Genomic DNA, 69,111 nt, shown 5'->3' with positions numbered 1-69,111 from the left:
GCAGGGATGGGAAAACCCTGATGGCCTTCAGCAAGTGAAGGAACGCCTGAAAGCCAGCGAGTCACCCATGTGACAGGCAGGAACCGTTTTGGAAGTTGCTGCAGCATTTTTTTTTTGAAAGATGCATTTATTTTTATTACAAAGTCAGATATACAGAGAGGAGGAGCGACTCCTCCTCAAGTGATGATGATGATTGATGATTCACTCCTCAAGTGACCACCAGTGCTGCGCCGATCCTGAGCCAGGAGCCACGAACTTCCTCCAGGTCTCCCACACAGGTGCAGGGTCCCAAGGCTTTGGGCCGTCCTCAACTGCTTTCCCAGGCCACAGGCAGGGAGCTGGATGGGAACTGCAGTTCTCAGGATTAGAACCGGCACCCATATGGGATCCTGGCTTGTTCAAGGCAAGGACTTGAGCAACTAGGCCACAGCGCTGGGCACAGTTGCTGCAGCATTGCATGCAGGACACAAAAGGTGAGAAATTGCACCTGCATCACCAGCACCGCATGGGAGTGCCCGTTTGAGTCCTGCTGCTCCACTTCCAATCCAGCCCCCTGCCAATGCTCCTGGGAAAGCAGCAGAAGATGGTCTGGGTGTCTGGGCCCCCTGCTGCCCCTGTGGGAGCCCCAGATAGAGTTCCAGGCTCCTGCTCTTGCCTGGACCAACTCAGGCCATTGCAACTATTGGGGGAATAAGTCAGCTGATGGAGGAACTCTTCCTGTGTGTCGCTCTGTAACTATGCAACTCTGCCTTTTCAGTAAATGAAAATAATTCTCTAAAAGAAAGAAATGCTATCTGCCCAAACAGCCACCACCGCCACCTCCAGTGGAGGGAGGAACAGCGGAAGCAGGCAGTCTCTGGCAATCCCACTACCGGAAGAGGATCCTAGTTTGTTCTGTGGATCCATGAACTGTCATTATTTATACATTGGCTTGCAGCCTTTAGTTAGCATGCGTTCTAGGAACTCTGTTAACACAGAGGATTCCGTATCATTGTTTGTCATTTCAACTCTTGCTAACCTTCACGGAAGCTTCAGGCTCACATCCCAGGGGAAGCTAAGTGTTTCTAATTTTTGTTTTGAGTCCCTGACTTTTTATTGATGAGTGCTCTTTTCCTTTCTCTCAGGTGAGACCACAATATTGAGCTAATGCACCAGTGTGGTGCTAACAGTTCATCGCAACAGAACCCTAGCTGAAATGTGTCCATCAGGGCAAACTACTTTTGAGGGCAGGCATTGTGACACAGTGGATTACAGCACCACTTCTGATGAGGGCATTCCACATCAGAGCACTGGTTCGAGTCCTGGCTGCTCTGCTTTCAATGCAGTTTCCTGGTAATGAGCCCGGGTGGTCATCAGGGGACAGCCCACGTGTACTTACACCCCTACCATTCACATGGGAGATGCAGATGGACTTCTAGACTCCTGACTTGAGTCAGGACAGGGCCAGGCCACTGTGATCATTTGGGAGTAAACCAATGGACGGAATGGATGGAATATTCTCTCTCTCCATTATTTTCAAATAAACAAATAAATTCTTCTTAAAGAAACTCTACTTTGGGATTTCTGGGCCCATAAGAGTTACTAAACTAGGCTCCAACATAGTAGCATAGTGGCTAAAGACCTCGCCCTGCATACACTGGGTGCCAGTTCGTATCCCAGCTGCTCCATTTCCCATGCAGCTCCCTGATTCTGGCCTGGGAAAGCCATAGAAGAAGGCCCAAAGCCTTGGGACCCTGCACCCATATGGGAGACCTGGAAGAAGCTCCTGGCTCCTGGCTTTACATTGGCTCAGCTTGGGACACCGGCTGTTGCAGTCACTTGGGGAGTGACCCAGCAGACACAAGATCTTTTTCAATGTCTCTCCTCCTCTCTGCAATCTGACTTTCCAAAAAAATAATCTTTTTTAAAAAGTTACTAAATTAAGCCCTGACTGAGTTTAGCAGAATTATGGTTATAACATCTGTTACAATGTTGTTTCAGGCTGAACTTGATTTTATTTAAGTATTCATTTTTGAGAAATAATATTTATTAGTCACCTGATAGTGACTACATTATAAAATATTCATAGTATTCATTCCTTTTACATATTTAATATGCAATAATTTACCCCATGGAATAAAGAAATGTGTTGTTTCCTTAAAAATTTATTAAGATAAAAATGATTCCAAGTATGAAATATTTATACCTGTATCGACCTATCATTTATTTTGTCATATTTCACAGCAGTTTGACTGATTTAAAGAACTCTTCAAAATGACAGTAACTATAAATTTGAACAAGTCTGCCAAAAGTGGACTGAAGTGTGCCATCGGTTTTTTGCAAAAATATCTGCATTTCCATATATTTCTATTAAGTAATGCCAATTTTGTACAAAAACCTCTTCAGGAAAAAACCATAAAGCTGGCATTTGGCCTTGCACCGGATTCCTGCATCCCAGATCGGACGGATGGTTTCACAGGAGCCTGCAGCTCTACTGATTGCTTCTTAGCTAAAGAAGTCCCTAGCAGGCAGTGCTGATGGCTCACCTTAGTGGGGTCTCACAGAGTGGGAGACGGGAGACTGGGCTGAGTTCCCAGCTCCTGGGCTCAGTCTCAACAGGGAACTGTTGTGTACATTTGGGAGAAGATCAGAGGATAGGAACAGCTCTTCTTGTTTCAAATAAAAAAATAAATATTTTAAAATAAACCCATTTAGGATCTGGCACCGTGGCCTAGCAGCTGAAATCCTCAGCTCGAACGCACCAGGATCTCAAATGGGTGCCAGTTTTAATACTGGGGGCCCCACTTCCCATCCAGCTCCCTGCTTGTGGCCTGGGAAAGCAGTTGAGGATGGCCCTAAGCCTTGGGACCTTGCATCTACGTGGGAGACCCAGAAGAGGCTCCTGACTCCTGGCTTCAGATCAGCTCAGCCCCAGCCATTGTGGTCACTTGGAGAGTGAATCAGCGGACTAAAGATCTTCCTCTCTGTCTCTCCTCTCTATATATCTAACTTTCCAATAAAAACAATAAATAAATCTTTAAGAAAAAAAAAGAGTTACAAAGTAGTGGTGGGGGAATTTCCATATGCTGATTCATGCCTAGATGACCTAATGGCCAGTGCTGGCCCAGGCAGAAGGCAGGAGCAAGGAACTTCATCTCAGTCTCTCTCTTGAATAGCAGGGACCCAAACGTTTGGACTATCTCCCATTGCTTGTTACAAGCCATTAGTAGGGATCAGAAATGGAACAGGCAGGATAGGAACTGGTGTTGTATGGGATGCCAGTGTTAAAGGCGCTGGCTTAACTACACCACCACACTGGCCCCTTGGTCACATTCTTGATATGTACTGGTCTCAGCAGGCTCTTGGGATGTTCCAACATCACATCACTGCTGTCACAAGATTGTGCATCTGGACCAGCCCTGCCCTGGGGGATGCTAGTGGGTGTAGACGCCTTCCCAGTTCATTCTGACTGAACTGCCAATGATGGATTCTGGGCTAACTTGAGCCCACAGCATCACTTACGCAGTGATGAGACACTGACAATGAACTTCCAGCAAACCTCAACTTATTTGACCATGAAGTGCTAAGGCGATGGAAGAGTCTAGAGCCTCAGAGAGAATAAGTGGACTGCCCAGTGTCTCTGGAAGGAGAGCCAAAATAAAGCCAGGATACAAAGACCCAGGAAACAAGAATGGGTCCAATATGGGATACTGGAGCTGCAGTTGATAGCTTAACCTCCTGCACCCCAACAACTATCCATAATGGCTGTTTCAAGGAAATTCAGTCAACTTCAAGGCAACCCAAAGAAGCAATTAATGTCCTAGCAGAGAAATATGACAGAGAAATGGAAATTAATTTTAAGAATCAAATTCTTCAACCGGGCCCGGCACGGTGGCGCAAGTGGTTAAAGGTCCTCGCCTTGCACGCCCCGGATCCCATATGGGCGCCGGTTCTAATCCCGGCAGCCCCACTTCCCATCCAGCTCCCTGCTCGTGGCCCGGGAAGGCAGTCGAGGACGGCCCAAAGCTTTGGGAGCCTGCACCCACGTGGGAGACCCGGAAGAGGCTCCTGGCTTCGGATCGGCATAGCATGGGCCGTTGCGCTCACTTGGGGAGTGAATCATCGGACGGAAGATCTTCCTCTCTGTCTCTCCTCTCTGTATATCCGCCTTTCCAATACAAAAATAATAAAAATAAATCTTTAAAAAAAATTCTTCAACGGAAAAGTACACTAAGAAAAGTTGTGAAAGTGGCAGATTTCACCAATAACGAGGCAGATCACACAGAAGACTCCATGGGCTCAGAGACAGGCTCTGTGGAAATATACAATTGGAGCAGAAAAAGAAACACTAGGGAGAATATACAAAGCTTACAGAGCTCTGAATCGTATAAAACAAACAGTTCATTGGTTGGAGTTCAAGAGGAATTTGAGAATGTCAAAGGAATAAAAAAAAGCAAGTTCAAAGAAATAACGACAGAAAACTTCCCAAACTACCAATATAGGAAAGTCACAGGTCATCACTCAGATTTCACCCCAGCAAACCTATCCCCAAGGCATATTACCATCATGCTCTTCCCCTATACAGAGGATTCGCAAAGCTTCAAGAAAAATACCACCTTCGGCTTCCAATGTGCAAGCAGAAACCTCACAGGGGAGCAGGTGCTATGGTGTAGCATGTAACGCCACTGCCTACAGTGCTAGCATCCCATACAGGCACCACCTCAGGTCCCTAATGTGCCTGGTAAGGCAGCCGAAGATTTCCCAAGTGTTTGGGGGCCCCGCACGCATGTAGGAGACCTAGAGGAGGCTCCTGGCTCCTGGCTTCAGCTGGCCCACCTCCAGCCATTGCAGTCATTTGGGGAATGTAACAGTGGATGGAAACCTTGTCAATGTCTTTCCCTCTCTCTCCAGCTCTGCCTTTCAAACATCAGGCTGATCCGCTGCCTGCCAGCACCGGCATTGCATACGGCCGCCGCATCATGTCCAGGCTGCTCCACTGCTGATCTAGCTCTCTGCTTACGGCCTGGGAAAGCAGGGGATGATGATCCAGGCTCTTTGACCCCTGTACTCACAGGAGAAACCTGAAAGAGGTTTCTGGCCTCCACCTTTGTGGCAGTTGGGAGTGAATCAGCAGAGGGAAGATTCTCTTTCCTGTTCTCTGTCTTGCCTTTGCTCTCTGTAAGTCTGCTTTTCAAGTAAAAAATTTTTTACCCCAGCTGTAGACAATGACCTAGGTTGCACTGTACCTAGGCAAGTGTTACAGTGCTGGGAGAAAAACAGCTAATAACTGGCAGGCATCCTGGGCCTGGTTAATGTCAAATTTGTGTTAACTATGCCAGTATGACAGTACAGGTACCTATTTATTATCTTTTTTAAATATGTGAGGGGAAGATAAGGGCACACCAACAGACTCTGGGGACACATGCACGAATGTGCGAGGGCCCTGGGTAGGCAGGCAGCACCTCAGGCACACTGCCAAAGGACCAAGCATGGGGGCCTGTGCACTGCTCAGGCATGCATACGGGTCTGCAGGTGTGTGGGATGGTTGAGGGAAAACTTAACAGGTGAGAAGTGACTTCTTGGGAACTTTCACCAACCTGGCTTTTCCACTTGCGGGTAAACAAGAGAACTGAAACTGGATGGTTTGGTGGAGGGAAACCAGAGGATCTTTGGGGACCAAATCAACACTCATCCATGTGGGAGACTTGAGATTGTAGATATCAGAAACTGTCTACCAGCACACACAGAAGCTATGGCTGGGGGCCTGCCTGACAGAGCTTAACCATACTAATTGCCAGCGAGTGTTGGGGCAGGGGGAGGACCATGGTAGGCTGCGCCATAACACTAACTGTATCATGAGATAACCTGCAGGGACACCCAAAATTTGAATTGAGATTGGCCAGGTCGCAACATTAACCAGCACACTCAAAGGTCTACACTGGGGGCACAGACTGCTCCAGGTAAGGGCCTAGCACCCACTGGCATTCATGAGATCTGGATCTGGGACTAGGCCTGGTAGGGGGAGCTCGGGGAATTCCCCTGGTGGTTTGTTGTTCCTGCTGGTGAGCACATGAGTCAACCGAGGTGCTGGTCAGGCCAGGTAGGGATGCTTCACTTCTTGGCAATTGTGTAGGTTGGGTTTGTAGGAGATACACCAGGCAGGGCCAAGCCAGACCATAGCACACCAGCATGTGTGGGAGTCAGCATCGAGTGTGGACCATGCTGGGCTAGACGAGGCTATCACCCCTACTGGTTTATATGAAAGTCAGGGGTCGGGGAAAGATGAGCAGAGCTAGCCTACAGTACCTACCAGTGAGAGTTAGAACTGGAGGCAGGATAAGCCAGCCCAGGCTGCAGCATCTGATGCCAAAGGTCAAGCTGGGAGACCTTTGCCATCAAGCTCCGGTCAGGATGGGTCAGAGCAACCACTGGCATACACAAGATCTCTGGCTGGGAACAGGTTTAGTTGGGGACCTAAGGGGATGCTGCCCCTGCTGTGCTGCAGTTCCCTCTAGTGAGCACGAGAGATGGAATGGGGATGGTAAACTGGGCTGGACATGCCTGCAGCATTCATTGATGTGGGTGTGAACTGGATCTGGGCTGTGCCAGATTGGGATAGGCTGTTGCACACAAGAGCCAGGGTAGGTGTGGGACAGGCTGGGCTAAATCCCTGCACCCACTAAACCATGCAAGAGCTGGGTCTGGGTACAGATCAGGCAGGGCTGAGCTGTAGCACCCAACAGTAAGAGCCAGAACGGGTATGGACCGTTGGGGCAAGGCTTCTTACCTGCCAGGACAGGAGGTAGGCCAAGTCATGCTGGACAAGGACCCACCAGAGTACACAAGATCTGATACTGGAAGGTGACCTGATAGAGAAGCTTGGGGGAACTCCTCTGTCAGGATGCAGTTTCTGCAGGTGAGCCCAAGAACCAAGGTTGGGAGCAGCCCAGACCAATCTAGGTTATAGTACCCACTGGTATATGTTTGGGTCAGGTGTGGGGGCAGGCCAGGCATCAGCTGACAAGTACAGCAACTCCTATCGGACTAGACCATACAACCACCTGGAAAGTGCAAGGTCCAGGGCTGAGAGTAGGCATAAAGGAAATTTTGGGCACCTCCCTTATGGGCTGCAACTCTCACTGGTGAGTATGAGACCCAGGGTTGGCAGCAGGCTTGACTAGAGAGGCAGTGGCACCTGTCAACATGAATGTGGGTTGGATAGTAAGGTCAGCTGGACTGAGCTGGGCTCCAACACCCACTGATACGCACGAGAGCTGAATGAGATGCAGGATGGACTGCATTTCCGGATGCATGGGGAACATGAAAACCAGTTCACTGGCCCAGCAGCATGGCCTAGCGGCTAAAGTCCTCGCCTTGAACGCACCAGGATCCCATATGGGCTCCGGTTCTAATCCCAGCAGCTCCACTTCCCATCCAGCTCCCTGCTTGTGACCTGGGAAAGCAGTCAAGGACGGCCCAAAGCTTTGGGAGCCTGCACCCGTGTAGGATACCCAGAGGAAGTTCCTGGATCCTGGCTCTGGATCGGCATAGCATCGGCTGTTGCACTCACTTGGGGAGTGAATCATCAGACAGAAGATCCTCTCTGTCTCTCCTCCTCTCTGTGTATCGGACTTTCCAATAAAATAAAATAAATCTTTAAAAAGAAAGAAAGAAAGAAAGAAAGAAAACCAGTTCATTGAGGCCTGCAGAGGACATCTAGTACACTGGACAACTCTCCCAAACAATTATCTGGATGAATCAAGACTGTAGGGTGAACTATGTCAGCCATGGGCCTTGGAAGGATTTCCTTAGCCTTGGAGCAATAAAACCAACAGCATTCCAGAACTAGGAAAATCACTTAAGCGGTATCCTCTGAACATGCTCTACATTGGGGACCCTGGGATGACACTGGGTGATCTTCCTCCTTTTCTGGGTACTTTTCTGGTAGCTTGGTTGCTGGGAGTTGCCCTTCCCCTTCGCTCTCTCCTTTCCCCAGATACCAAAAGACAAGAGGAGATTGGAGGCAGTCATCTCAGCCACTTGCCCCTGTTCTTTGACTCTCACCACCCTAATTGGTGGTCCAAATGGACATTCATGCATTCCTCTCAACTATGTAAACATCATCAAAAATAAAATCACGTCATTTTTTAAAAATAATAATTTTAAATATATATAATATCTACTTAGATGATACACAAGAAAAACTTTTTTAAAAAGATTTATTTATTTTATTGGAAAGGCAGATGTACAGAGAGAAGGAGAGACAGAGAGGAAGATCTTCCGTCTCTGTCTGATGATTTAATCCCCATGTGTCTGCAACAGCCAGTGCTGTGCAGATCTGAAGCCAGGATCTAGGAACTTATTTCCGGGTCTCCCATGCGGGTGCAGGGTCCCAAGGCTTTGGGTCATCCTCCACTGCTTTCCCAAGCCACAAGCAGGGAGCTGGATGGGAAATGGAGCAGCCAGGATTAGAACCGGCGCCTATGGGATCCCAAAGTATTCAAGGTGAGGACCTTAACAATTACATTATCGGGCCCAGCGCGGTGGCGCAAGTGGTTAAGGTCCTCGCCTTGCATGCCCCGGATCCCATATGGGCGCCGGTTCTATCCCGGCAGCCCCACTTCCCTTCCAGCTCTCTGCCTGTGCCCTGGGAGAGCAGTCGAGGACAGCCCAAGGCTTTGGGATCCTGCACCCACGTGGGAGACCCAGAAGAGTCTCCTGGCTTCGGATCGGCATAGCATCGGCCCGTTGAGCTCACTTGGGGAGTGAATCATCGGATGGAAGATCTTCCTCTCTGTCTCTCCTCTCTGTATATCCGCCTTTCCAATAAAAAAATAATAATAAATAAATCTTTAAAAAAATTACATTATTGTGCTGGGCCCAAGAATTTTTTTTAAGTTAATGGAAAATATATAACATGAAAAAACTTTGCATAGGTTTCAAAATTCTTTTTGTCAAAAAAGACTTCTAGGAACCAGCACAATAGCATAGCAGCTGAAGTCCTCGCCTTGAACGCTCCAGGATCCCATATGGGCACCGGTTCTAATCCCAGCTGCCCCACTTCCCATCCAGCTCCCTGCTTGTGGCCTGGGAAAGCAGTCGAGGATGGCCCAAAGCCTTGGGACCCTGCACTCATGTGGGAGACCTGGAGGAAGCTCTGGGCTGCTGGCTTTGGATCAGCTCAGCTCCAGCTGTTGCAGTCACTTGGAGAGTGAATCATTGGATGGAAGATTTTCCTCTCTGTCTCTCCTCCTCTCTGTATATCTGACTTTCTAATAAAAATAAATAAATCTTTTTTTAAAAAGAATATACTGAAATCTGCTTGGGGGAATCAAGATGTTGGAATAGAGCAAGGGCACATTTAAACAGATGGAGAAACATTAGCCAGTGTGAAGCAGAGAGGGCATAACCAGGAAACAGGAAAGGACAGAATGACAGCAGAGGGGCACCTGGAAACTGACAGACGTGGGAAAGCAGCGGACACAACTATGTGGCGTTGCAGTGGCTGACACCCCAGCAACATTCAGCAAGCAGCGATCTGAACTGCACCAATGGCTCCATGGCCAATCAGGTGGAAAGGGGAGTTCACCGGGAGCTCAGGAGGTGAACCCAGAGAAAGAAACTGCCCATCCTACTGGTTTGTTTAATTTAACCAGGAGCAGAGACAGAGCAGCAGATCCCAAACAGGCAGTGCAGGAACTGGGTGGATTTCAGAACCCACGCCCTGGTAGAGCCAAACTGCTGTCATCTTGCGTAGGACAGCAAAAGCTCTGGGACAGGAATACACATGCATAAAGCTGGGAGTGAACTAATTTCGGGCTCAGTAAATTGCAACAATGTGGCATCCTAAACATTCTACTCAAAATAGATCTGGCTAGCCCTCAGACCTGACAGCAAACAGACCAAGAACTCAAGTAGTTGTACATCAGGCACCATTTTGTACAGTGTGGCAAAGGTTTTGTGATTGCAGAGACAACAGTGAGCTGCACATGCACTGGGCTGGGATAAAACTGAGCTCAGTGCACTGCATTGGTCCGACAGGGAAAATAATACTGACTTTAGCAATGTAAGGGTCAAAATATGTCTGTGTGGCCATCAGACCTAATGGCCAACAAGTTCCAGCAAGATCAGCATCACCAAACACCTAGCTATTTAGGACACCTAGTATCTCCCCAGTCCTGGAAACTGCTCAAACCATTAGTGCGAGAAAGGTTGTACAGACAACAGTGCAGCCTCAGTACGGTATCACAGGAGGTGGAGACTGGTGAGCCAGGAGCTGAGGCTAGAAACCATGGTGGAAGTCTAACTTAAGAACCCAGACCTGAGGCACAATGCAGTAGCCTAGCCACTAAAGTCCTCGCCTTTCATGCATTCGGGATCCCATATGGTCCCTGCTTGTGGCCTGAAAAAGCAGTCAAGGAAGATCTTTCATCCGTTGACTCACTCCCCAAGTGATTGAAATGGCCGGTGCTGAGCTGATCCAAAGCCAGGAGCCAGGAACTTCCTCCAGGTCTTCCACAGAGGTGCAGGATCCCAAGGTTTTGGGTCATCTTCAACTTCTTTCCCAGGCCACAAACAGGGAGCTGGATGGGAAACAGGGCTGCCAGGATTAGAACCGGTGCCTGCCCATATGGGATCCTGGTATGTTCAACGTGAGGACTTAAGGTACTAGGCCACCGTGCCGGACCCCTGTTGTTTACTTTGTTTTGTTAAAAAAAAAAAAGGCTTGTTTTTTCATTTAAGGGATGTATAGTAACTGTGTAATGGAGACTATCATATCAAGATGTAACGGTACAATACAGCATGTATCTCTACTTCCAGACAAAGATGGACTCCCAATGAAACAGTTTACTATATCTTGACAATAGGATGCTGGACTCTCTGCCATTGTCCATGCCTGCAATGATGGACATATGATTGTTTATCAGGAATTCTGCTATAATAGTAATATAAGGGAACTCACTGGCTGTGGTGGGATTTGGAAAGAGGGTAAGGGAAATCCCAGGGCCTATGGAACTGTATTATAAAATGATAATAACAATTTTTTTTAAAAAACTAGTGAAACAAAAAAAGAATATAAATATATTTATCTCAAAACCTTATTCTCATGTCAATCCTTTTATGGGAAATATGGTATGCTCTGCAGCTCAGCTACAATTGGTGGTAAAAAAAAAAAAAAATTGACCAGAAACATGGCTGGTAGTCTTTTTTCATAAGTAAAATATGCTAATAAACCATATTAATTCAATCCATACACTTACTTGTTCATTTGATTAATAAACATTTATGCAATTCCTACTTTTTACGAAGCACTAGTAATGACCTAAAATGAGAAGCCACAGTTCATTGTCCTTGGAAAAGGCGACGATGGCAAAGTAATGAGGTAAGTGGAACGACAGCAAAGTAGAGGGAGTACCAGAAAGATAGCCTCTGTCACTCCCTGGGGGCCAGGTGCCAGCCAAGGGCGAGGACAGGAGGTACAGGTGACTACTCAGAACAATCACCGAATTCTCTCCCAGAAGCAACAATTAACCCTTGCGTAAGTCAACTGCATGGAGGAATCAGAGGCAATGCAATGATAAGCCTAAAATATGCTCTGCCGGTCAGTAAATGAATACACATTCAACGCCTTGAGGCAGTCCTCACACCGTAAGCTCAGCCAGAAAGGGTTAGAGAGGGAGTCTTACGTTTCATCCCAGGCACTGAGGAGAGAGGAGGTTGGCTTGGCTTCCGAGAAAGTTCAGCTATGGAAGGCAGCAATGCACAAGATTGTATACATCCACAGGAAAGAGAGAGCCCTGAACAGAGTGCCTACCGGGGACCCTATGAGCGACCTCTGCATTTCCCCTGACTTGCACACCAGTGACTGATGAAATGCTGCGATGGATAGTGTCTCAGAAGCGACAGGAAAGAGAAACAAGCTTGCCTAAGAAGGCATCACTGCGTACATTCATTCTCTCAGTACCCATTCAGCCCATGCCAGGAACCGCACGTGGTTTCTACTCCAGTGAGAGCAACAGCAATTACGCAAGTCCTTTCAAGTCACAATACTTACAATGAGAAAAAAAAAAAGAGAGTAATGTGACTGTGAGTCAGACTGTTTCATCTGATGTGGTCACAGAAGGCCTGGGGGCCACTAGGCAGACAGAAGGAAGGCCACTTGGAATGAGGAGCATTGGGTAAGGGGAAAGCTGGCAAGAGAGGAAGAAGCAACATAAGACAACAGCTGTGCCACAGTAAGCAGCTGGGATTTTACTGCACAGGTACCCATTTCAAAAACCTGCAAGTTGGGGCCCGGCGCGGTGGCGCAAGTGGTTAAAGGTCCTCACCTTGCACGCCCGGGATCCCATATGGGCGCCGGTTCTAATCCCGGCAGCCCCGCTTCCCTTCCAGCTCCTTGCCTGTGGCCTGGGAAAGCGGTCGAGGACGGCCCAAAGCCTTGGGAGCCTGCACCCACGTGGGAGACCCGGAAGAGGCTCCTGGCTTCGGATCGGCATAGTATCGGCCCGTTGCGCTCACTTGGGGAGTAAATCATCGGATGGAAGATCTTCCTCTCTGTCTCTCTTCTCTCTATATCCGCCTTTCCAATGAAAAAATAATAAAAATAAAAATCTTTAAAAAAAAAAAACCTGCAAGTTGACCTTAGCATAAAACACACACGTTCTTTTTTTTTTTTTCTCTCTGTCTTACCTAATAAACCACCACCTGGGAGCAAGGGTTGGTACCAAGAGGAAGGAGTAAAATCTTTGCCTGATGTGGTATCCTCACTTCAGACAGAAATTCACATTACCTAGAAAAGCTGAAGACATACCTCCCCAAGATGCAAAGTCCCACCCCTCCTAGAGAAACCTGCATTTATGCAACCAGGCAAAGAAAACTGGTTCGGGACAGACACTGTTTGTAATAGGAAAACAACAATAAAATGAGTCCATCAAGATAAAGTGGTGAATCATGACATATTCATTCATACATTGGAATTTCAAAAGTCATGAAAATGAGTGAACTAGAACTACCTGAATTAATATGAACAGTTACGTAAAATATTTTCCTTATGGGGCCAACATAACATGTGGGTGCCAATTCAAGTTCTGGCTGCTCCACTTCCAATTCAGCTCCCTGCCTGTGGCCTGAGAGCAGCAAATGATAGCCTAAGTGCTTAGGCTGCTGGGCCTTCATAGGAGACCTGGAAGAAGCTCCTGGCTCCTGATCAGCCCAGCTCCAAGCCAGTAGTCACGTGGGGAGTGAACCAGGAGAGGGAAGCTATGTATGTATGTATATGTGTGTGTGTGTGACTCTTTCAAAGCTTTTCACAATTTTCACTTTGAAGGAAACAAGAGAGGCAAAGAAACATTCAGTACTATTCTATTTATGATAAGTTTTAATCCATGCAAAGTCATCTCACATACCATTGAGGTAGTCATATCTGCAACATACGTGGAGGCTTTTAAAAGTTCACAGGGGAAAAAATAGAATTCAAAATTCCCATGAACTTCTCAAAGTCCCAGCATATAAAGAAATGCCTGAACGTGCTTGATGTTACGTTTCAGGCTGGTGTGCGCGGCTGGAGTATATATGATGAGGATTTGTTATGTTTTTCCCAAATTTTATTAGCTTTCATTTTTATTGAAAAGGCAAAGAGAGAGAGAGAAGCAGAAGATGATCTTCTATGCACTGATTCCCTCCCCAGATGCTCACATCAGGACTGGGCCAGCTCGAGCTAGCAGCTTGGATCGCACATGCATGCCAGGATCTAAACTACCTGAGCCACCACCTGCCACCCCCAGGGCATGTACTGGAAAGCTGGACTGCAAGTGCAGGAACTAGTACTTGAACCAGACACACCATGTGGAATGCAGGTGTCCGAAGCAGCAACCTAATCACTGTGTCAATCATTCACCCATATGATGGAGGTTTTTGACTTAAACAGAGTAGTAACTTCGTAAGACTTCATTAACGATTCTTTATATATGGTTACTATAGCAAATTGTTCTAGCTCCTCAAAATTCATGTTTTTCTCAAATGTAACAGAGTCACTACCCCACACCCCGCTTCCAAATCCCAGAGTCTTAGTCAAAATGTTGAAACTCAAGGCAAACTCCCAAGTATGAGCTACCACAAAATCAACAATCGTACACTTCCAAGACTCCAGGGAGAGACAGGCATGGGGTACACATTTCTATTCCCAAGGCACTAACAAGCAGCAATGATCTACTGGTGCCAATCAAGCTCCCAAGCCAGCAGGGCAAATGCTAAATCCCCAAGTTGCGTGCCTGGCAGCGATCAAGGGCAAGGGGAAAGGCAGCTTTGCCCTTTCTGGTCCCAGCCTACACTTTGGTTCTCATGGACGAGTCTCCTTGTTGTGGCGTGCGAGTCGGATCATGCTAGACAAGTCTAGGGTATATTAAGGAGTCTTTATTAACCATGCTTGGTGATAACAGGGCCCACTACAAATTAGCAAATGACAAGTCCTTATGGAGTTCCAGTCAACCAAAGCCCCAAGAGGAACAAGTGGTCACTACCCTGAAGCCCACCCATTACCCTGAAGACCTACGTCCCAGCTTCCCAGCAATCTAAGTTACCCTAAGAAACATACGGCGAACAACCCGGACACACAAAGCTGCAGATCTTCACCTCTTCCTGGCTTCTCTGCCCACATTCCATTACTGTGAGGCCTCACCTCTCCTGGAGCTCTCCACAGTATACAAATTGGAAATACAAAGCATCTTAGCGTTAACACCTTCACTGTCCTGCCCAACCAGTGAACAGAGGGTGAGGAATACAAATAGGGGCCATGCTCAGGGACCACCTGTCCTTGGAGTCCATCCGTGGGAAGCCTGAGCAAGCAGGCACTGGGAAGGTCAAGGGCAGGAGTGCCAGAGCGATGGAAGCACATGGCCAGGAGAGCGAGCTCCTCCCCATCATGGGGCTTTACAGGGGCTGGCGAGGGGAGTGGTTACACAGCAATGCAGTACCGCCCCCTCTCAGGATCCAGGTGATGATAGGTGAGCATCACAGGTGGGCAGGAGGGAACACTAAGTGGTGGGGGTGTGTGGCTTCCATCTTGTGACCCTGAACCAGCTGCCTACCCCATAAGACATTACATGGAAGGGACTCTCTGAGCCCCCATTTCCAGTTAGCATTGCCCTAAAGGGTGTTCTCTGCAGTAGCTTCCCCACTGTGACAGGTCCCCTCCCAAGCCCCGCACCCCAGACTGTCCAAGACACCCTTTGAAGTTTAAGTGGACACCTTCATACCTGAGTCAGTCTCTCCGCATGGCTGTCCTCCCAGGTGGCACGTAGGTATTGGTGGGTTGCCCAGGCTGGCCTGGCACACTGCTTACAGCTGTCCTGGGTGATGTCCCATGCCGCCAGCAACTCTACCTTTCTGGAGTCCCTTCTGAACTTCCGCTCTTAGCTGCCACAGTGCACACAGGATGCCCTAGGATGGCCCCCTTAGGAGCCACAACCGTGTAACTGAATTAACAGGCTTCACATGAGGAACTCCACGTTGAACTGGGCTCCATTGTAGGTGGGGTACCCCCCATTCCAGAGGCGACTGTAGGCCAGCTGAGAAAACCGCATCCTGCTTGGCAAGAATGCTCAAACCCCTGACGAGGCAGTTCAAGAATGACTCAGGGGGGAAAAAAAAGAATGACTAGGAGAATGAGTTTCACCTGATAAGCAATAAAGGCTTGGAAGTCAGTCATTGTTTCACATTAGCTCAGCCCCCAGAGCCATACCAGCTGGGGGTTTTTACCTAAATGAACCCTGCTGCTCTGTAGTTCAGGGGCGAAAGGTCTTTGGGGTATGAACCCACTTTCCACTGTCAGCTTAATATAAAAGAACTTTCAAATCTTTTTTTATTTTAAGATTTCTTTTTATTGTAAAGTCAGATATACAGAGAGGAGAGAGATAGAGCGGAGAATATTCCGTCCGCTGGTTCACTCCCCAAGTGGTCACAATGGCCGGAACTGCATCGATCTGAAGCCAGGAGCACAGAGCCTCTTCCGGGTCTCCCACACGGGTGCAGGGACCCAAGGTTTTGGGCTGTCCTTGATTGCATTCCCAGGCCTCAAGCAGGGAGCTGGACGGGAAGCAGGGCTGCCGGGATTAGAACCGGTGCCCGTATGGGATCCTGGCACATGCCAAGACGAGGACTTCAGCTGCTAGGCTACCACGCCAGGCCCAAGGACTTTCAAATCTTAATCAGTGTGTGGCACTCCTCTGTATTGGTTCACTTGGGTACAATGTAACACCACTTTGCCCAGCTATTTGAGCAGACTTTTGAAAACTCAGTGGAGGCTCCCATGGCCCCGTAACTCTTGCATCCTAAACACCTGCAAAGCCAGCACCAAGGCCTGCCCCCAGCGTGGGCTGCAGCTGGGCCCACTTGAGGCCCGACTGCAGCCCGAGTCCTTGTGCAAGCCCTGAACGTTGCACCAACCTGGCAGGGAAGTGACTCCCAATGCAGTCTCAGGGAGACCTTGCCAAAAGCACCTCGATTTCACCAAACAATCCTGCTCTCGCTGGCCGCTGGGCTGTGACGGCAGCTGCGACCTGAAGCTCTCTGATCTGCCTTTGGACCTTTCTTCTGTTTTGTCCGTTAGCACAAGGCTTCCCTTCACCCGCACCAGTCCTTTCAACAAGCCAAACTGTCTTGAAAAGCTTCCACTTCCTTTACCAGGTGACAGATCTGCCCATTCGGTCCCTTCGGTCTGCTCCTGATTCACAAGGCAGAGCTTGCTGACCACAGGCAGCAACACCCAAGCAACAGCAGCCACACTTTGCTGCCTAGGAGTCCCCACCGAGCCAACAAGACAGGCGCTCTTCCAGTCTAGCAGCAAGTCTCAGGGTATGGAACCAGGTAACGAGGTCACATTTAGCCCAGTTTCCAAGAGAATCCTCGTTTGCATCTGTGATACCATCAGCATGGCCTTTACTGTTCATGTTTTTAAAAAAATTTAAGAGATTTATTTATTTATATGAAAGGCAGAGTTACTGAGAGAAACAGATTAGAGATCTTCACCCAGTGGTTCATTCCCCAAATGGCTGCTTTGGCTGGGTCGGATCAGGCTGAAGCCAGGATCTTCGTCTGGGCTTCCCATATGCCCCATTTTCTGATTTCCCAGGTGCACTGGCGGGAAGCTGGATCACAACTGGAGCAACCAGGACTAGACCTGGTGCTCATATGGGATGCAGGCAGTGGCTTAACATGCTGTACAGTAACATTTAAATCATCACCCTAGGTTTCTGAGCCCTCATCAAAATTTGCTGTAACACTCGACTTACATTATTTTGGCTTTCTCTAGCTGGCTTCATCAAACTCTCCCAGGTTGGCGGCCTGGTGTAATGGCCTTGTGGCTAAATCTTCCCCTTGCAAGCAACAGGATCCCACATGGGCACAAATTCACGACCCGGCTGCTCCACTTGCTATCCAGTTCCCCACTTGCCGCCTGGCAAAGAAGCAAAGAATGGCCCAAAGCCTTGGGACCCTGCACCCGTGTGGGAGACCCAGAAGAAGCTCCTGGCTCTTGGCTCTTGGCTTTGGATCGGCTTGGCTCCAACCACTGCAGCCACTTGGGGAATGAACCAGTGGACAGATCCTGCTATAACTCCTTCTCTCTGTAAATCTGCCTTTCCAATAAAAATAAATAAATCTTAAAACAAAATAATACAAATTCTTCCAAGTGCTTATCATTAACCAATTTCACAGGCTGTTCTAGTTACCAGTAGTAGTAAACCTGCTCCCAAATGTCAATGATCTGAACTAGCTTTCCATCACTATGACAAAGACTGACATGGGCACTTAGGGAGGAACTAGGCCTATTTCAGAGCTGTAGCTCACAGTCCAAGCGCAGGAAGTCCCTTGGTGCAGCCTCTGGCGAGGCCAGCAGATGAGAGAGGAGTCATCCCACAGGAGGCCAGGTGCAGAGACAGTGACCAGGTGGGACCACCAGGTGGAAGCCACTCCACCTGCCCCGCCCCACCTGAATCATCACTTAAACATGGCCCATCAGACTCCTCCCTGAATCAGATCTTCACCCTCAGCGCCATTTACTTAGGACTCTGGGGTTTAAGCAGTGGGCTGAGTTGAGGAAGCACAGCATGTTCCAAGGTGTGCACAGGAGAACATTACTCAGGCAGATGTTCCAGGACCAGGTTCCGGCTGTCCAGGCACTGTGTGCCCTTGGGCAAGTTACCTCCCCTAGCTGAGCCTCAGTCACTCAAACTGAACAAAATGTACTATCACTTCTGATAGGTACAGTATCTTAGCTTGGGCTGCCACAACAAACTGACATAAGGGGAATGACTTAAAACAATAAACACCTCAGGACCAGTGCCACAGCCTAGTGGTTAATCCTGGCTGGGATCCCATATGGATGCCAGTTCATACCTCAACTGCTCCTATCCAGCTCCCTGCTTGTGGCCTGGGAAAAAATACAGAGGATGGCCCAAAGCCTTGGAACCCTGCACCTATGTGGGAGACTCGGAAGAAGCTCCTGGTTCCTGGCTTCGGACCAGCTCCAGCCTTTGCAGTCACTTGGAGAGTGAGCCAGTGAATGGAAGACTTTTCTCTCTGTGTCTCCTTCTGTTTATCTGCCTTTCCAATAAAAACAAAGAAATCTTTGAAAACAAACAAACAAACAAACAATAAACATCTCTAGAAGCTGGAAAAGCCAAGATCAGGATTTACCAGCATAGCTGTGTTCCTGTGAGAGCCCTCCACTTCATCTTGTTCATTGTATTTAAGCTGTACAAAGAGAGCTAGAGACTTCTCTGGGTTTCTTTCTGTAAATATTTTAACCCCATTCACAAAGGCCACACCCTCCCGTCTTACTCACTTCCTGGGCCCCACCTCCCCACACCACCACAATGGGGAAAAGATTAGGCATGTGCAGGACCGTGCCCTGTCACCAACACAGCCCCTCTCATGGACCAGAAACCAAATCTTCCTGAGGACTAACAGAGACGGTCATAGACTGTGGAGCTAGGTTAGATAATGCAATGAGAAAACCCCTAGCAAGTGAAAGCTGGGGTCAGAGTGAAACAATTCAATTGCTACCACTAAAATAAGCTATAATAATAAACCAACAACAGAAGGACTTTGTCTCATGCAACAGAAATGACCCCCACAAAGCACATCCACCTAATTTCCACGGGCACACACCTAAGTTTTTGCATACTTCATTATCTTATAAAACATATAAGAGTAGGGATTAATCCATGTGTCACTACATTCTCTCACTGGAATAGCCTAGGAAAAACAGATATGGCTTCAAACAAATCACATTAGCTTTCCAGAGAGAAGCCACCAATTCAGCCAAGTCAGTTCTCCAACTTTTCCCTTTTCATAAACTTAGACGAATGTTTGTGTATGCTGCCCCTTTCACATGTCAGTTCGATATCTTAAAATAAAACATCACTTTCTGAAACAAATCCAGTGTAATCTAAACATCATAGTAATGTTACACTCTCCATTATTCACTTTAGAAACTAGCCTTTCTTTAATATTCAGAAACATGGCAATATTCTTGTCACTTTTAATGTACATGGGTATCCTTCCTCCAGAGAAATTTTTACCATGACATATTCTTATGCTTGAAGATCTATTATTGAATCATCTCATATTTATTGATACAGATATTTAAATTAATAAATTTTAAACTTCCCTGGGTCAGTTATCACAGTGCAATGGGTTAAACCACCATCCTCAGTGTCATTACCCCATGTGGGTGCCATTTCATATCCTGGTTGTTCTGCTTTCAATCACACTCCCTGCTGATGTGCATAGGAAAGCAATGAAAGTGGTCCAAGTCCTTGGGCCCCTGCTCCCATGTGGAAGACCAGAATGGGGCTCCAGGCTCCTGGCTTCAGGCTCCTGCCCTAGTCACTGTGGCCATTTGGGGAGTGAACTAGCAGATGCAAGATGTCTCTGTAACTCCACTTTTCAAATAAGTGCGTGACCCTCTCTGCCACACCCTCTCTTTCTATAATCTGCCTATCAAAAAAAATAATTTTTTTTAATAAAAATGCTGGGGAGGGGGAAAGCCTGTCCCTTCTCGGTCTGAAAACTTCCTTGGAGAAGGGCGTGGGATAGCATATGGAGGCTGAATTTTCAGGGCGCTCTGATTGGGTCGGAAAAGGGAAGCTCAGGTAAAATTTCTTTCTGCCCATGCAAGACTTGAGAGATCCCCGAAACAAAGGCTGACACTCTTTTGGCCTTAGCTGTTCCCCAACTCCCTCCCTTACACTTTATAGCCTCTTATGAGGCAGCTCCACAACTCCCACCCCTGCCACCCAGGATTCCTCCGCACCCACTGTGATAGGCTGGCTCTTTGGCACAGCACTTATGCTGCTTGGGAGGTCTGCAACTCACATGGCACCACCCATTTTCCTATGCCAGCTCCGCTTCAGATTCCAGATACGATGACGGCTCAAGTGCTTGCATCCCTACCACGCATGTGAGTGAGAACCGCAGAGTTCCCTGGTTCTAGCCACCGCAGGTACATCAAACATCAACCAGAGGATAGCAATGCATTTGCTCTCTCCCATATCTTTTTCTGTGTGTGTAAAATTGAAATGATCTGGCAAACAGGATATCATTCCTATTAACACACATCCGCAAGCCTCCCCGAGACACTGTGATAAGCTGCCCCACCACGCAGAAAGGCTTCAGTAATTTCCTCCCCACCAAAGGTTACTGAGGTGTGACTGACATAACTCCATATACTGCAGGCATACCAAGTGAGATTCCATGTGTACACTTGTACAGATGGCAAGGCAATTACCATCATCAAGTTGGTTAGCTTATCTATTACTATTACCTTGCACTTACAACTTTTTCTGTGTGGTGAGAACATTCAAGACCAACTCTAGGATCCTGCATTGTGGTGCAACAGGTTAAGCCACTGCTTTTGAAAACGTACGTCCCAGGGGCCAGCACAGTGGCATAGTAGGCTAAACCTCTGCCTGCAGCACCAGCATCTCATATGGGTGCCATTCTTGCCCCAGCTGCTCCATTTCCAATCCCAGCTTTGTGCTTCTAGCCTGGGAAATCAGCAGAAAACAGCTGAAGCCTTTGGGCCCCTGCACCCATGTAAGGAGACACGAGGGAAGCTCCTAGATCCTAGGTTCAGATTGGCTCAGCTTCTAGTCATTGAAGCTATTCAGGGAGTGAACCAGCAGATGGAAGATCTCTCTTCATTCTTTCTGTAACGCTGCCTTTCGAATAAAATATATATATGTTACATATATATATATAGGAAAGAAAAAAGAAAGAGGGAGGGAGGGAGCGAAGGAAGGAAGGAAGAGAGGGAAAGAAAACAAACAGGCATTCCCATATAGGAGTGCTGGCTTGAGTTCTGGCTGCTGTTCCCAAAGCAGTTTCCTGTAATGTGTGGGGGGCAGCAGAGGACGGCCCATATATCTGGGCCCACACCATCCTTGCGGGGACCCAGGAGTTCCTGGCTTCACTCTAGCTTTCTCCAGCAGTTGTACCCTTCTGGGGAATGAGCAAGCGGATGGAAGATCTCAGTCTATCAAATAGATAATTTTTAAAAAATCAACTCTAGGGCCTGGCAGCATGGCCTAGCGGCTAAAGTCCTCGCTTTGAACGTGCCAGGATCCCATATGGGCGCCAGTTCTAATCCTGGTGGCCCTGCTCCCATCCAGCTCCCTGCTTGTGGCCTGGGAGACCCGGAAGAAGTTTCTGGATCCTGGCTTTGGATCGGCATAGCATCGGCCATTGCGCTCACTTGGGGAGTGAATCATCGGACGGAAGATCTTCCTCTCTGTCTCTCCTCTCTGTATATCTGACTTTCCAATAAATAAATAAAACTTTTTTAAAAATCAACTCTAGCAAATATCAAGAATTAAACATGCTTTTATTAATTAATGTCACCATGCTGCACATTACAGTCCTAGAATTTATTCACTTTTAAAATATTTATTTTTATTGGAAAGGCAGATATACAGAAAGAAACAGGGAGAAAGGTCTTCCATCTGCTGGTTCACTCCCCAGGCGGCTGCAAAGGTCGGAGCTGAGCTGGTTAGAAGCCAGGAGCCAGGAGCTCTTCTGGGTCTCCCACGCAGGTACAGGGTTCCAAAGCTTTGGGGCATCCTCCACTTTATTTTCCAGGCCACAAGCAGGCAGTTGCATGGGAAGTGAAACACCAGGACACAAGCTGGTGCTCACATGAGATGCCAGCACTTGTAGGTAGAGGATTAGCCAATTGAGTCGTCACATTAGTCCTGAATGTATTCCTTTTGTAAAAACATTTGTGCTGGGCCCAGTGCAGTAGCCTAGCAGCTAAAGTCCTCGCCTGAAACACACCGGGATCCCATATGGGCACCGGTTCTAATCCCAATGACTCCACTTCCTGGGAAAGTAGTTGAGAATGGCCCAAAGCCATGGGACCCTGCACCCACGTGGGAGACCTGGAAGAGCTTCTGGCTCCTGGCTTCGGATCAGCGCAGCACTGGCTGTAGTGGTCACTTGGGGAGTAAATCAAGATCTTCCTGTCTCTCCTCCTCTCTCTATATATATCTGACTTTGCAATAAAAATAAATAAATCTTAAAAAAAAATTGTGTTCTCTGACCAGCATCTCTCCATTTCATCCACCCTCCAATTCCAGATTCCACCAACGACTGCCACGTCGTCTTTGTCTTTTCCGTTCCCGTGACACAATGCTCTCGAGGCTCAATCATGCTTGGCTCCATCATCACTGGAAGCGGCACAACTGACTTTCTTTTTGTGGCTGAATAATATTCCATTTCATGTGTCAGGTTTTCTTGGCCCATCAATCTGCCAATGCATACTTGGGTTGTTTCCACTCTTGGTGCCATGGTTTCTTATTACTGTAATACCCAGACTATTCGGGAAGCAAAGTTTGTTTCAGCTTGATGGCTTTGCAGGCTCACAGTGCAACATCCCGCAGCCTGCTTGATGCGGCATCTGTGAGGACAATGGGAGGTGAGCTGAACGCAGAGAAGGGTCACAGAGCCAGGATGGAAGAGAATGGATGGGCCAACTAAGGCTCATCTGTCTAGGAATTATCTCCAGTGCACCCAATGACTGAACAGCCTCCTTCTTAGCCAACCTCCCTAGTAATAGACTCAAACCCAGCCCGGCCCTAGCACCAGCAATTCCTCACTTGCAGGGTTAAATGTGTACATGAAGCAAAGTGCACACGATGTTCACAACACAGCACTTGGCTCTTGTGAATCACTCATTTTTTTTTTCAAGTATATAGCCAAAAACAGAATTGCTAGATCATACAGTCATCCTATTTTTATTATTATTTTTTTACTTGGAAAGGCAGCATAGCAGATCTTCCACTGGCTGGTTCACTTCTCAAATACTCACAAATAGCCAGGGCAGGACCAGGCTGAAGCCAGGAGACTGTGATTCCATCTGGCTTTTCCATGTGGATGGCAGGGATGTAAGCCATCATCTGCTGCTCCCCAGAGTGCATTAACAAGAAGCTGAATTCAAAGCAGAGGTGGGACCAAGCTCAGGATCTCCAATAAGGGTAGTAGGTGTCACACCCATTCGCTTTAACCACAATGCCCACCCTATTTTTATTTTTGAGATCTCAATACTATTTACAATAATGGTTCTATTAGTCACACTGTGTATTAATACACAAAGGCGCCTTTTTTCCATATCTAACACTTGTCTTTTATCTTTCTGTTACTACTCAACCTGATATGGTCATTGATCTTACGTCCCTTTTCATATGCCTTTGGTCCTTTGTACAAGGAAACAGACAGGTGTTTGACATAGTATTTAAAATGCCAATTGGGATGCCTGCACCCCTTATCGGAGCTTGAATTTGAGTCTTAGCTGTTTCTGATTTAGGCTTCTTGTACATGGTTCAGCCTGGAATGGCTCAAGTAGTCTTGCAACTCACTCTTCCTGAACTTGTAATTTCTATTTCCATTCTTTTTACAACTCACAAGGGGCCAGAGTTGTGGCATAGTGGGTTAGGCTATGGCTTGGGGCACTAGCATCCCAGAGTGCTGGTTTGAGTCTGAGCTACCCCACTTCTGATCCAGTTTTCTGCTAATGTGCCTGGAAAGGCAGCAGAGGATGGCCCAAGTACTTGGGTGTCTGCCACCCATGTGTAGTGCCTGGCTCCTGTTTCAGCCTGACCCAGGCCCTGCTGCTGTGGCCATTTGGGGAGTAACCCTGGGAATGAGAGATGTCTTGCTCTCTCCCTCAGCCACTCTGTCTTCAATACATAAGGCTTTTTAAATCAGTTCTTACTGAGCAAAATCTCAAGGACCCCTCTCTCCACCCAGGAAGTTGAGGTTGGGGCTAATTACTTAGTCTCCCTGATTAGGAGCTCATCAAGAGGTCCTCTGGGGTCCTAGCCTTTGTCACTTCATCAGTTTAGGTGTGAATAGAAGAAAAAAAGAAAAACCTTATCACTAAGGAAATTAAAACATATTTCTATTTTGCCACGTTTAAGTATATTATACCCCATTTTAAGCAAGTTGCAGTAAATTTAGGGTAGCTTTTACTCTGGCTAACTCAGCCTGACTCCTACCACATGACCCTGCTGGGACTCTGTTGAATGCTCCCAATGAGTGGTGTCCACTCCAGTAGCTGAGAACACGTCCCCCAGCCTGAGCTCCAGGAACTGATGCCCTAACGGCTCCCTAGTTCTGCCCGCCACGGTCTCTGCAACCCCCTCAACCAACTCCCATACACACTTCTCCAACACTTCCTCCACACAGCCCCCTGCTCTATGGTGTCCACCTCTTGAACTCGGTAAGGTGACTGCTTGGGATTCTTTCTGCAGTGCCTCTGTTATAAATTTAACTTTTCCCTTCAGAATCAATCAGTGAAATCCTCAAATCCCACTGGATGCATCTGGCAATAAAGGTCTTCAGGGAGGTACGGCACACAAGGCCCAAACAGCCGTATCACCATCACAAACCAGCCTTCACAGCACCTGATCCTGGGACTCCAAGCCTCCAGATTTCTGCCACTTTCTTTTTAAGATTTACTCAAGGCACAAAACAAGAAAGATCTTCATCTACTGGTTCACTCTTCAAATAGCTGAAAAAGCCAGGACAAAATCAGGAGCCTGGAATTCCAACCTGTTCTCCCACATGGTGGCGTAAGCCCAGCTCTTTATGCCTTCATGCTGCTTTCTGAGGCACGTGAGCAGGGAGCCAAACTGAAGGGAGAGCAGCTGGGACTCAAACTAGAGTACATATTGGATGCTGCCAACTCAAGCAGTGGTTTAAAGCAGCATGCTACAACGCTGGCCCAATTTCTGGCACTCAGACCACCAAAAATAACAAAATTTATTACTAGCAGAAGAAATTCTGGACCACATTATATAGCTTCTCTCAGAGTTTAAAGTCCTGCACTGCCTGTTGCCCAATTGGAGTTGTTTCAAACATCTGGTCTACCTCTGGCTGTTCATATCAGCAAGGGGCACTGGGTCCTATTACATGCAGAGTTACCCTTTGGAACACTGCATTCTTTTAAATTAATTATTACTTTTGACATTCCAAAGAATGGGAGAAAAACCATGATCTGTTAAAATCCCATCATGAAGCACCTGTGATAAAACTTCAGTCACTATCCATAATTCAAGTGCATCCAGGACAACCCGGCTGGAATGTGCATGAGCACCGTAAACATATCAGACAGACAAACATAAGTGGCAACAAGACTTCAAATCTCAGCAAGGCAAGGGCTCTAGAACCTACGTGTACCCGTAATAAATGAGAACATGGAGTTTCTGTTTCAGTTCAAGAAGACATTCATACCATTTTCCTTGAAATTACTAAGGGAATATTAGTCCCCTGATGAGCATCTAAGATCGGCGTCCTTTCTGAAACCAATACTCACAGGACATAAAACACACTGTCACTAGGGACTAAAGTCAAGATTGACGTGGTTACAAAGGGCAAGGATGACTTCTCAGAAAAACAACAGTCCCACCAGACCTCAGAGCACTTCCACTGCGCTGAATTTCATGTTCTCATGTGAAGGTTGGCTTACTAGCTAACCATCCACAAACAGACACCAAAAGGAATTCCCAAGGGCTAAAAGCTAAATTCTGCATGTGACACTTCAGATTTGAAGGTAATTCAAAGACAGTGCAAGTCCCGCATGGCACTCAATCCAGATATAACTCGGAAATACCAATGGAATAGATGTGAACACAAAAGGAAATGCTGCATTGTGTTGGAACTGAATAAATTACTAAGTTACAAATCCAACCTCTGACTACCAAAGGTCTGAGGCTATCAACGCCAGGACAATGCTTCTGTTAGAACCTTCGCTGCCTCTCCTCCCTCTTCTGCCTCCAAGGTCTTCAGCTCAGCCTTTAAAAGCCAGCTCTGAATTTACAACTAGTCTGCCAAGAGCCATGCTTTGTCTAGAACCTGTAGAATACAGCCATTGCCTCCACTCAGCTCTCACAGTCCTCAAGCATCTGTCCCAACCCACCCTCCTACTCTCCTCCCTAGCAGGTGACCCCTGCCTCCACCCCTACCCACACAGGCAAGGTGCAGCCCCTTTCCTTAAAGCGATTCTCCCAGAAGCCCCACACCTCCACTTCAGTGTTTTATCTCACCTTAAAGCGCTGCTCCTGCAGTGCAGCCGCCTCCATTTACTGAAGAGCCAGGCTGCAAGGGTGTAGAGCGGGTGCTCAACTGTACCTCTGTGCCACGACTTACTACTGCAGTATAAGCTCTTTGAATACAAGGCTCTTATTGCACATCTTCACAACCACTACTCCCCCACACAGTGGTTTAGCACACAGAAACTCACCCCCCCAAAAAAAGTTTCTAAAAAGCTAGATGGAAAAGCTGCTTTTGAAGAAGTAGGATTTCCAACAGAACTTTCAGACTGGGATCTGCTTGGTCCTCAGTACAAATTCCAAAGTTTTCACCCTCATCAACCTAAGAACAGGCAGCAGCCCAGAGGATTAGCAGGTTGCTTTCACTGTTGCAAGATACTTAGCTCTTCTGGTCTGGAATGTCAGCCACCTCTTGTGACTTATTAATACAACTGCTTTAGTAGAAACATACACAGAGAGAACCCAGAGCCGGCCTTTTTTCTTTCTTTTTTTGACAATCTTATTTCAAAGCTGCAAAAGCCTAATGGTTTATATATCAGACAAGCTACAATGTAATGCTGGTACCACTGCACCACAAAGCAAGATGCAGCAGATGCGTAACTCAGCCTAAAAGGACCTTTGGCATACTTGACTCTTACAGACTGGTGGCCTGCTAGGAACACTCGGCTGACACAGAATGGATCATTAACAGTCTTCCCAATGGACCAGACCTAACGCCAGTCTGTATTTGCCTCCAAGACACACTTTGTCATTTCCACATGTCTTCTGAACCTCACGGAAAAAGAAGCGAGGGATCAGGGAAATAAAGGTTCAGCTGAAGTTTGGCCAAAAAGGGAAAATAATTTATTTTGTTTCTCTCCACAGTTCAGATAGTGTGTTTCTCAGGAATTCTGGAAACTGGAGTTAAAAATGGACAGCAATGTAAGCTGGGCTCTCTGCCCCGCTCCGGCAGACAGCCCTCAGAGCTGCCGCCACTTCAGCAGCACAGAAGCACAAGTGGACCATAATAAGGCTTGAGAAGCAGTTTAAGTTCCGAGGGTGTCAGGATGAGGTGAAACGGTGAACACGGGATGGGGTAAGAAGCTATTACATGGAGATCAACACAGCAGTTAGTGACAATAACTTTTACAATGCAACATTTCCTATAACATCATCACGTAACATGCTCTAATATAGATTTAATTCCACAAAGTAGGAATTCCTTTCACATAAGCATTATAAAAGTTTATTTTCACAATTCTAAAGAGGTAAGTCCCCAAACTTTACAATTCCTCACTTATTTCTCCAAAAAGATATTAAAAAATAAATAAATAAAAAGCTTCAGAATATCAAACCATGTTTAAAAATCCTGCGGGCTAATGTTAAAATATGAATTATTTTAAATTATGACAATAATGGAATGTTGGCCAGTTAATCAAAGTTCCAAACTAACATTCAAAATAAGAAAGATCACTGGGATCTCATTACATTGTAAATCACTATAAGGCTGAACAGCTGTTATCATTAATAATCCTACTGCCTGAAGCAACTAACGCCATTTATATCCCAAAGCATACTTGTCTTGCACATTTTACAAACTGAGGTATAAAGCCATGTTTTACTAGCATTTTTATTAACATGATGAACAATTTCTTCCATAACGGCCATTATACTAAAATGTCCAATAACATTAGCCAACCCGCTGGCATGTTGTATGGACTTCTAATTAATACACTAGTGCACACACATGTAGAAACCATACAGTTATACCAATTTATAAGCAACAAATTAAATTGTTAGGAATATAAATTCAAATGTTTTATCAATTTATAAGCAATAAATTTAAAATGTTAGGAATATAATAAAACTACATTATAAATAGCTTACTTTCCATAGTTAAACATTTTTTATTCATGTCTCCCACTAGATTTTCTTCACTTAAGCTCTAGATTTAAATATGGCTAAACATAAAAGTGAACAGTGACAACAAAACAGCTGAATTTTGCAGTGTCTAAGTCACTTAAAGCTATTCTTCAAAAGACACGTCATTCAACCTAAGGCAAACCTGGAGAATCTTAGGTTCTTCATAGTCTGACCTGTCAGGTCATGGGACATTCAAAGCCCAAGTTTCGAATGTCTGTATACCATGAAGTTAGCTGTGTCACTGGTGGAATGTCAGCTGCAGACAGAGCCCTGGAAACAGTCAACAACACATTTCAACTTGCAGGAGATAAGGAGTTTGGAGTGTCTAACAAAGATTATTTTCAGCTTTCTCAGAGGTAAAAATGGGATTACCACTAATAATAATCTCTAAGAAAATTTGACCTTTAACTGTAATATTTCCTATCACTACACGAAGAAGTTGAAACTGTTAATAGATGACCTAAATTATTAACAAAAGGATAACCCTTAATCAATTTTGTGGCGTGAGCTAGCAGACCAACTTCCAGCACGGTAAATTAGGTCTTACAACATGTAAGTCCAAGAACTATTTCAATAAGTTCATGGAAAACAGAATTAAAGATGTTTATTCTGGTGCAAAAAAAAAAATCATAATCTGTGCATAGCTTTTCCATAATATGCATTTTCACTAATTTTGATATTCTTCATCTGTATAGATTTCATCTTTTTACATCAAAATAAACTTACTTTTAACTCCACTTTCCATGAATCATTAAAACATCCTCCAAACAGATCTCAAAAACAGCTGTGTTAGACGAAACCAAGGCTGAATTGAATGACCTCATGACCTTCAATCCCTTCTAACACACCTACGCCTCCCACTGGCTTTACCACTGTATTCCAATTTCAAAGTTGTATGTTGTACTGATACAATATTATTATTTTTCCACACTATAGACTTATTGCTGCTAAGTTATTCTTACAGTCCATCAGTTTAACTTTGTTTAAACTGCCATTATAGAAATATTAAATGTTTTCCAATTATATTCCTCAAATATAGTTCTAAAATATGAGACAAACTAGCAGAAGTGATCCCCATTCAATTAATATCAATGTTGCAAAGATTCAACTGAGTGAATTTCAGCTATCCTAAAAATGGGGAGTGTACCTCAAGTATGTGCCTTATGAAATTATCTGATAGTGAAAAACAAAAATTTGGAGAGCCAACTGTTAAATTCAATGTTACCAGGTATACTGAGCAACAAATTCAAACTTTTTTTATTTAAATGACATCTACTTAGTTTTTTATTTAGTTGAGTAGAAAGGCCCAGTTAATCAACTCATTAGACTGGTCAAGGCAAGACACTTGCACTACATAATAGGGCTTAAAAAGCAGTTGGTATTATGGTAGTTCTCTGGCAAACACACACACACACACACACACGCACACACACACGCAAATTGATAGAGTACTCTGGATATTAGATTTCCCCCTATAGCTTTGTACAATAAGCACTGTTCACAATTTGCAGTATTTTGAAAACTATATAAATTCGAATGGCCAAATCAGAGATGTCTAGTTGAACTCTTTATAAAGTACTTGGGAACTTCAGCTACATTCCCAGACTGATTTTTTTCAAACCATAAAAAAAATTCATACAAAAGCACAACTGATGTAACAGGAATCTTTGAAAATAAGCCAACTTTAACTCAATTTTCTTTTTCAAATATGACTAAGAAAGAAAGTTACAAGTAACGTCTACATTAAAAAAAAACACTATTAACTAGATGAATTTAAGAGGGGGAGAAAACTATACAGTATTATTGCACTCCGTGAAATGTGCAGAATTCCAAAATGTGCTAGCACTGAAACACTCTCTTGCATCGAGGTTTCCCAAGTACAACGAGCCTGCGAGAAAAGCATCTGGTCTGTACTAACAGCTTGCTGTCTTCAGTACAGGCCTTCATAGTGTCAGTCACGCTGCTCTTGCAAAATCCCTCAATGTCTGAAAAACACACAGAAAACATAATTTTGTTGTAAAACTCACTCTCACAAAGTCAGAAAGTCAATTCACTGATCAAAACATAAGAACTCTTAAGTTAATCAATATTCTCCACTATCAAAGATTAGCTTAAAAATTTCTATCTTGAGCATATTAAAAGAATTTAGATGTTCTTAGGAACTAATTACTTGAAGATAAGGAGAATACACTTAAAACACCACAGCACACTATACCAACCCTGGTCATGAGCGGTTCAGAATAAAGGGATAAAATAAAGTTACACACCAAATAATTATTGAAGATAAAATCATCAACACAACTTTATTTTTTGGCAGGTCCAAACTCTCTTGAAACAGAAATTATTAAGGCACAGATTGCTCGTTTAAATGGAGCTGGAAACCGAAGCAACAAGACACGTTGTCATCACCAGCGTGCCGGTGCACACACAGTCACGTGTATCTTTACTTACAAAAGAGTTCCCAGTGCCGTGGGGGGGCTACGACCGATGGTGCGGGATTGAGTCCATGTGCACGTTGAGCTTCATTTCATTGTCGAGAATTTGAACCAGCTGTTGCATGGACGGAAGGTGACCAGATTCCAGTTTAGACCACACAGGCACACCTGTAAAAACAAAGCGCAACCACGCCCGAAAATCAATAATGCCACCCACAGACATCCAGCCACAGACATCCACCCACAGATATCTGCTTGACCGGATATGGACATAACCAGTGAAACAAGAGCAAAAAGCTATAAACAAAAAGTCACTTGCTTTTTTTTCTTTTTTTTAAGATTTGTTCTTATTGAACAGGCTGAGTTACAGAGTGAAGGAGACACAGAAAGATCTTCCATCCACTGGTTCACTCCCCAAGTGGATACAATGGCCAGAACTGAGCCAATCTGAAGCCAGGAGCCAGAAGATTCTTCCAGGTCTCCCATACAGGTACAAGGTCCCATGGCTTTGGGCTGTCCTCAATTGCTTTCCCAGGTCATAAGCAGAGAGCTGGAAGGGAACTGAGCAGCCAGGATTAGAACCAACGCCCATATGGGATCCTGGGCATGCAAGGCAAGGACGTTAGCCACTAGGCTAAAGCACTGGGCCCACACCATTTGCTCTTAACTTACATTCTTTGTAGGGGAAATGCCAAAAAAACTGGCTAGAACCATACCTGTGTACGAAGAATTAAAAACAAAATGTGCTTATAGTCAAATGAGAGGCGCATAGAAGAGGTTTTTAAAAACAATGAAAAATGTGTATTAAGAACAAACAGTGCAGACCCAGCACAGTAACTGGAAGATGGGAGATCTTTGTCTCTCTCTGTAAATCTGTTTTTCCAATAAAAATAAATCTTAAAAAAAAAAACTGCACAGATTTCAAGATTTTTTGTACCAAAATAGATGCTTCCTGTTTTTGTTTTAAAGGGTGTGTTTTTATGTGAAAGGCAGAGCTAGAGAGAGAGAGTTGGAGTAACAAAGAAAGAGCTTCCACCCCTGGTTCCCTCCCCAAATGGTCACAATGGCTGAAGATAGGCCCAGTTGGAAGCCAGGATCTTTTGATCCATTCCATTTGTTCAGAGGCTCAAGCATTTGGGCCATCTTTTGTTGCTTTCTGAAGCCATTAGTGAGGAATGAGATTGGAAATGGAGCAGCCAGGATGAGCAAGTGCCCATGTAGGATGCCAGCAGGCAGAGGCTTAACCTGATACGTCGTGGCACAGTTCATCTCGTTTCCTTAATTTACAAGGTACAGAAACAGAGATTTCCCACCTATTGGTGGGCTCTCCAAATGCCTAGGAGTCTCCAAATCCTATCGCTGGGACATCACACTGTGTCCCAGGACCTGCACTAACAGAAGTCAGGCTCAGGTGTTGCCAGCCGCATCCGTATGCACTGGCCACATGCCGTACCCAAAATGGCGCCGGCCAGAGAAATCACACCTTGGTGCCTGGTGGAGAGTCATGTAGCTTTCGCGGTACTGCGCAGGCGCCTAGCACATGCGCAGTGAGCTGCAGCGTGGCCGGCGCATGAACACTGGGGACTGACGAATCCAGTCACCCAGGACCCTGAGTGATCATGATGCTGACCTATCATCAGCGGAGGCGGGGCCAGTTAGCACATAAGAGCAGACAGCCTGCCGGGGTCGGAGCCCTTTCCTCTTCCTCATCTTGGTGTGCACAATATAGACTACCACAGAAGGCTTCACTTGCGTCTGCCTCTTACTGCTGGACGATAGGAGTCGTGGGCGCGACAACTGGTGCCGAAACCCAGGACCTGGAGGGGGCCTCCCGTTTTGGACGGGATGAAGTCAGAACTGCGGCCATTAAACAGGTAAGGAGCTCTGAGAGGGAGAACTTTTGGGTGACTGGGAGCATAAATCGGAGGTATATGAGCCGCTGCTCCTGGTTACAGACATGGGCGCACAGGTCTCTCTAGTGAAATTTTTGCAGACGGTTTATGCCCGCTGTAAGGGAGCGGTCAGAGAGAGTGACAAAGCCCTTCAGTCTGCCCAGGATAGTCTCTCAGAAACAGAGCGGGAGAGGAGAACCGGTATGAAGCAAAAAAGAAAGGTGAAACTGAAGGTGGGATCTTCCTCATCAAGTTCGGAGACGTCTGACGCTGAGGAAGGGTACAAGCGGGATAGGCGCATAGAACGCAAACAACCCGCTGAAAACAGACGAGGATTAGAAAAGGAGAAGAAAGATAATGGCGGTGCTACTGCGCCGGCCACGCTCGACCCATGGCCTCAGGGCTCTGGAGCCATTTCACCAATGGCCCCTCCTCCTGTGACGCCATCTGCCCCGCCCATGAGTTATGGTGCCGACTCTTCCTTCATCGATCCAGCCACGCACCAGGAACTTCAAAATATGTTCCCCGTCTTAGAAGAAGAAGGGGAAAGAGTTTACAGACAGGTAGATGCATTATTAGTGCGAGAATTGGCCATGTCTGTAAAGCAATATGGTCTTCATGCCAATTATACATTGTCCCTGTTAGAACGTATGGGGAGAATGAATATGACTCCCTCTGATTGGCAATTTGTGGTGAAGGCTGTTCTCCCTAATATGGGATCATATCTAAATTGGAAGGGCCTATGGCAGGAGCTTTTGGCTGAGACCGCCCGCGCAAATCAACGGAGCGGCGGCGAAGCTTTGACATGGACTTATAATATGCTTTCCGGACAAGGCCAATACTCTGATGATCAAAATAGCTATCCATGGCCAGTGTATACCCAGATTTCTGCCGCAGCTATAAAGGCATGGAAGGCCCTTTCACTTAAAGGGCAAGAGAAACTGGGCATTGCACAGGTTAAGCAGGAGCCGGATGAGCCCTTTGCTGATTTTGTGGCACGTGTAATGCAGGCCGTGGAAAGGACCTTTGGAGAAGGAGATCAGAACACTAAAATGGTAGAGCAGATAGTTTGGGAGCAGTGTAATGCAGAATATAGAGCCCTACTCAAGGATCGTAAGTCCAGGGGAATTTCAGATTGGCTAAAGGTTTGTAGGGATACAGGAGGCCCCTTAACAGCTCATGGACTAGCAGTCGCCATTTTGAGGTCTAATCATAGAGAGAGAGCATCACCCGTGTGCTTTCAGTGTGGCAAACCAGGGCATATGAAAAGAGAATGCCGTGCAGGGCCTAGCAATAAGCCTCCTGGGATATGCCCGCGGTGCCGCAAAGGTAGACATTGGGCCAATGAGTGCAAGTCAGTGAAGGACATAGAAGGACGCCCTCTCTCGAGCCAGGAGCCAAAACACCCCTTAAGCCAGGAGTCAAAAAACGGGAGATGGGGACCGAAGGCCCAGGTCCCCTCGACCGATCGGGCACTCTTCCTCTTCCGTCAGGCACGAGGGAACCCTGCCAGGAGCGACACCCCGCAAGCCTGGACCTCTGTGCCGCCACCGGAGTCCTCTTAAAACCAGAGGACGGCATTACGCCGGTACCGGTCATCTTAACAGACACGGTACCACCTGGTGCGGTCGGGCTTGTGATAGGCCGAGCAGCCTTGAGCTCTCAAGGTTTTATTGTAACAACTGGAATTTTACATCCGGAAGCTAGCTCCTTTTCAGTGCTGTGCTCAGTCGCACGAGGTGCTTTTGCTGTCGCGCCAGGTGATCCTATAGCCCAACTTATATTTTTACCAGCTTTGAGTGGTGCAGATAAGACTGTCCAGACCCAAGTAGAGGTTCCTTATATAAATTTAATGATGGATATGGTCGATAGACCCATGCTTGAGTTGCAAATAGAGAATAGACCGTTTATGGGGCTTTTAGACACAGGAGCTGATAAGAGCATCATAACCTCTAAGTATTGGCCGTGTGATTGGCCTTTGATTCAAACTTCTCATAGCCTATGCGGTCTGGAGTTTGAACAAGCTCCATCCCAAAGTGCCAGAGCCCTACAGTGGAAGGATAAGGAAGGCAATTGTGGGACAGTCACACCATATGTCCTGAACCTACCGGTTTGCCTTTGGGGAAGAGATATTCTTAAACAAATGGGGGTACGACTAGTCTCAGGTGCCTCCGGTTATTCTGAAGTCTCTCGAAAGCTGATGGATAAAATGGGCTATATTCAAGGAAAGGGTTTAGGCAAACAGAGTCAAGGTATTGTCCAGCCAATTGAATCCTGGGGAAATCCAGGCCGTAAAGGTCTGGGTTTTTAGTAGCGGCCATTGGCATGCAGCTGCCCATACCTTGGAAAACAGCGGAGCCGGTTTGGGTTCCCCAATGGCCGCTTTCTCTTGAAAAATGCCAAGCTGCTCAACATTTAGTTCAGGAACAGCTACATTTGGGACATCTAGAGCCCTCTGTTTCTCCTTGGAATACTCCTATCCTTGTTATCAGAAAGAAATCAGGAAAGTGGCGCCTCCTACATGATTTAAGAGCTGTAAATGCACAGATGCAGTGCTTTGGTCCCGTTCAACGTGGCCTTCCAGTTTTGTCATCCCTCCCTAAGCAATGGCCGTTATTAGTGATTGATTTGAAGGATTGCTTTTTTTCTATACCATTAGTATTGAAGGATAGGGAGAGGTTTGCTTTTACTATTCCCTCCATTAATCATGAAGAGCCGGATAAGCAATATCAATGGAAAGTTTTGCCCCAGGGGATGGCTAATAGTCCCACCATGTGTCAACTTTATGTTGCCCAAGTGTTACAACCACTGCGAGATCGTTTTCCAGCGGCCAGCGTCGTCCATTATATGGACGATGTTTTAATTTGTGCTCAAGAGCAAGATCAGTTGTTACAGATTTATGTTGATCTGAAGCGGGCTCTACAGGATTATGGCCTTATAATTTCATCCAGGAAGGTTCAAATGCAGCAGGTGAAAGCCTTCTTAGGGTCTTTAATTACAGAAACATATATCAAGCCTCAAAAGATAAGCCTCAAGATTTCTCATTTGCGAACTTTGAATGATTTTCAGAAATTAGTGGGGGATATTAATTGGTTGCGACCTTTCCTTAAGATCTCTTCTCAAGAGTTACGGCCTTTGTTCGCTCTACTTGAAGGCGATTCTGATCTCACTTCCAGGCGAACCCTCACCCATGAGGCACAACAGGTCATAATAAAGGTCCAGGAAGTTATTGAAAAGGCTCAATTAGTACGCCTAGATCAAAATCAGCCTTTTGAGCTATGTGTATTGCCTACAGAAGTTTTCCCCACTGCTGTATTAGGGCAACAGGGCCCATTACTTTGGATTCATTCTCAGGTTTCTCAGATTAAGTCTATTCAAAGGTATCCATCTGCGGTCGCGTCAATAGTGTTTAAAGGATTAAAATTAGCCTTAATCCATTTTGGGCGTCATCCAGACCGCATAATAGTCCCCTATACTGTTGAGCAATTACAAGTGCTGAGTGGGTGTAGCAATGAGTGGTCCATCTTAATGTTTGTCTATCAGGGAATTTTTGATAATCATTTTCCAAAGCATCCATTACTACAATTTTTACAGCGACATCCTGTGGTTTTTCCGATGAGAACCAGTGCCTGTCCTCTCCCTGGCGCTCTTACACTTTTTACTGATGGCTCCTCAACAGGAGCCGGAGCCCTGGTTGCCGGAGATACTGTAATAAAAAAGACCTTTGCGACGGTTTCTCCTCAGAGGGTAGAATGCCATATGGTGCTTTTTGCTTTACAAACCTTTCTAGAACCTTTGAATATTGTTTCTGATTCTCAATATGTAGTTAATACAGTGAATGTTTTGGAGGCCGCTCTATTTCAGGGTCCGGCCCAGTGGCAGATCTCTTTAAACAAATTCAACAGGCCATCTGGCGCAGAAGCCACCCCTTTTATATAACCCATATCCGAGCTCATTCAGGTTTACCAGGGCCATTAGCTCGAGGGAATGCTCTTGCCGATGCCGCCACCAGAACCCAAATCATGATTATGATGGTGTCTCCACCATCCTCAGAGGAGAAAGCCCGCCAGTTTCATTCACAATTTCATGTTTCAGCTCAGACCCTCAGACTCCGATTTGGGATCACTAGAAAGGAAGCGCGCCAGATAGTTCTTGATTGCCCTGCCTGCTGCGAATTTAGACCTGCTTCACATGAAGGGGTCAATCCTAGGGGATTGAGACCCAATCAATTGTGGCAGATGGATGTGACACACGTCCCATCCTTTGGGAAGAACCAATTTGTTCATGTATCCGTGGACTCCTTTTCTGGTGTGCTCTTTGCGTCGGTCCTAACCGGGGAGAAAGCCAGCCATGTAATCCAGCATTGCTTAGAAGCATGGGCCGCGTGGGGTAAACCTGAGTGTATTAAGACTGATAACGGCCCCACCTATACTTCAGCCAAATTTCACGATTTTTGCATGAAGATGGGCATCAAATTAGTGACTGGCATCCCTTATAATCCACAAGGTCAGGGAATAATAGAGCGTGCCCATCGCTCTATTAAAGAATTATTACAAAAACAAAAAACCACCTGGGAATCGCTTGGCCTCGCCAGTCAGAGCCCTCGGGCCACTCTAGCCCTGGCTCTTTTCACCATCAATTTTTTACAGCTGGATGAGCAAGGCCTCAGTGCTGCAGATCGTCATTCCCTCAACACGGCACAAGAGCAGTCTTGGGTTAAGTGGAAAGATGTTCTAGAGTCCAAATGGAAGGGCCCAGACCCAGTTATTAGGAAGGCTCGAGGAGCTATTTGTGTGTTTCCACAGGACGCCCCGGTTCCTGTTAGGGTTCCAGCTCGATTGACTCGTTCCTGTCCATCACCGCCTTCTGACGTTTCTGCAACCACTGGAACGCTTGCACGAGGATCTGACGTGGGGAAGATTCATGCAACCCCGCAATCAGAAGCTCCTCCTACAATCCCACAGGACAATGGTGCCCCGCCCAGTGCAAACACAGCTGATGGTACAACTAATGGTCTGTATGGCGCTGGTGAGGACCGTGATTGCTGATCCACGATGGGGGGTTTTGAGTGTTTTCCCACGACCCTTACCGGTCACCCATTCAGCCCGAGTGTTTCCTCGATTTTTTACTACGAATGCTTCTTTGGATTTACCTTTTCTCCCTTATGATAGTGTTAAGGAAAATGTGAGTAATTTTTTATTCCCCCTACAGGATACGCTTTGTTTTCAAACATTTCCTGATAATTTTAGTGTTTCTGTAAATAATTGTTCTTGTATATTTTACAACGCCAGGCGGCGGTATGGTTAGATGAGCCTGTGCGGCCCTGGCTAAATGAATTAGAGAGATTGCTTGATGCCCTGGATCCTAGCTCTAAGCCTCCACCTACGGCTCCTTCAGTGCAATTAAAATATGCCAACGGCACCTGGATAAACGGTACCTGGCCAGCCTATAAGACGGTGCAAGGCAGCCCCCCAGTCCAGCCCAAGTGGATGCCCTTTTGCCGCGCTAGGCGCGGCCCAAATAACCTTATGCCCTGGACAGGCTGTCAGAATTCTTTGTTAATGTGGGCACAGTCCATATTCACCTTTTCGCCCCGCATAGGTGCCTGGGATAAGAGTCATTCCTCTTCTTATCCATATCCTTGGCAGAATCCAGCCCTGCCGGTTACTGCCAACCCTTGGGACCATTGGCTCTTATGTGGCCTAAATGGCTCCTACACAGATCTCCAGCCCTTTTCCATGTTATTGGGCGGTGCCGTGGGAACAACCCGTTTTCAGTGGGATGCTAATGATTTTGATGGGTCCATACACCAAAATGTTTCTGGTATAGTTACTCCCTTCTCCCCCACCCCAGTTTGTGTGACTAGCCCGTTTTTGTTTTTGTTAGTAAAGGGGGTAAATGATGTGAATAAAAAGGAGATTAATTGTTCACAAGATTATTGTGTGCTGGCGCAATGCTGGAATGCCACTGAAGGTTGGGATTTAGCTGTTGTAACGGCCCTACCTAGATGGATACCTTGGCCTGTAGAAGCCCCCTCCGCTATGACGCTCTATCGTCAGAAGAGAGATTTTGGCATAACTGCAGCAATAGTGACTGCGGTTGCCGTGGCACTTGCAGCATCAGCTACAGCAAGCGGTGGCCCTGACCACTGGCATTCAAACAGCCACTGCCTTAAACAACCTAAGTGCTTCTGTGGCCACAGCATTACATGACCAGTCTCTCATAAATGGTCATCTCAAAGGAGGTTTAATGGTTCTCAATCAACGAGTTGATTTAGTTCAAGAACAATTAGATATCTTACTTGAAATAGGACAGGTAGGTTGTCAATGGCGTATGCAAGGTTTATGTGTTACTTCCATTCCTTTTCAGAATGTTTCAACGGCTGCTAATCTTTCTCGCCAGCTTTCTTCCTATCTTTTAGGAAATTGGACGAGAGAATTTGATATTTTACAGTCTGAGCTGAGAATTGCCATTGTTCAGATTAATTCTACACGGGTGGATCCTGTTGTTGCTGAAACCCTGGCCACTTGGATTTGGAACATCACTTTCCATATTAAGGAATGGGCGGGAGTGGTTGTGCTGATTCTGCTCTTGTGTGCAGGCTGTGCCCTATGCCTTTTTTGCCTGTGTCGTCTGAGATGCCGCGCTCAGCGAGATCGTGTGGCAATACATCAAGCCCTACTAGCCATGCAGAATGGCGACTCCCCCATGGTATGGTTGAGCATGCTTCAACAGGCTTAGTTAAGAGCATGGACATCATGGTTCCTGCACCTCAGGCCATTATGGCATTGCACTGAGTTTGAGCATGATGTGCCCAACTAGCCCTTGCATCTCGCAGGACTTATCCATTGCATGCGAGAGGGTAGTCGATCTTATAACTGCCTTGTCGAGACATTGCTCTTTACAACCGCCGTGGTTGTAGCCCATGACGGGTAAGATAGACCCAGACAATTATTGGTCTAAGACAGGGACTACGTCAAGCTACGCAGCCTCCCTATGACGGATCGTGCGCCTTGAGTCTACAACCTAAGACAGGCCCATACCAGCTTATTTTTCTATTGTATAAGAAAGGGGGAGATGTTGCCAGCCGCATCCGTATGCACTGGCCACATGCCGTACCCAAAATGGCGCCGGCCAGAGAAACCACACCTTGGTGCCTGGTGGAGAGTCATGTAGCTTTCGCAGTAGCGCATGCGCAGTGAGCTGCAGCGTGGCCGGCGCATGAACACTGGGGACTGACGAATCCAGTTGCCCAGGACCCTGAGTGATCATGATGCTGACCTATCATCAGCGGAGGCGGGGCCAGTTAGCACATAAGAGCAGACAGCCTGCCGGGGTCGGAGCCCTTTCCTCTTCCTCATCTTGGTGTGCACAATAAAGACTACCACAGAAGGCTTCACTCGCGTCTGCCTCTTACTGCTGGACGATAGGAGTCGTGGGCGCGACACTCAGGAGCTACCAGTACCTGATATTGTAAAGTGTGTGTCTCTAAGCCTGTCATTGCACGTTCATGAACCTGTGCAGTGCTCCAGTACACAAGCTTCATTGCTGGCTAGCCAGAGTAGGTTCATTTAAATTGAGATATAAAAGACAGATCATCAAGGAAGGTTTCATGGAAGTAGAAAATCTTTGAGATACAGTAAACAGAGGTATAAAGGCTACAAAGGAGCTTGATATGTTAACAGTGAAAGTCAGTGACCCCAGATGTGAGAATTGCCAAGGTTGCATTGCACCTAACAAAGTGTTAAACTGAAAAAGCAGCTAAACGCTGGTGGGCATTCTGGGCCTGATTAATGCCAAACTTCTATGAACTATAACAGTGTGCCAGCATAGTTGCCTAGTCTTTCTCTGTTTCCTTTACTGTTTGTTTGTTTGTTTGTTTGTTTAAAATATGTGGGGCCAGACACCGTCACACCAGCAGAGAGGGTCTGGAAACCCAGTGTGTGTGGGTCCCAGGCAGGGTCCCAGGGTGTCACGACACAGCACAGGACTGGGCACGAGGATCTGCTCATTCATGGGCATGGGGGCTGTGGACCATCCAGGGAAGGGGGCCTGGGGCTGCGTGGGAGGGCAGACTGCTGAGGGGCAATGTGACGGGTGAGGGGTCACTTCTTGGGGACCTCCACCAACTAAGCTACTACACTTGCAGGAAAATGAGGGGGCTGAGACAGGGTGGTGTGGTGGAGGAAAACCGGAGGACCTTTCAGGACCAAACTAATAGACCTACCCACGTGGGAAACCTGTGCTGGCCTTGTTGGTACCAACCACGTAGCGGTACCACCACCTGCTGGCACACACAAAAGCAATGGTTGGGAGTCTTTTCTGGCAGGGCTTGACCACAGTCCCCACCGGTGAGTGCAGACATACAGGGAGAACCATGTCACACTGGGCCATGACATTAACCAGCATGCAAAAGAATCAGGTCTGGCAGCTGATTTTGTGGAGGATTTGTGGGCTCACCCCTTTGGAACTACCATATCAGCTGGTTTGCTGAAGGGCTGGGAGTGATGAGGGGCCACGCTAGGCATGACTGTGAAATTCACCAACATTCATGAGTACTGCGATTGGGAACATGCCAGGCTGGTCCAGGCTGTAGCACTCACAGGCGCACCAAGAACTGGGTGTGGGGTGGGCCAAGCCACACATGAACCAGCATACACAAAGGCCAATGGGGTCAGTGGCAGACCGTGCTGGTTAATGGCATAAAACCTACCGGCACCCAGAACTGAGCCTGGGAGTGGGCCTGATAAGGGGAACTTGCGGAACTCCCCTGGTAGGTGGCACCTCCCGCTGGCAGGTATGGAGTCTGGACTGGGTGTTGGTCAGGCTGGGGAGAGATGCTTCACTTGTCAGTAGGTGTGTGGCTTGGCTTTGGGGAGGCAGACAGGCAGAGGAAGCCAAACCATAACTACTGGCATGCATAGGATTCAGGATAAGGTGCATGTCGTGCAGGGCTAAGCTATCATACCTACAAGTTTTCATGAAAGCCAGGGGTTGGGGACAAACTGGGCAGGGCTAGGCTGTCCCACACCAGTAAGAGTTGGGACTAGAGAGCAGGCTGGGCCAGGTCAGGCTGCAATATCTGATGTCAAAGGCCAAGACAGAGGATGGACTATGCTGGTTGGATGAGAGCAACCATCAGCATATGCAAGATCTGTGGCTGGGAGCAGGCCTGCTCAGGGAGTCAAGTGGACACACCTACTGAGATGCAGTTCCCACTAGTCAGCACAAGAGCTAGAATGAGGGCTGACGAACTGGGCTAAACTGGCTACAGGATCCCTCACCATGGGTGTGGACTAGATCTGGGGTGTGCCAGACTACGGTAGGCTCCAGTACCTGCTAGAGCTTACGAGAGCCAGGGTAAGTTTAGGGCAGGATGGGTTAAGTCTCAATACACACTGAACTACACAAGAGCTGGGTCTAGGGTGGGACTGGGTTGTAGCACCCTACAGTAAGACTCAGAATGGGTGTGGGCTGGTCAGACAAGGCTGCTATACCCGCCAACACAGGAGGCAGGCCAAGTCATAGAGGTCAAGAACCCGTCGTCAGGGTACATAGGATCTGCCACTGGGTGGTAACTTGATGGAGGACCTTGGGGGAACTCCTCTGCAGGATGCAGTCCCTGCAGGTGAGTACAAGAACCAAGCCGGGAGCAGCCCAGACCAGGTCAGGTTACAGTAACCTGCCGGCATACATGTGGATCAGGTCTGGGGGCAGGCCAGCCTGGGCTAATTTATAACACGCATGGACAGATTTGAGAACCAGGACAGATGCAAGACAGGCCGGATTGGGCTACAACACCAGCCAGTTCACATTAGGACTGGGACTGGTGGCAGTCCAGGCTGGGCTAAGCTGTAGCATTCACCAGCATGAGCTGGGACTGTGGGCAGGCCAGGTCGAGCCAGGCTGTAACACCTTGCCAGTGAATGCCGAGGGGAGGGAGACATGCCTTGCCAGACTGGGACACAGCATCCACTAGCAGAAGTAAGACCAGGGCGGGGGCCCAGGGTGAGAGGGCAGCGAACTCAGCAGTAGGGCTACAAGGACTCCCCTGGTGGGCTACTGCTCCTGCTGGTGAGTGAGAGAGCTGGGACTAGGGGCAGATTAGGCTGGGCAGAGCTAAAAAACCCATGGCCTGCATGTGAGCTGGGTTAGGGGGAGAACCAGGATGGGCTAAGCCACCATATCCACTGGCACAAGCAGGAGCAAGAGTAAGGACAAACTGGTTCCCTTTGCTGCAGGATCAGCTATCAGGTGCTGGGACTGGAAACAAGTCCTGTCAGATTAGACCATAGAACCACTTGTAAAGTACAAGATCCAGGGCTAGGAGTGAGTCTAGTAGGGAAATTGTGGGCAAGCCTCTGATGGGTTCCAGCTCCCAGGATATGAGCATGATAACCAGGAGTTGAGGCAGACCTGGCTGGATCGGCAGTGGCACACACCAGCATGAATATGAGTGGTTAGTAGAGACAGGATAGTTGATCGGGCTGAACTAGGCTCCAACACCCATTGATACGCATGAGAGCTGGATGAGATGGACTGGACCAGACAGCTGCACATACGAGAATGCACAGGAACCATGGCTGGGAGTGGGCCTGGTGGGGAATGATGGGGTCACTTTGACTAGGCTGTACTTACCAGTGTGTGTGAGGGCTGTGTGTATGGCACAGTGGGATGGGCTGCAGCATCCATTGATTTGCATATGAGATGGGGCTGGAGACAGAACTGACCTAGCAACTGAAACCACCAGTGTGTGTGCAGGCTGATGTGGGTGGTGATCTGAGCCAAACCCCACAATGGCTGGCACACACAGGAACCAGGTCTGGAGTTAACCTCTGGTGAGGTTTCTTCGGGGAACCCCCAACTAGATCATTGGACTCAGAACTCCAACATGGGGAAAATGACAGGATCTGTGGTTCTGACCGTGGAGTGCAAGGGTCAGAACTGGGTCTCCTCAGGTGCTGAAGCCTGTACAGCTGATGGCATGCCCAGATGAACATGGGGGACACGACAACCAGCTCACTGAAGCCTGCTGAGGACATCCAGTACCACGGAGGGCAGAACAAATTGGACAGCTCTCCTGGCCAAGCTTTGACAGAGTATCTGGGTGAGTGGAGACTGAGGTGGACTATGTCAGCAAATGGATATTGGGAGGAGTTCCTCAACCTTGGAGCAGCTAAATCAACAGTGTCTCAGATCTATGAAAACCACTTAAGCAGTGCTCCCGGAATATGCTCCATATCAGGGACCCTTCCTCCATTCCTGGGCACTGACGCAGTTGGGCTGCTGGGAGTGGCCCTCTCCTCTCCTCTCCCCTCTTTCCCCAGACACAGGAAGAAAAGAGTAGACTGGAAATAGGTGTCTCATCTGCTTTCCCCCATTCCTTGACCCCCCCTACTCCGATCAGTGGTCCACATGGGCATGCATCCTTCTTAACTATGTAAACATCATTAAAAACAAAATAAATTTATTATTTAAAAAGTAAGTAAACTGAAATATACAAGAGGAGTGGTAAAATAGAGGCTAGAGCAGTACAAAAGACTAGTCTGGGATCAACAGACTCTATATGAGCAAAAAACAAATACTTTTTTGGCTAGGGAAGATACATGGTTTCACCCAGGGATATTCAATTCATAAACAAATAAGTTTGGTTCTTTTCAAATAAAATCTTACTTAAAAAACAGACAAGGGGGCCAGTACAACGGCTCAACTTGCTAATCCTTTGCCTTCAAGTGCTGGCATCCCATACGCGTGCAGGCTGTGTCCAACTGCCGCCCCTCCCATCCAGCTTCCTGCTTGTGATCTGGGAAAGGCAGGGGAGAAGACCCAAACCCTGGGGCCCGACACCCTCATGAGAGACTGCAAATAAGCCCCAGCTCCCGCCTTCAGCCCAGCCCAGCCCAGCCCAGCCCAGCCCAGCCTGGCTCCAGTAATCAGACCATCGGGGAGAGAAGCAGTAAATGATGATCTCTTTCAGTCTTTGCTTCTCTCTCTGAAATCTACCTTTTAAATTAAAAAAATTAAATGCATTTTCTTAAAAGTCAGCAAATATTTTAGGCTTTACAAATCAAGAATATGTCAAGGATATTATGCAGGAATTTAGATAATTTTCATGAATTTTTCATTGATTAAGCTGAAAATTTCAATTACGTATGCAGAGATTAAAATATTCTATGAGTCCTAACAGATTACTTCAACCATTTAAAGATGTACAAACTAGGCCCAGTGCGATGGCCTGGCAGCTGAAGTCCTCACCTTGCACACTAGGATCCCATATGGGCACTGGTTCTAGTCCCAATGGCCCCACTTCCCATCCAGCTCCCTGCCTGTGGCCTGGGAGGGCATTAGAGGACGGCCCAAAGCCTCAGGACCCTGCATCTATGTGGGAGACCTGGAAGAAGCTCCTGGCTCCTGGCTTTGGCTCAGCTGAGTTCTGGCTGTTGTGGCCACTTGGTGAGTGAATCAGCGGATGGAAGATCTTCTTCTCTGTCTCTCCTCCTCTCTGTATATCTGACTTTCCAATAAAAATAAATTTTTTAAAAATTTCACAAAATGCCAACTATTCAAACCTACCATTTAAAGTTATTTCAAATGCACCTGTTGACATACACTGGTTCTCAATCATGTTGCTCAAGAAGAAAACCATCATACATGCATAGACCTAAAAGAAAATAACAATTAAGCACAAGAGGCAAAGTCATTCTGAAGCCAAAACACCATCACAGACATAGTAATCTTCTCAATCTATAATTGCATTGTTTATTTGGCAAATTCTCTTTCCTAGACTACCTTACAGCTTCTATACAGGTTATGACTGCTATTCCATATGCCCAGATCATACACTCACGGCAAGAAAAATGTAGTATTAATTCACAGTTGTATATATACTGAAGAACAAAGTTATACAAAATAAAACTAAAAGGCAAGATTAGCTAGTTCGGCACAAAAAAAATATTTTTCCTAATTTATTTGAAAGAGAGAGTGGGACAAAGATAGACAGACACAAACACACACACACTACACTGCAGGCAATCTATTCACTAGTTAATTCTCTAAATGCCATTTAATCCGAATTCACGAGAGACGAGTGACGCAATAGTCAGCAACTCCATGTGTTCAATATAACCTGTTTATGTTTCAAACAAATCACTTTAAGCCAAAAAAGCAGCAAGAAAGCACATTAAAATCCATTCATTCATCTTTTGAAGGCCAATCTTTACTCTCCCTAAAGGGATTAGAAGCCCGTAGTTGGACAAAAGTTTTAATTTACAAATTCACTGGATTAAAGGTAGAATATAGTGAGAATGTCAATTCATAGCAAACCATTTCCAAAAAGTAACACAGATCTGCACAGGGGATGGGGCAAGCATCTCCCCCTGTGCCAGTTGCTCTAGACGGAGCTGCGTCATAAGGGTTTCCAGTACTCGGAAAGCCAAGCCTACTTTTACGGGGCCATCACACACTCGGCCATCTAGAAAGATCTTCTAAATGAAGTCAGTAGCACATACATCTACATACATAGAAGTAAAATGCACTAACAATAATTTGGAATTAACGAATGCAGCGTAAGTACTCAATTTCCAGTTTTTAACCCTCTGCAAATCAACACTGTTGGCAACCACAGAGATACACTTAAATTGAGAGAATACTGTGGCACATGTTCATGCTGTCCTGTTACTGGAAACAGCTGCTTCCATAAGGGACAAACAAAACCCCACAGCTATGCAGGAGTCTGCTAAAGGCATTCATTCTAAACTAAAAGACCAGGCAGATAACTCCAAAAGAGAACACTTCTTAAAGGGAAGCCAAAGCAATCCCATCCAAGATACAAAATAAAAATAAGGCCCATAATAGACTAAATGATAGACCCTCCAGAAGGGGGGAAAAACACAATGACTTTAAGTAAAATACATGAAAACAAATGTAATCTAGAAAAAAATGTATGTTGCAGTAAGATCCTATGAAGAAAAAAGAGGCTAAGATTCTTCAGCATTTCATACTTTTAGGCAATTCTGCCCAACAGATTGCGCAGAACCAAAAAATGATAAGACAAATATTTAAGAGAAAGATTTTGCAAAGAACAAATTAGTGAAAACTCCTTTTTCAAATGTGAACAATCTTTAATTCCTCATTCCTTGGTATAGAAGGCATATATTACGTATACATTATATATATATATATATATATATATTATGTTTTGCAGAAAATGATCTGACTTAAGCTACATAATAAAAAAAAAAAAAATCAAGTAAATAAATACTTTGAACCCAGCCTCTGCGTAAGTAACTTTTATGTTGCCAATCGCCCTCAGCACAGAAACGTGACACCTGAGCCCAGGGAGACTGAGTGATTTGTCCAAAGATAACATCTACTTAACAGTCAGTCAGTAGTAACAAATACACAATTTTAAAAAGTCATTAGCACCTTTTTCGCCGACAACCCACACGCCTATAGTTGCCAAAGCCAGCAAGTTACATACCTTATTCTCCTGGCCCCACTGCCAGATGCTAGGAGCTTGCATGCCAAAGAAAGCAAAAGGATCCTTGCCCACAATGATTAAGCCTATTAATACTAGTTTGAAGACTGACAGGAAAGATGCTATATGTCTGTCAAAACAAAGAAGTTCAAGAGAAGCTGTAATAATTCAAATAAATACATACAGACGATTTCTAAACACCAAACTTAATTACTGAAAACAGATGTACTGCAGTTATAATAAAAAGGTTTAATATTCCTATTTCTTTTCAAATCATACAAACCTTTTGCCTTTTTTAATTTAAACATTTTTTTTAATTTCCATAGGCTCTGGGATTCCCACCCCACCCCCACCAATTTCCCCTCTCTTATCACAATGCACAGTCCTTCATAAACATTGATCATTCTGCCATTTAAGTGTATCCTGACATCGTGAATATGGACAATGGCAGAGCCCAGCATCCCCTGCTACATTTTTTTTAAAAGATTCATTTATTTATGTTAGAAAGGCAAAGTTACAGGGAAGACAGAGAGATTGCTCCTCCAGCCACTGGGTCACTCCCTAAAGGACACCCATGTCTGGAGCCAGGCATATGCAGAGCAGGGATCCAGGGCTTTTTCTGGATCTCCCATACGGATGCAAGAGCCAGTGGCCTGCACCAGCCTCCACTGCTTTCCCAGGCCATAAGTGGAGATCTGAATGGAAAGTACAGCAACCAGGACTTGAACCAGCACCCACATGCGATGCCAGCACAACAGGCAAATGCTTAGCCTGCATTATCATACTGTCCCCAATCGTTCCCCCTCCAAAACACCTCTAATACTTTAAATCAATCAAAAATTAGCTCACACAATCCTAAAGAATCAGTCCTTTAAGACACTAAGCTAGAACAGCACAGAATACCACATGTTATCTGGAAAACTTCAGGAGTCATTGATTTATTTCCACTAAAACTACGTAAGAAATCATAGGTTTGGGCACGGCACGATGGCGCAGTGGTTAAGACCCTCGCCTTGCACGCCTGGAATCCCATATGGGCACCAGTTCTAATCCCGGCAGCCCCGCTTCCCTTCCAGCTCCCTGCCTGTGGCCTGGGAAAGCAGTTGAGGACGGCCCAAAGCCTTGGGACCCTGCACCCACGTGGGAGACCCGGAAGAAGTTCCTGGTTCCCGGCTTTGGACCAGCATAGCACCGGCCATTGCGCTCACTTGGGGAGTGAATCATCGGACGGAAGATCTTCCTCTCTGTCTCTCCTTTCTGTATATCCGCCATTTCAATAAAAATAAAATAAATCTTTTTAAAAAAAAAAAGAAAACATAGGTTTATAAATGCTGCCATCCCTAAAATAACCTTATTGCTTCACACAGAAAAAGCTGATTTGGATCAAATAAATGTGCCATGTATAAATGTGCAGTCTGAATATTAGCATAACTTATCAATTATAACAACCAAGGTAATCTACTTAGACAATTCACAAAAGCTTATAAAAATCAAATTCTGTTTTAAGTTCCTTAAATGTACTTACCTATATATTGGTTGAGGGAGGTAATTCTCGCCTTCGATTCGGATGTCTGGGTACCGCTGGCTGATGACCCGCATGTACTCCTCAAACACCCGCCGATACCCTCAGGACACACTGCAGACACAGGACGCAGTCAGACAAGGAGGATGCACAAAGCGTGTACATGCAGTTACGTAAGAATTCTTGATAAAATTAAAACGTTCTCTTAAGTTCTTTCACAAATTAGTAATAATGAAAGTTGGACGATGGGTACATAAAGGTTTGTGTATTTTCCGGTATTGGATTTTGCTTTGTTTTTCAAAATGTCACATGAGTTACTTCCTACTCAAATAAATTTTCCGTTTAAAACATTAAACTTCATATATTTTGGTTATTGCGGTCACACCTACATTGATCTCCCACACTGGTTAGCCTTCAAGAGGCTTATACAATGAAAACGATTTTCATTTATTTAAAATATAGTATTTTAAATTTAATATACAGAAATTTCAAAAAACAACAAAGCATGAGATATAAAACTGGTTTTTATTCCCACTCTCTCCCTAACTGGGCAGAGTTATTTGCTCAATCACAAAAGGAAGAAGTTAGACTAAACTCTTACTTATGAATTTAATACCTGATCATATTTTGTCAAAAATACACCAAGATTGACAGAGTAATTTTTAGCAATGTAAGAAAAAATGCTTATAATTACCCTGGAAATTAAATCAAAAGCATCTAAATCTTCTCCATTAAAGTCTCTTAATCATGCACCTTTGGAGCCAGAGCGCATTTACAGAGGGGAAAAGAGCATTACTGTAACAAGAGAATTGCAATCTGCGGTGAAGCTGACGAATCCCACACTGAGGCACGTGTGTCGGGAGGCAGCCGCAGCATCACTCTGCACAGAACTCGCCCAGTGCCCATGGTGCTCATTACGTCACACCAGAGTCAAGCCCCAAGTCCCGGCTTCCGCGCTTGCTTCCAGCACAGGTACTAAACCTGAAGTCCCAGCGTTCCAACAACCCAAGGGAGCAGCACGGAGATTTATAACTGATGGCATTCCAGGTGGGAAGATAAACTCACTAGTTTTTTCTTATATTATTTTATTTTTAAATATAAAAACTTTACAATTGGGTGGGGGGATGGGCCCGGTGGCGTGGCCTAGCAGCTAAAGTCCTCACCTTGAACACGCTGGGATCCTATATGGGCGCAGGTTCTAATTCCGGCTGCTCCACTTCCCATCCAGCTCCCTCCTTGGGGCCTGGGAAAGCAGTGGAGGACGGCCCAAAGCCTTGGGACCCTGCACCCCTGTGGGATACCCAGAAGAAGTTCCTGGATCCTGGCTCTGGAGCGGCATAGCATCGGCCGTTGTGCTCACTTGGGGAATGAATCATTGGACGAAGATCTTCCTCTCTGTCTCTTCTCCTCTCTGTATATCTGACTTTGTAATAAAAATAAATAAATAAATCTTAAAAAAAAAAAAAAAAAAAGAACAATTGGGTGGGGGGAGAGCAAGAGCAAGCGCCAGAGATTCCATCCATTGGTTCTCTCCCCGAGGCTGCAGAAGCTGGGGGGACGCCTGGAACTCCCCCGGGTCTCACATGTGGGCAGCAGGGCCCCACTCAGGACACTGCCGCAACCTTCCCAGGTGCACCAGCAGGAGCTGGACCCGGTGAGCAGGCGAGATTCAAACCAGTGCTTACATGCCAGCACTGTGGGTGGTAGCTGAGCCCATGAGCCAGGATACCAGCCCCTCAGCCACTTCTCTGGCAACCCTGTCTTCAAGTCTAAGTCTATCTATCCTTTGCTCTTCTGATCTCAAAAAAGTTTTAAGTCTCACACCTTTGGGTGAAACTCCAAGTAGAACTAGCTCATCATATGCAGCTCCAAAAGGATTTTTAAAAATGTACTTCCCCTATTTCTAAAAAAAAGAATCAGTTTGCAACACAAAACATTTTAGAGCTGTTTATTTATTAGGCTCCTCTTTTTATGTGCTTCAGTTTTATGAAGAAAAACCAAGGAAATGTTTTTCCCTATGAAATTATTTTCCCCAAACAAGTTTTCTGTTTTCACACCAGCAGTCAGTGCCGCAGACGATGTCTGCCAAAATAAAACACAGGGCAGGTGCACCAGCCAAAGCATCCCGGCAGACGCCCGCAGGAGAGGGACAGCTCTGAGTCGGCTGTTCTGCTTCTGTCTGGCTTCCTGTTAATTAGCACCTCTAGAGGAAGCAGGTACTGGGGCCCTTGCCACCCAATGTCCTGGCTTTCAGCCCTGGATGTTGTGGGCACATGGGAAGAAGGAGAAAAGCGGAGGGGAGGACAGGGCAAGGGAGGAGAGGGGAGGGCAGAAGAGGGGAGAAAAAAGAAGTAATTTTTTTAAAGTTCTAAAATTAAACATATCTGTAACCAGATAGGCAAATGCTAAACCAAAGGTATATATTGTAAGGAATCAGTCATCACTCCAAATCTACCAACTGCACCAGTTAACTATGTGAACACCTTAAAAATGTTGCAGCAGTTTGCTATTTTTCTGCCTGAGAACTAAAAGTTCTTAAAAAGTAACCCTGTTTGCTTCTCCTTTCCCCTCTCTATTTAACATTTTTACTCGAAAGGCTGTCAAAGGTCTTATTCAGGTTCCAGGGCTGGGGCAGGCTGAAGCCCACAGCCTGGAAGTCAGACCAGTACCCCCGTGTGAACAGCAGCGACCTGCTGCCTCTCCAGACGCACGCAAGCAGGAAGCTGGAGACAAGAGCAAATGTGGACTTGAACACAGGCCCTGTGCTGCGAGAGGGCGGCCTCCACGGGCATCTTACCTGCAGCAGCAAAGGCTCACCACTTGGAAGCACATCCAACTCTTGAAAAAAACAATCATAAACTTAAGTCCTAACACTATGCAAACTCCTTTCTTTCTCTCAAGCAAAGTTTGCTCAGTGCAGGAGAGCAGCTTTTTCCCTGGAAGCTGCTGGCACCAGGCCAGACCACATGAGCTGAGCGCAGGTGACCTCCACACAGCCACATCTTCTACAATGGAGTCCATAACTGGTCTCCTGACACCCACATGCGAGCCTGGGCAAGGGCCCTGCACCTTGCTCTGGCCCCAGTGCCTGCCCCCAGACTCCGTGGGTACTGGGATGGGAGCTCTACCTCTGCTCAAAAGTACGTAAATAACTAATAATTAGTTTCTAAGTCGTAAACAGGAGTGCTCATTCCTGTACATGGAGGAATTTTAAAGATGTGGGCCAGAACTTGCACAGTTCTCCAGAAAGTTGCACAGCAAGACTAAAGAGGTCGCACCTTATCAGATGAAGGAATTGTGTTACATGAATCTGGTGGCTTCCCCTGCTGGCTGCCTCACTCTTGGAACTCTGATGCCCTAACTGTAAACCCAGCACTCAGTCAGGCTAACCCCACCTGCGGCTCCAGCATCCGTACAGGCACAGCTCACTCCTGACTGCTCACTTCTGCTCCAGCCCTCGGCCAACCCCCTGGGAAAGCAGAGGCTGGCCAGAGGCCTCAGGCCCCTGCACACATTAGGGGAACACAGAAGAAGCTCGTGGCTCCTGTCAATCAGGGAGTAAATCAGCAGACCTAAGGTCTCTCTGTCTCTCTTCTGTAACTCAAGTAAAATAAATCAATCTAATAAATAAATAAATAAAATCTAAACACGCACAATGATTCTTCAGAGATTAAGAGTTCTGCCTTCTTTACTGGTTTTGTTTAAATGTTCACCTATTATCAATCTACAACAAATGTATAAAAAGACAAGATTAAACAATAGTACAACACAGCATCCAAAAGACCTTCTTAACATGGGCTTATCAAATAGTATAGATCACAATTATTTTTCTAAACTAACAGAAAAATGCACGGAAAACCTCTGACTCTTACAGTATGTGACTTATACTTCATTTTTTTAAATATAAAAAAATTGTTGAGGTATTTATTTTCAGTCTATTTGAAAGGCAGATATCTCCTATCCTCTGGTTTAGTAAAGGAGCAGAAGATGGTTCAAGTCCTTGGCCACCTGCACCCATGTAGGAGACCTAGAAGAAGCTCCTGGCTCCTAGCTTCAGATGGACTCAGCTTTGGTCACCGCAGCCATTTGGGGAATGAACCGATGATGAAAACTTTTCTGTCTCTCCTCTCTGTAAGCCTGCCTTTCCAATAAAAATAAATAAATCTTTAAAAAATAAAAGTTTGAGCCTGGCGCGGTAGCCTAGCAGCTAAAGTACTAGAACACACCCAGTATCCCATATGGGTGTCAATTTTAATCCCAATGACCCCACTTCCCATCCAGCTCCCTGCTTGTGGCCTGGGAAAGCAGTTGAGGATGGCCCAAAGCCTTGGGACCCTGGAAGATGGGGAACCTGGAAGACGCACCTGGCTCCTGGCTCTGGATCAGCTCAGCTCTGACTATTACTGCCATTTGGGGAGCAAACCAGCAGACAGAAAATCTTTCTCTCTGTCTCTCTTCTTTCTGTAAGCCTGACTTTCCAATGAAAATAAGCCAAATTTTTATGAAAAATAAATAAATAAAGAGATGAAACTCCTTCCCATGAATAAAACATTCCCTACATGAATAGCTGGTTTCCACTCAGCTTCATTTCGATTTTCCACTGACTCCTGAAACAATGTAATATGCCATTTCTGAGATTCAAAACTGTCTCTAAAGCCCACATGTTTCCTATTTCTGTTACAGCCAGGCTTCCCCCGCCCCGACGGTCACAGCAGTCCTCAGGATGAGCACCCCGGCAGGCCCACCGCCCCTCCAGCCCTCAGTGCAGCTGCCAGTGCAGCTGTCTCCCTTCCCTCCCTTCCTTCTCCCTTGCTCTCTTTCAGTTTATTTGAAGAGCAGAGAGGGAGGGCAAGTGAGAGGAAAGAGGAAGAGGAGGGGAGGATGGAGGGAAATAACTTAAATCTGCTGCCTCACTCCCCAAATGGCCCCAACAGGCCAAAGCCAGGAGCCAGGAATTCTACCCAGGCAAGGGGACAAGTAACTGGCCCATCCTCCACTAAGTTCCCAGGAGCATCAGTAGGAAACTGGTTTGGAAGCTATTTTAGCTAGGATTTGAACCAATATGGGATATCGGCACCACAGGCAGTTAGTTAACCCACTGTGCCACAACATGTGCCCCAGAATGGAGTTTCCTCCACACTACTCACTTATGTAACACTGCCGTGAACCATGCTGGAACTTCTACACTGACATTCCAAATTCTCCACTACTTGGTACTGGTCTGCCATTTCCCAGACTATCCTGAGTCAACAGCCCATCCCCAGTGACCACATACTCCCACTTTAAACCACTGACCTTCTTGCTGCACTCCAGGCAGTCCACCTTCCTATTCCCTGATTCTCACTCATTCTTCAAGAGCCCAACAGAATTCCCACTTAAGTAACCTATCTGTTATTGAAAGGCTGAGAGGCACAGCAATATTTCAGCTGCTGGTTTGTTCCCCGAGTGCTGGGAGACCCCAGGCCAAAGCCAGAAGCCTGCAGCTCAACCTAGGTCTTGTGGTGGCAGGAATCCACTTCCCTGCGTTCTCCCCTGCTGCCTCCCAAGGGCACATCAGCAAGAACCTAATGCTGAAATGAGACCCGGCACCTGAACCCAGGCAACGCACACAGCACCCGCACTGAACCCAGGCAACGCGCTCAGCACCCCCACTGAACCCAGGCAACGCACACAGCACCCGCACTGAACCCAGGCAACGCGCACAGCACCCGCACTGAACCCAGGCAACATGCACAGCACCCGCACCGAACCCTACCCCCCCTACTGGAGCCTTGCCTTTGCAACACCCCTGGGGTGTACACACAAGAGGTACTACCACTCCGTATCATTCCCACAGGTGTTGCCGGTGCCAACTCCAGCTGACATCTGGAATGTAGACACCAAACAAAATCTAAGCTCAAGAAACCAATTTTTCCATGGGGATTTGGAAACTGATTAAGTCTTTCTGATTTTCAGAGCTTTGGGCATTCCAATAATGAAGTGTGACCAAGAGTAGAATTTTTATAGGATTACAGGAATACATTTCCCAAGCGGAAACTACCAAGTTTAACATGTCAAACATTTGGACAAATCTGCTCTTGAAAATGTGAGTCTAGGGCCCGGCGTGGTGGCGCAGTGGTTAAGGTCCTCGCCTTGCATGCCCAGGATCCCATATGGACGCCGGTTCTAATCCTGGCAGCCCCGCTTCCCTTCCAGCTCCCTGCCTGTGGCCCGGGAAAGCAGTCGAGGACGGCCCAAAGCCTTGGGACCCTGCACCCGCGTGGGAGACCCAGAAGAGGCTCCTGGCTTCAGCTCGGCATAGTATTGACCCGTTGCGCTCACTTGGGGAGTGAATCATCGGACGGAAGATCTTCCTCTCTGTCTCTCCTTCTCTGTATATCTGCCTTTCCAATAAAAATTTAAAAAATAAATCTTTAAAAAAAAAAAGCATAACTTGAAAGTGTAACTAGTGTCCTATAGGAACTTACATGTAATTCTGTATATGTGTGTATCTATGTCACTGTAACAACTGCTACTATAATAAAATGAACTCCTAATGAAAGTGAAAAAGCAATAAACACACTCTGAAGGCAAAACTCTGATGCTCCTGTTACAAACACTCAGCTTCAGACAGTCAAACAATAACAAAAGATGAAGCTACCTTCCAAAGCAAACGCTGCAATACGAGAACAGAGACCATCCTTTCCTTTTTTATATAGTAACCATTACACAAAACTTTAACACAGTTACTCGTCACTTCTCAATTTTTTCTACCAGTGAAAATTAGCTTTGTAAAAACATTAAACTACTGAAAGTCTTCATTGTATCTTTTGGCTCAGATTCCATATCAAATCCTCATTCAATCACAAATGACAGAGTCACAAAATGTATCATACTGACACCAATCAATAATCTAACAACAAAACTTAAGCAAAAATTACACTAATTATAAGACAGCCTAAAGTACAGGATGAAAAAGCATCACTTGAATTTTGCTCAAAGGGAGAGCCAGAGAGCTTTTATTCACCTTCCGCAGCATGAGGCAGGTAAGGTGCTACACCACACGCTCCCAACCTTCCACACCTTGGAAGAACATGTTAGGGCCCAGCGCCGTGGCCTAGCGGTTAAAGTCCTTGCCTTGAACGTGCCAGGATCCCATATGGGCGCTGGTTCTAATCCCAGCTGCTCCACTTCCTATCCAGCTCCCTGCTTGTAGCATGGGAAAGCAGCTGAGAACGGCACAAAGCTTTGGGACCCTGCACCCATGTGGGAGACCCGGAAGAGGCTCCTGGTTGCCAGCTTCAGATAGGCGCAGCACCAGCTGTTGCGCTCACTTGGGGAGTGAATCATCGGATGGAAGATCTTCCTCTCTTCTCTGTCTCTCCTCTCTGTATATCTGACTTTGTAATAAAAATAAATACATCTTATTATTAAAAAAAAAAAAAAGAAAAACATATGTTAAAGGAAATGAAAGTACCAAAAACATAGGCAGCAGGAACGTGCCTGGGCTCCAAAGGTTGGTTTTAAATTTATTAATTTTTATTGGAATCGCTTACGTACAGAGAGAAGTGAGGTTCCCAACCCAAATGGCCATAACAGGCAGAGCTGAGTCAATTCAAAATAAGAACCCAAAGTCCAAAACACCCTACAATAAGAAGGAGCCGTGAAAAAAAAATAGCATTTATGGAGGGAGTGGAAAGAAACTCAAAACCAAAAGCACAATTAAACATGATCTGAAGCTCTAATAAATCAAAATCGCAAAGAAATACAACCTCACATCCATTAAGATGACCACTATCCAAAGAACAAAGCAAGTGTTGGTGATGACGTGAAGGGATCAGAACGCCGGTGCACTGCCGGCCTGAGTGTAAGATGGCACCATCATTACGGAAAACAGCAAGGAGGGGCCTACAAGAAAAACAGAGGGATTCGCATCGTAGCACAGCAATTTAGACCACTGCTGCCAATGCAAGCCTTCCACGTGGGAACACCAGCTCAAGTCCTGGCTATTCCATTGCCATCTCTTTCATACATGTCCTCTCCACCCATTCGGGACCAGATGGAGTTGCTGTTGGCTGGCTTTGGCCTGGCCTCACCCAAGCCGTGGCAGCCATCTCTGCCCCTCTGTGATGGACCGCCTTTCAACTCTGTAAATAAATCTTTCACGTTAAAAATAGAATGGCCATATGATTCAAATGCTATGCTTTAAACACGAGCTCCCTCAAACTCCTGTTGAAATTTGACTGTCAACTGTACTCTTGGAAACTCTCAAGGCTAATTAGGCGGTTAAGGCATGACCAGTTTTCTGGAGGGTATGACCAGTTTTCTGGAGGGTATGGGTGAACCCTTGTAGAGTGAGCTTCACAGAAAGCCAGCATGCCTCATGTACCTTCTCTCTTCTGGCTCAAATGCCCTTCTACTTTCTACTCCCTGCTTGTGTGCCAGCTGGGACACACCAAGTGACGGCTGAAGTTACATGGACCCCAGCCATGTGGGAAAATCGGATCGGGCTCTCATTCCCAGATAGTGCCTAGCCCAGCACCACCCTGGATACTGTAGGCATTGCGCAAGTGGGCCAACAGATAGAAGCTCTCTATGATGCTCTGCCTTTCAAATAAATGTTTTTTAATTGACCATTTACACCAGGTTCCAAAGAAAACCCTATACAGCATGCAGCCAGCATCCCATACAGACAATACTTCAAGTCCAATTGCTCCACCTGCAATCCAGCTCCCTGCTAATGAGCCTGAAAAAGCCGACACCACGCTTGGCCCCTGCTCCACATGGTATGAGCAGATCTTACCACTAGAAAAAAAAAAGGAAGAAAGGAAACAAGTAAGCAGAAAAAAAAAAAAAAAGCAAAGGAAAAAGAAAAAGAACCTGTGTTTCTAAATTATTTCATCATTAACTAGTCAAAATTAAACATATTTATCTTGGAATTTTTAAATGGCATATTTAACTTGATTTTCCAGAAGTTATTTTTAGTATTCTTACTTTAATTTTTATTGGAAAGTCAGATACAAAGAGAAGGAGAGACAGAAAGGAAGATCTTCCATCCGCTGGTTTACTTGCCAAGTAGCCGTAACAGTCAGAGCTGAGCCAATCCCAAGCCAGGAGCCAGGAGCCTCATCTGGGCCCCGCACGTGGGTGCAGGGTCCCAAGGTTTCAGGCCATCCTCCACTGCTTTCCCAGGCCACAAGACAGGGAGTAGGATGGGAAGCGGGGGTCACTGGGATTAGAACTGGAACCTTTATGGGATCCTGAGGCGTTCAAGGCAAGGACTTTAGCCACTAGACTGCTGTGCCAGGCTCCAGCAGTTACCTTTAAACAGCAAATATGAGCAGTGTTTAACCTTTTGCTTTAACAGAGAGACAAAGAGCTCGCTTGTGGCAGCAGGCACTCAGGGGAAAGTGCATACGGCATGGTGTTGTAGGGAGCGGTCTGACCTTCTGTGCTAGAACACCAGATTCAAGGAAATGTTTCAACCTTCTAGAAGATTCAAGTCTTGAAAAATCATTCAATCACATTTTACCTCTATCTAAAAGCTTTGAACCAAGAACTTCATTCATTATTAAACAGAGACGACTATTATGTGCACAGCATTCAAACAGATGCTGCAGCAACTTGCTTTTGAAGAAAGTGGTTAAAAAAAATCAAAACAAAACGATGACTAAACTAAATTCAAGCATAAAGTTTTACAAACCTAACTTACTGGGCGCCAGCACAACGGCTTAATGGCTAAGGTCCTCACCTTGCACGTGCCAGGATCCCATATGGGTATGGGTTCTTCCCAGCTGCTCGACTCTCCATCCCACTCCCTGCTGTGGCCTGGGAAAGCAGTCAAAGAAGGACGGCCCGAAGCCTTGGGACCCTGCACACACATGAGAGACCTAGGGGAAGTTCCTGGCTCCTGATCGGCTCATCTCAGGCCATTGTGCCAACTGGGAAGTGAACCAGCAGATGAAAGATCTTTCTGTCTCTCCTTCTTTCTATAAATCTGATCTGCCTTTCCAATAAAAAAATATATCTTAAAAAAATCAGGGGTCAGTTGCAACAAAAACCAGTGCACAATACGGAATGCCAAGGTGAGGCTGCCTGTACGGGATGTGACCACAGCGCCCAACCAGCACGTGTGAGAACCAGGAAGGCAGGGGAAGGAGCCGGCAGGGGAATGGGGTGGGGGGGGAGGTTCCCCACTCGAAAGCATGGGCTGTAATGGAGGCAGACCAGACTAGGCAGGGCTACAACACCTGTGCGCCTCATGTGGACTAGATCAGGGAAAAGCCAGGCTGGGCGGATTATTCTGACTGGTACAAGCAAAATTAGAGTGGGTGAGGGTTGTTTGGGCTTAGCCACAGCATCAGCTGGCAGAAGCTGGCTCTGGGGTCTAATTCTGTCAAGTCAAACCACAGAACCACCTGGAGAGTGCACAATCTAGGAGTGGGAGAAGCCTGGGAGGGAAATAGTGGGCTCCTCCCTCTTGGGTTAACACTTCCATGGGAGGGCATGAAAACTAGGACAGGGGCTGGGGTGGCTAGACAGACACCCAACGACATCTGTGTGGACTGCATAATGGGAGTTGGTTAGATGGAACTAAGCTTTAATAACCATTGACATGTATGAGAGCCGAATGGGATGTGGGACAGAATGGGCTACTGCTACACATACTGGCAAACTAGGGTAGGGGACAGGCCTGGTGGGGGTTATTGTGGGTCGCTCCAACTAGGCTGCAGCTCCCATTGGTTTATGCGAGGGCAGAGTACGTGCTGGGCAGCAGAACCAGGTTGGATTGCAACACCCATTCGTTTCAGTGAAAGTCGGGAGTGAAAACAGAACCAACCCAGCAACTGCAACCACCAGCTGATTGGGGCGATGGATGGTACCCAGTACCAGGCCCTGTACTTGCTAGTACATACAAGAATCTGGTCTGAGAACACCTCAGACAAAGTTTCTTTGGGAATCTCCCCAATTGAAATGCTGGACTCAGAAACCTAACCAAGAAAAGAGGGAGGACAGAACAAGTCAATCAACCATCTCAGCTATATGTTGGCAGCGAAATACGGGGCAAACAGAGACTCTATGATGGACTATGTCAATCAGTGGTTGCTTCAAAGACCTCATAGTGCTTGGAGTGGCGAGATTGGCAGCGATTCATAACTGCTGAACCATCAAAACCATCTGAGCAAGAATCTCAGAGCATGCCCTACATCCGGGACCTGGGGTGGGTGGGAAACTGTGTGGGCCTTCTCCCTTAATATACCCCTTTAAACATAAAGGAAACAATATGGAAATAATAGTCTTACCCACTTTCCTATTGCCCTTGAATCTTTTTATCCTAATTAACTATATAAAGATTCTCAAAAAGATAATAAAAAAAAGAAAAGAAAAAAACCAAAAAAAAAAAAAAATCAGGGGGCACAGTTGCTACAATCTTTACCTTGCATGCACCAAGATCCCATGTGGGTCTGGGTTCTTATCCCAGCTGCTCCACTTCCCATCCAGCTCCCTGCTTCTGGCCTGGGAAAGCAGCCAAGGATGGACCAAAGCTTTGGACCCTGCACCCACGTGGGAGACCCGGAAGAAGCTCCTGGCTTCGGATCAGCTCAGCTCTGGCTATTGCTGCCTCTGGGGGGAGGAGGGGGACGGGACTAATAGATGGAAGATCTTCCCCTCTGTCTTTCCCTCTCTATATATGACTTTCCAGTAAAAAATAAATAAATCTTAAAAAAAAAATCAGGATGTATATCATAACAATCAGCACGTTTTAGTTTCCCTTTAATCAAGTGTATTTATTGAAAGAGAAAGAAAGAGGTTTTCTAACTGCTATTCACTTTATTTTTTTTCTTTTAAGTTTTTTTTTTTATTTGGGAAATCAACCATACAGAGAAAAAGTAGTTCACTTTCCCAATTCCACAACAGTTGGGACCCGGCCAGCCTAAAGCCAGGACGTCGGAATTCAATCCGGGTTTCGAGAGTGGAGGGAGCTGACTATGGGGCCTTGAACCTCACGCCTCGCAGGGCGTGCCGACAGCGAAGCTTCAGACGCACAGACTACTCCAAGACCCGCACATGCTCAAGACCCTTATCCAACGCACAGTGTCTGCACGCAACTTCCTGCTGTATACTCTGAATCATCTCTAGATACACGTAATACAGCGTGAATGCTACTCAAGCAACTACTATACTCTAGGAATGACACGGGAAAAAGTCTCTATGTGTTCACTGCAGTTACAAATTTTTTTCCAAATATTTTCTATGTTCAGGAGGCTGAACCCACGGATAGGAAACCTATGGATATAGAGGGGAAAATTTAGCACAGCACTTAGAGCTAGTTAGATTACCTCAAAATCTTACAAACTTAACTCTTTACTCCGCACCATTTTAAAGATTTTATTTTAAAAGCAGAATCACAGAGAGAGGGGCAGGGAAAAACGGAGCTCTTGCACCTGCCGATTCACTACTCAGCGGGCAAAACAGCCAGAGGAGGGCAGGCAGAAGCCAGCTATCTGGGTCTCCCACACAGGTGGCGGGGTCTGTGCATGTGAGCCATCAGGCACCGTTTTCCCAGGCACCGGAACGGAAGCTGTCTCAAACACAGCAGCCAGGATACAAGCAGCCAGTGTCACAGGCCAGGGTTCAGCCCACAGAGTCACAACATCAGCCCCATTTATTCTGTGGGGTCTTTAAAAATTTTATTTATTCATTTATTTATTTTACTGGAAAGTCAGATTTACAGAGAAAAGGAGAGACAGAGAGGAACATCTTCCATCCACTGGCTCACTCCCCAAGTGGCCACAACACGGGAGATGAGTCAATCCGAAGCTAGGATCCTGGAGCTTCCTCCCAGTCTCCCATGTGGGTGCAGGGTCCAAGGCTTTGGGCCGTCCTTGACTGCTTTCCCAGGCCACAAGCAGGAAGCTGGAGGGGAAGTGAAGCAGCTGGGATACAAACCAGCACCCACATGAGATCATGGCGCATGCAAGGAGAGGATTTAGCCACTAGGCAATTGCACCAGACCCAGCCCCATTTACTTTGTACTTTATACTTCTTTTACTTTAACAGGGCACACATGGCTGAAAGGTGGAAGATGTAAATATATATCATTTAAAGATAATATTTGAAAGTCAGAAACAGAGGCCTTCCACCCACTGGTTTACTCCCCAAGTAGCTGCAACAGCCAATGCTGAGCCAGGCAGAAGTCAGGAGCTTCATCTGGGTCTGAGCTTCATCTGGGTCTGACCCCGTCAGGCCACCTTCCGTGGCTTTTCCCAAGCCATTAGCAGCCTCTGATATCTCCTTTTTATTCAAAGTTCCCACAATTTCCAAACTCGCCCCATTTGTGACTTCCCTTTCATCCTGTATTCACTGGAGTGTCTTTTCCATGATGAAACTAGCTGGCACTTCCCAGGCAGTGTCTGCCAGAGCCTTAAACACGGGATTACATCTCCTCCATCTCTGAAGTCAGTACTCTTGGCCTTCACAGGTAAATGAGTCTCAACTCTATGATAAAGCCACTAGAGCTTACTACCTTTGTCACAAAAGCTCTCTAAATCCTATCACAGACCCGTCATTTTCTCCCTCCTTTGAACTAGAGGGAGGCAAAGCAGCCCCTCCCCAGGCCCCGCCCCTTCCGCGAAGCTGAACAAGCAGCTTCCAGCCCTTCCCAGCCTTCTGCCAGCAGCAATGCGCATTCCTGCAGGGCTGAGAAACACTGGTCAGCAGGTCAGTGGCAAACTCAAAAACCAGAGGGACTCAACCTGTGCTTAAGCTGCTGAAGGCCGCAATCAGCACGAGCCTATGAAAAAGCTGCAGGAAGTCAAAATGCCAGCTCACAGCCTCACCTGCTGGCGCAGACAGGGTTCGAAACAGTGTGTCAACTGTTTTCTGTACAGTTTAGTTAGGAGTAGGAGAGCAGGAACTCAGGAAAGTCACAATGGTTACCACAATGCCCATCATGAATATTCATACACCCAGAGAGACGGAACTTACAAAACTCCCGTTGACATCATTTGGGGAATCCTTTACTGAATAAAATTTTTTAAATCTTATAGGGCCTGGCACGGTAGCCTACCGGCTAAAGGCATCGCCTTGAATGCACCAGAATTCCATATGGGCGCTGGTTCAGATCCTGGTGACCCCGCTTCCCTTCCAGCTCCCTGCTTGTGGCCTGGGAAAGCAGCAGAGGACGGACCAAAGCCTTGGGACCCTGCGCCCACATGGGGGGCCCAGGAAAAACTTCTGACTCCTGGCTTCAGATAGGCTCAGCTCCAGCTGACTTGCGGAGTGAACCAACAGATGTAAGCTCTTCCTCTCTGTCTCTCCTCTCTGTAAATCTGATTTTCCAATAAAATTGCAGTTGCAGTTCAAAGTTCACTGCCCCACGGGAACCTCTCCTGATCCCCCTGAACAGGTCTGAACAGGCCCCCAAGTGGCTGCGAACTAACCGGTTTTCCGGACTAACCATTTTTTCCGCTCTTGCCTATGTAGACCAGTAGATCACTAACCTGAACCCCCTGCAGCCAATGCACCTGCACAGAGCAGAGACTCGGCTAACTGCTGACCACGGAAACGCGACGCTGCAATAACCAACACATTCTCCAGAGCTCCGTGTTTCCAAAGCAGCATTTTACTAATCTTGATCAGTCTTACATCCAAATTGTCTTATCTTTTTTTTCTTGCCACCATACAAAGGCCTACTCAATATAATTTTAAATACAAAGCTCAGTGCCATTATATAGTTGGCTAAGCCTCTGACTGTGGCGCCAGCATCTCAATACGGGCCTGGGTTCATATCTCAGTTACTCTACTTCCCATCAGCTCCCTGCTCATCACCTGGGAAAGCAGCAGGGGACCTGGAAGAAGATCTTGGCTCTTGCTTCAAAACAGCCTACCTTCAGCCTTTCTATGCATCCCTCTCAACCATGTAAACAATATTGAAAATAATGCCAAAAAGTTAAAAAAAAAAAAAAAAAAAAGACTGCCTGTCGTTAGCCCGGAGGACCCGGGGACAGAAAGCCCCTAAGAGGCACGGAAAGTTCCCGCTGAGAATAGCCAATCCAGACTTATCCAAATGGAGCCGGCCAATCAGAAGGCAGCACATACCTTTCTGTCAAGCTCCGTCAGCACCACTAGGTAAGGAACGTACAGCGAGCGCTGTGAAGGCGCAACTTAGCATCTGCCACCTTGACCTGTGACCTCTCAAAAGACCTCAAATAAAGGTTCGGTTTATCACCATTCTAGTCTCAGTAGCCCCACTATTTGGTATAGTTTGTATCTAACTGCTGTCATCCAAAAATCAAAAAATAACAAATTCTGGTGAGGAAAAGAGGCACCGTAATAAAATGCTGGTGGGAACCTAAACTAGTACAACTACCGTGGAATAAGAATGGAGAATCCACAGCAATCTGACAGAGCTACCACATGCCCAGCCATCCCACTCCTGTACCCCATGCTTAAAGCACTACAACTAACCAGGACGTTTATCAACTGGTGACTGGATAAAGAAATTGTACTAGGCCATACAAAAGAATGAAATTGTGTCTTTTATAACAAAATGGATGCAACTGGAGACCGTTATGCTTAGTGAAAAAATCCAGTTCCAAAAAAGAGCAATCATGTCTTCTCCAATATGTAGTAATTAACAGAGAATACAAGAAAAATGCATAATGGGCCCAGCGGCGTGGCCTAGCGGCTAAGGTCCTCACCTTGAACGCCCAGGATCCCATATGGGCACCAGTTCACGTCCCGGCTGCTCCGCTTCCCATCCAGCTCCCTGTTTGTGGCCTGGGAAAGCAGCGAAGGATGATCCAAAGCCTTGGGACCCTGTAACCACATGGGAGACTGGGAGGAGGCTCTGGGCTCCTGACTCCAGATTAACTCAGCTCAGGCTGTTGGGGCCATTTGGGGAGCAAAGCAGCCAATGGAAGAACTCTCTCTCCCCCTCTGGCTGTAAAATCTGCCTTTCTTTGGGGGGAAAAAGTGACAAGTGATAACCTAAATTTATTTGCATTTGGTAGGTGTATTTAAAAAGGTGTTTCCAAAGTACCTACAAAATAATTCACCCTTTCTCAATATATACATATCAGATGACCGCACAAGAACATTCTAGCTTCAGAACAAGTCTGTGTGCAACTAAGGCAAATAAAGTATCAAAAAATCCAACTGAAGAACTTAAAAAAAAATTCATTTGAAGTATTGAATTTACACAATGAAAACCTTGTTACGTATACCCTCAGCAAAAGACACACATGGTAAATTATTCTGACAAGGACTCCGATTCAAGGGAATACAAGAATATTTTTGCAAGAGAGAAAAGTGCGATGAAGAGCTAGACAAGGAGGGCAGCGAATGACAGCACCTGACCCGGCAGTCCGAACCCCGTGAATCCCAGCCCCGCCCGGCATCTTTAATCATGTCTCCAGGCTGGCAAAACAATCACCACTTTGTAACTTTAAAAAGAACGGGAAAATGAGAAATGGTCCAACCCAGGTCCCACTTGCACTATTAACAGGCATACCCCCCCCACACACACTGCATATACTGTTCTTGTTTTAATCAGGAAAAGATTACACGGCTTTTGCTTTTCACTCCAAAAATGAAGTCCCACCGTCATCTTATTTCCTGACTGTCCAGTTGAAGCTGATTTCTTAAAATGCTTACATACTTCATTAGGCTTCAACATTAAGCAAACGTTGTTGAAGCATAAGATCTAAACTTCAGCTTATTTACATTAATACAAGAAGTTTTTTAAAACTGGTTTTAAGTGAATTACAGCTAACGGCAACATTAGATATCGGGATTAAGATACACTAATCTGTCATCCTGGAAAAAAAAAAATGCCAAGTTTTGGGGTGTAGGATTCTCATTTCCACAATTTTACAATTCTGGTCTTCCGTTGTTTCTTTCTTTCACCTTCCTCACGCCCACTTACCTTTTCTTTCTTAAATGCACCACTGCCCTGCTTCAAACTTCACCTGCTAAGAACAAAATCTCTATGTTGAAAACTACCGACTTGTTTTCCCACGTGAATGGCCAAGGCATCTGAGATGCCGGAGTGAGTGGGCCATCTCGGGATCAGGTGCAGCGAAGAAAAAACCTGGTTGGTTGTGAGCGAACTGTCCAAGTTGAGAGGGGCCACCCCGCTCCTTTTCCGGCGCTCTGTAAATCCCAAACCCAGAACCAGCTTCCCCAGACGAACTGCTCCACGCCCCCAGCTCAACAGTCGCCCCAGCAGCTCCGGGGGACCTGTGTCCCAGCTTCCCTCCATCGCATCCAACGAACGTAACCCCGGGGAAGCGGACAGGCACCCCGAAAACGGAATGACAACCGCCGGGAGCTGCCCGGCCGACGCGGCGCCTGCTCGCCCCGGTCCCCGCGCGCTGCGCCGACCGCTCCTCCGCACTGACAAGCGTGCGCCGGCCTCCCTTTCGGCGCTTCACCTTCCCGCGCCCTCCTGCCCCCGTCCCCGCCCAGGTTAAGCCGCGGCGGCCCCTGGAGGGGCGGCGGAGGGTCCGGCTGCCCCGCGGGAGGGACGGCAGGTCCTCCGAGCCGGGGGACAGGCAGTCACGCTAGGCCGCAAAGCCGGAGCCTCGCGTAGCGACCCGCGCCGACGACGGGCGCGGCCGAGAGGCCGGGGCTCGGCGCACAGACTCACCAGATCTGGAACTTGAGCAGCGGCCCCGTAGCGTACTGCATCTTTAATCTCTTGCTGGGCACGCCGCCCAGGTTGGCCGAGGCCTCGCTCCGGGCCACCGCCGACGCCGCCACCAGGAACAGCAGCACAAGCCTCATCTTCATTGAGCCAGCCTCTCCGGCCGCCCTCACGCTCACTGCAGCCAGCCCCAAGCCCGGCCGCGCGCCGCTCCTCACGGCGCAGGCGCGATCCGCCAAGGTCGGCCAGGCGGGCGCGCGTGCGCCTGCGCGGCGCGGCGCCTGCGCACACGCCGAGTGGGGCGCTGACCGGCTTCGTGGTCCTGACCCACCACCATCTTGGCTGACTTCAGGCACCGTGGGAGGGAAAGACGCGGAGACAAGAGGCCCACGTGCTTAGTGCGATAGTGCAAAAACCTGAAAACTAGTGTGCCGGCGCATTCGGGTTCTTCTTCCAAGTTCAGTAATTCAGACATTTATCTTCCTGAGACCCGTGCAAAAACACCTGCTTGACCTGTATTCCCATGACAGGGGCAAATGGGAAATCTATGACCCTGTGAACGAAATGTTTAGCTTGTTCGGGTGCTCTGGTATAGCCCTTTTCTTTACTCCTACAATATAGCTTCCCACTTAAAAATGGTGAAAGGAAATGTTGGGATTTGATGTTGACACAGTGGTTGCAGCCCCTATAGACATCCGTATCTCACATAGGGGTACCTGGTACAAGTCCCAGTTACTCCACTTCAGATCCAGCTTCCTGCTGCTGCAGAAGCTGTGGCTGATAGCTTGGATACATGGGTTCCTGACACCCAGGTGGGAGACCCTGGTTGACTCTGGGCTGTTGCACCCTTTTGAGTGGAGAAGTAGCAAAGTGAGAGATGGCAATCTCAGTCATTGCCTCTCTAAACTTTTCAAATAAAACTTAAAGAATACATCGATAACTTTTAGGAGAATATTTGGAGTTTCATTGGCAAGAATAAACTTGCCTTTGTTGGGGCCAGCATGGTGACCTAGCAAGCAAATCTTCCACTTGCCATGTGGGCATCCCATATGAGAGCCACTTCAAGTCCTGGCTGCTCCACTGCCAAGTTAGCTCCTTGCCGATGGCTTGGGAAAGCAATGGAAGATAAGCCAAGTTCTTGGGCCCCTACACTGTTGTGGGAAGAGTGGAAGAAGATTCTGGTTCCCAGCTTCAGACCAGCTCAGCTCTGGCTTTTGTAGTCATTTGAGGAGTGAACCAGCAGATAGAGGATAGTTCCCTGTCTCTCTCTCTGAAACTCTTATTTTTAAGTAAAATAAGTAAATCTTAAACAACATTTATACATTTTTATTGGAAAGGCAGATCAGATTTTAAGAAGAGAAGAGACAGAAAGATCTTCCATCTGCTGGTTCACAAAGCCCCAAGTGACCGCAACAGCCAGAGCTGAGCTGATCCAAAGCCTGGAGCATGGAACCTCTTTCGGGTCCCGCATATGAGTGGAGAGTCCCAAGGCTTTGGGCCATCCTCTATGGCTTTCCCAGGCCACAAGCAGGGTGCTGGATGGGAAGTAGAGCAGCCAGGACACAAACCAAAGCCCATATGGGATCCCAGTACTTGTAAGGTAAGGATTTAGCCATTAAGCCGTCATGTTAGGCCCAATAATTTTTAAAGGAAAACTGCCTTCAATAACTGGTAGCATTTTGTCTGTCTGGAGTTGTCAGTGCCTCTAGACACAACTCCTCCTCCCCTAAGGATATTTGGATGCAACATTCAGACTTCATAGAATGTCATCTATAAATATTTAAATATGTATCACTAAAAATTTACCATTAAAAAGACCGAAGTGCTATTATCCCACCTTCGAACAACGAGTAATAGCTTAACATCAAATATCTAATGCTTGAAATTGTCCTGTTGTCTTCACGGTTTGTCTACTATTTATTTGTTTAAATTATGATTTTTAAAAATTTATATATTATCATTGGTTGGTATGTATGGCCACGGACACAGCACTAACTGACAATTTTGTTTATTACTCATTGCCCGAGGATCCCAGTAGTCTCTGAAAGGGACATTAGAAGGATAATGTCACAAAATAAATAAGTAATAAAGGGGGAAAAAAGAAGAACAGTGTCTTAGTGATTGGCTGGCAGTGGGAAAACTGTTGGGTTTTCTGCTAGCTCTGTGACTACATGTTGCCACAAACCTTGTATTTAGAGAAAGGAAACTAAACAAAGACATATAGATAATAGATAAAGATGCAGATAATTGATACCCAAGCTTCTCACTGCAGCCTAACGTGGACTTTGATGTTTTGTGGTTGGTGCTTAGTCAAATGTCATTTTTTCTTTATCCATCCCTTTTAAGGAAAAAAAAAAATATGTTCATTTTTCACAGATGAGGAGAGGGAAGGAGCAGTTCATTTCCCAGATGGATGGGAAAGACCGAAGCCAGGACCCAGGAGCTCCATCCTGGCCTCATTGTGTGTGTGGCAGCGGCCCAAACCACTTGGGGCCATGCTCGGCTGCCTTTCCCAGGCCGTCAGCAGGCAGCTGGACGAAACTGGAGCAGCCAGCACAGAAGCAGCATCCGCATGGGATGCCAGCGGCACAAGTGGCAGCCATGTTCCTTCTTACTGTCTGTTCCCCACACCTGCCCTTACTTTGTCTCCTTTTTTCTTACTTGCTAAAG

At 46.6% G+C, this 69,111-nt stretch overlaps 1 protein-coding gene across 1 annotated transcript; it reads right to left on the bottom strand.

The window, feature by feature from the left end:
• Positions 1 to 27,405: 27,405 nt before the first annotated feature.
• On the bottom strand, positions 27,406 to 66,619 carry SELENOT (selenoprotein T). Its single transcript, XM_040974788.1, has 6 exons — positions 66,445 to 66,619; positions 48,816 to 48,926; positions 47,294 to 47,420; positions 45,388 to 45,475; positions 30,939 to 31,090; positions 27,406 to 30,472 (listed from the first exon to the last, which is right to left on the bottom strand). The coding sequence occupies exons 1-5, from the start codon at positions 66,585 to 66,587 to the stop codon at positions 30,966 to 30,968; spliced, it is 594 nt and encodes a 197-aa protein (XP_040830722.1). The 5' UTR covers positions 66,588 to 66,619; the 3' UTR covers positions 27,406 to 30,472; positions 30,939 to 30,965.
• Positions 66,620 to 69,111: the final 2,492 nt, after the last annotated feature.

The sequence above is a fragment of the Ochotona curzoniae genome, unplaced genomic scaffold (genome assembly GCF_017591425.1).
Source record: "Ochotona curzoniae isolate NIBS_2020 unplaced genomic scaffold, NIBS_Ocur_1.0 contig_2599, whole genome shotgun sequence".
NCBI classification, from domain to species: domain Eukaryota; kingdom Metazoa; phylum Chordata; class Mammalia; order Lagomorpha; family Ochotonidae; genus Ochotona; species Ochotona curzoniae.
This window is presented reverse-complemented; position numbering and strand designations above follow the sequence as displayed.